This window comes from Pinus tabuliformis, chromosome 2_1 (assembly GCF_031772625.1).
Source record: "Pinus tabuliformis cultivar Carrire ecotype Pingquan chromosome 2_1, CPIR1, whole genome shotgun sequence".
Lineage (NCBI taxonomy): Eukaryota > Viridiplantae > Streptophyta > Pinopsida > Pinales > Pinaceae > Pinus > Pinus tabuliformis.
Genome location: NC_142299.1, coordinates 504,585,359 through 504,657,447, shown reverse-complemented (window position 1 = coordinate 504,657,447; position 72,089 = coordinate 504,585,359). Strand labels below are relative to the sequence as shown.

The following is a 72,089-nucleotide window of genomic DNA, read 5'->3' as shown; positions in this document are numbered from 1 at the left end:
CACGACAAGAAATCAGGTTGGAAATTAGCATGGCCTGGGGGTTAATTACAATTAATTTGTAATTAATTTATAAGTAATGATGGGATTAGGAATATAATGACTAGGGTTTATGTAGCAGGGTTAGTTTACCACACCAGGGTGGTAGGTTAAACAAGTTTTGTCAGGAAAATGATATTTGTGGAGTTAATTAATAATGTGGGGAAGGGGGTGTGGGTAAAACTTAGGATAAAGGGTTTTTTGGGGTTTTTAGGGAAATTAGTCAAGGGAAAAGTGATGCTTTTAAAGGGGAAAAGGGGCTTCACACTAGGGAAAAAGGGTTTGGGGTAGGGAAATGAATTTAGAAGGTAATTTGCTAGGAAATGTATGAAACCAAGCGGCAAGGGTGAAAGTGAAGGGAAAAGGTGTCTTCATAAGCAATGAAGGGATAAAAGGTGGAATTAGTAAGTATTTAGTGGGGGGTGAAATGAAATGAAGGGGAAGTTAACCAAATCAACTTATGAGCATCCTTTTACTTTTATAACTGCTCCTAGACACTAAAACACATGATTAAACATGATAGATGTTCTTATGCTTCAATTAACTTTGTACTTTTAGTAACCTTTCTTCTACTTACCCTAAGATTGTTTTCCTTCATTTTTTTGGGTGCATTTAAGCTAGCAGACCCTTTTTTTCATTTTTCTTTTGAAAGGTAAACTCTCTACCTCTAACATTATATCTTCCAATGACTCAAATTAAGCTTGTGAACACATTTTATTTATCTACCTATCTGCTGTTCTGCAAGGATTAAACAGTTTGGCCAAATCCTTATTCTCTAACTATAAACGGGAAATTTAAAGCATGAAGTAGTCAAGCTTAAACAGTTTGACTATCATGGGCTGTCGCATGTATGATAAGCTGCACACAACCATTATTTCAAACAATGAAGTAAAGAGTAGTGGCACTTAGACTTACACACTTTCATGATTTGTTTTTGTTTGGGGTTCATATTTTTTCATTTTTTTAATCTTTTCTTATTCTGTTTCTTCTTTGATATTTCTTTTAGGACATACCCTATTCACATTTTTTTAATTTTAATATGGAAAATATTTGCAAAAAGAAAATGTATGTACAATATTACAAGACTTGACCATAGACTATTCAAATTATGAATCCTATTATTATAGAACTCTAACAACCAGAATTCTACAAAATCTTGCAATACAATTTCACGATTTTTTGTTGTTTAAAATATATTTTTGAAATATAAATGGATTCAGCAGCTTTGAAAATCCCTAAAGCCCTAGAATTATATAGATTAAATAATTTAAACTCAACTTTTTAAAAATCTATGTAGAATTTAATTTTAATAGTTTTTGTTATTTAAAATACATTTTGAATGCATAAATAGATTTAACAACCTTGAAAACTCAAATATACTTTTAAATGCATAAATAGATTTAACAATCTTGAAAACTCCTAAAACACAAACACTAAAATTATACCGAATAAATAATTTAAACTCATGTTTTTAAAAATTTCAATATAAATTTCATTAAAATTAATCAAAACAAATAACACTCGAAAAAAGTAAATTAAACTATATCAAAATAATATTATTTCAAAATTCTAAAAACATTTGAAAAAGCAATTTATTTTATAAATTCGATTACACCAAAATAATATTAATTCAAAATTCCAAAACATTTGCAAAAGGTATGCACGAAAAACAGTTACTAATCATAGAACGCCGTTTTGTCTGGCAGAGCCGTATCTATGGTTTCCCGGTGGAGACCTCGGTTGCAATCTTCATACAAAATAACTTATTAGTTTGGAAGATTTTAAGTTTGGTCAAAAGGAACTGTTTGATTATATACGCATTTCTAGTCTAAATGGAGTTAAAACATTCTTAAGTTAGGGCTAACAAAATATTATATTTTCACTTATTTGCAAGATAATCAAAGCAATTTCATGTTTAAAGGAAGTGGAGTGAATTTTAAATTTGGATGGATAAAGACTATATTTATAGGATCCTCGATGTGAGGCTTAGTTTTGATTTAGAATTTTCAGGATCCTCGATGTGAGGCTTAGTTTTGATTTAGAATTTTCTTTGAATTAACGATCTTGAAAGAATGCAAAATTTCCAATTCCTATGTATTATTCCCTTACATGGCATGTGATAAATCAAATAACATGTGATGATATGTGGGAGATTCCGATGTGAACTGACTTTCAGGCAATGACCACTAAACGTCATCCAGGAATTATTTGTACCCGGAACGACCAAAAACCCATGTTACGCACTTACAAATCAGACAATGACCACTCAACATCATCCAGGAAAAATTATGTCCTGGGGACGACCAAGACCGCATGTTACGAACTTACAAATTTTATTAACTCGAGGACACGTAGTTGTTACTCTTCATGAGGTAAGTCAGTTTTTGGGTGCTTGATTTATCACAGATGGAGTCATAACCAAATGTAGCAATTTATACGTGAAGGACCCGCAGATAGTGACTCCGCCGATTACAATGTCGATTATAAATTTTGCATTATCTACCGTTGATCATGGAACAGTGTTTGGTGTGGTTGTGAATAATATTCTTACACTACCTTTTAATAAAGACTTACATATCAATTTGGGTGCCGAGCTAAGTTTCACTATGCTAACAACATAATTTGGATTTTCTACAATTTACTTTTACAAATTTGAAATTTAGCTTTGTCAAGAGGCTGGGTGAATATGTCAATGGCATTTTCATTTTTATTACAATATGATAAGTCAATTTCTTTTGATTCGTTGTTATCTTGTACAAAATGTTGTGTCTCAATATGCTTTATCAATAGTATTAATGGCTTCGGCCCAAAAAGCATTAGATTATTTTTGTCTTGAAGAATACTAAGTGCACATTCTCCTAGTGGTTAAACTCCATTTTGCTAAAGTGTAAGTGGTAATGTAAAATCTCATTTTTTTTTTACAATATTAATTGAATTCTCTTTATTTATATTCTCCCTGATCAGATATGAGAATTTCTATGCAGTTACTAGTTTTTTATCCACCATACTCTTGAACTCTTTAAATTAGTCAAAAAAATCACTCTTCTTTCTTATGAAATAGACCCATGCATACCTAGATTTATCATCAACAAAAATAAGAAAATACCATGCTCCAGCGAGAGATCTAGTTTTCATAGGTTCACTTTCATCACTGTGAATTAATTCAAGTATTTCCCTCTTTATTTTATATTTACGTATACGAAATTCCTTCCTATGTTGCTTACCAAGTACACATGTTTCACATTCAATATGATCATTCATCATAAAATGAAGTCCTTCAACCATTGCCTTGTTTTGAAGTAACACTAAATCGTTGTGAGTTAGATGTCTATACCTATGATGTCATAATTCCACTGTTGACTTTGCAATAGCGCTTGATGACTTGTCCCCGTCACATCCGACTTATACAAGCCTCCAACGATGTCTATACATATGATGTCATAATTCCACTGTTGACTTTGCAATAGCGCTTGATGACTTGTCCCCGTCACATCCGACTTATACAAGCCTCCAACTTTGGTACCTGTGGAAATAACCTTGTAGTGATCTTGAATAACTTTTACAACACAATGTGATTTAACAAATTCCAACTTCAAATCCTGGTCAGCAACAGTGGAAACATAAATTAAATTATTTTTGATACCAGTAACATACATCACATTATGGATTTGTTTCTCTTGTCTATTAGCCAAATTCACACCTATTACTCCATAACCATGAATTTTAAGTGATTTATTATCTCTTAGATAAAAATATGTTCCATCAAAGTTCTCATAATATTCATCAAGCCAATCTTTATTACAAGCCATATGGAGTGATGCACCAAAATCAATGAACCAAGCATTCACATCATCGGTTTCCACAGATAATGCAACATCAGAAACAATCAATTTAAGATTTTTAAATCCATCGCTGATGGACATGTATTTGTTTACAAAATTTTCATTATTCCTTCCATTTTTGTGGTGGACTCATTATATTCTCGTTTATAGCAATCCTTAGATTGACGAAAAGGCTTTCCACAGTAATAAGAATCGTCATTTATGTTTGTTTGGTGTGTTTTATATTTTTTGGACCGTATAGTAGGTGGGCGGAACTACCTATGGTTTTTTTTATGGGTTTCACACATGGTTTTGGGCATGATGGATTTTTGTCCATGGTATTTTGTAGATCCAGTCAAGGGAACCATGACTATCTTCTAATCCATGGTAAATAGATTGGGGTTTATGAATGTTTTGGAATGTATATATATGTGCTATAACATTCAAATTAACATAATGAAAAATCAATATGGCGGTCCTGATTTTTGGATTCAGGGGAAAATCTCTCTGTATATCTATTTTATGTTTTATGCTTTGGCCATTGTTTATTTTATACTTTTAGAATTCGTACATAGGTGATTTCTGTACAGGGGTATAACCTAAATTTGGTATACGAATTGTTTCAACTTCAAGAGGGCACCTTTGCTGCTGAGGGGTTTTACTTGGGCCTATGGTAGACCGTTTTCAGTGGAGACCTATGGGATCGATTCTTGCGGTGAACTAATATAGAGAGAAGGGGAAAGATAGAGACAATGAAATTTAATGTTTTGATTTTTGAGTTTTGGGAACTCAAGATAAAGGATCTTCCATGTATAAAGATTAGTGGATCGTGGTAGATCTATGTATTGAACCATCAACAATGTCAAATGAAGACTGGGGAAAGTTGGATCAAAAGGAAAATAGCATAATATGGTTGTGTATCTTAGATTCAATATTATTGAATGTTTCGGGGGAAGATACGATGAAGTATTTGTGGGACAAGTTAAGGACCTTGAACCAATCTAATTCTCTGGTGAACAAATTGTTCCTACAGAAAAAGTTGTATAACTTGAGGATGAAGGATGAAGACTCGGTGACAAAGCATTTGAACGCCTTTAATACTGTGGTAAGTAAGTTGTTATCTATTCATGTTAAAATATTAGATGAAGATAAGTGTATTAGTTTGTTGTGTTCTCTACTAGATTCGTGGGATAGTTTGGTTGTGCAATAGGTAGGAATACAACTACTTTGAAGTGCGATGAAATAGTCTCATCCTTGCTGTTGAAGGAGATGAATTGGAAGCATATGGAGGGACATAATGGAGATGCCTTGTTTGTACAAGGATGAACCCAAAACAGAAACAAAAATAAGTCCTCGAGTGGGAGATCTAAATCTCTAGAAAAGTCATAAAGGTGTGCTAGAAATGCGAAGAGGAAGGGAACTTAAAAAATGATTGTAGATCTAAAGCTCTTGAGAAAGAAAAGGCATCTGATGACGCTCCTTCCACATAGGCGAAAACCACCTCATATGAAGGTGGGGATGCATACTTGGCTTCTTATTCATGTACACATGTACGTCATGAGGCATGCTTGATTGATTCAGTTGCATCCTTTCACTTCACTCTCCATAGTGGGTGGTTCTATGAGTATGAGATATATGAAGGTGGTGATGTATTCTTAGGGGATGATAGGAAGGCTAGAATCATCAAACACAGCAAATTCAAGCTGGAGGTACAAGGTGGAAAGATTAAAAAAATTCAAGGTGCTCTCCATATTCCTATGTTGACAAGAACACTGATTTTTGTAATTAACATGGATGATGTAGGTGTAAAAATAATGTGAGAAATTTACCTACAAGATGGTCCCGGGAGAATTGGTATTGGTGCGGGGAGTTTGGATTGGAACTTTGTACAAGCTTCTAGGTAGCACTGTTATTGATGGGTGAAACATTTTTGTGGTTCTTGAAAGTGGAGTAAAAAATCTAGTGGCCTATGGAGAAAATACCATGCTATGGAAACAAAGGCTTAGACATATTTTAGAGAAGGGCCTTTGAATACTACATGGTAATGGTATGATAGAACTTATGTATAATTTCTCTCTAGATTTTGATTTCTGTGAACATTGTGTATATTGGAAGCGAAATTGGGTGAGTTTCCCCTCTAGTGCTAAGAGAGTCAAAGGGCTATTAGAGCTTGTGAATAATGATGTGTTCAGACCTGTGTTAGTTCCTTCACTAGGTAATTATGTGTACTATGTATGATTTATAGATGAGTTCTCAAGGAATGCATGGATATATTTTCTCAGGAAGAAATGTGAAGTCGTTGACAAGTTTAAAGAAGTTAAGGCTCTAGTGGAAAAATAGAAAATTAAGAAGATAAAATTGCTGAGGATAGATAATGGTGGAGAGTTTTGCAAGAACGAATTTGAAGAGTTCTGTAAGAATTGTTGTATAGCACGACAAAAGACTACTCTATACACAGCTCGACAAAACAAAGTTGTAGAAAGAATGAATAGGACATTGATGGAATAAGAAAGAAACATTCTTAGTGGTGTCAGTTGAGGAAAAGAATTTGGAGCAGATGCAGTCGAGACTGCATGTTACCTGGTCAAAAAATCACCTTCATCACCATTGGAGGATAAGAATCTACATGAGATATGGACAAGTAGGAAACCCACTTTTTCACATCTGAGAGTATTTCGCTGTGATGCATATGTACATGTTCAAAAGGAGAAAAGAACCATGTTGGATAGTAAATCTAAAAGGTGCATCTTTATTGAGTATACTGATGGTTTAAAAGGTTATAAGCTTAGGAACCCATAAAAAAGGAACATTGTGTACGACTAATATGTGATGTTTAAAGAGGTGAAATATGCTATTAAACTTGAAATCCTACCAAAGAAACCTGAAAAGATAGAGTTTGAGCTAAAAGAGGAAGAATCAGACTCTATGGCCGAAGAGGAAACAAAAGATGAAGAGCCACAAACTTCATATGTGAGAAGATCAGTTCGAGAAAGAAGGCAACCAGAAAGGTATAGTCCATCTGCTTTCTCTTCAAATTTTTCTTTATCTATTACTGATGATGATCCTAAAACTATCAATGAGGTAATAGATTGAAAGGATGGAAAACTCTAGAAAGAGGCCATGGTTGATGAAATGACATATTTGGACAAAAATGAGGCTTGGTATCTGGTGGAGTTACAGGTTGGAAGGAAAGCCATTGGAAGCAAATGAGTGTTTAATATGAAGATGAAAGAAGAAGGTAAGGTGGAGCAATAGAAAATTCAGTTGCTAGCAAAAGGTTTTTCCCAGGTGCCAGGAATTGATTTTGGTGATATTTTTTCTCCTATTGCTACAGTAGCTTCTATTAGATTAATTTTATCAGTTGTTGTTGCTTTTGATTTTGAGGTAGAATAGAAGAATGTGAATACAACATTTCTTCATGGGCATCTGGAAGGAGGGATCTACATGAAGTGATCTGAAGGATTTTTAGTGAAGTGTAAAAAAGAACTGGTATGTAGGTTAAAAAAGTCCCTATATGGGTTAAAACAATCACCAAGGATGTGGTATTAATATTTTGATACATTTATATGGGGACTTGGCTTCACTAGAAGCAAAGAATATCACTATGTATATTTTAAATTAATTGGTCATCGTGTGATTTATTTAGTCTTGTATATGGATGATATGTCGCTGATTAGAAATGACAAAAAAATTATCCATGATTTGAAGACCCAATTGTCCTCCAAATTCGGCATGAAGGATCTTAGTGTTGCAAATTATATTTTGGGCATGGAAATTAAACAAGTTCAGGTGAAGAGGAAGCTCTAGTTAAACTAAAGGAATTATGTTGAGACAATACTGCAAAGGTTCAACATGCAGGATAGTAAACTGGTGAAGGTTCCTATTCTCGTAGGTGTAAATTTGTCTACTCAACATTATCCCAATACACAAGAAGAGGACAAGGACATGCCTTGTCTTCCATACGCAAGTGGAGTTGATAGCCTGATGTATGCAATGGTTTGTACTAAACCAGACATTACACATGCAATGGGAGTATTGATCATGTTTATTTCAAAACTATGGAAGGATAATTGGACAACAGTGAAGCAGGTTTTTTAGGTATTTGGATGGAACTAGTGATTATGGTTTGTGCTATCAAGGAAGACCAAGATTGGACAAAGTTTTGGACAACCATGGCTTTATTGATCCATACTAGGCTAGAGATATGGATGGAAGAAGATCTACTAGTGTGTATGTGTTTAACCTATTTGAAGGTGAATTCAGTAGGATGAGAAAGAGACATTTTGTAGTGGCACTTTCAACTACAGAGGAAGAATACATGGAATCCACTAATGCAAGTAGGGAAGCATTTTGGTTCGAGAGATTGTGTTCAAGTATGGGGTTAGTACAACAAGCTATAAGGATAGAATGTAATAGCCAATGTGAAAATTTCTTGGAAAATAACCCTAGTTATCATTGAAAGACAAAGCACAATGATGTTCAGTATCACTTTGTGAGGGATATGATTGAGGACGAAAAGGTGTTTCTGGTAAAGGTGAGCACTTTGAAGAATGTTGCAGACACATTGATGAAGTCTATGAACACTGAGAAGTTTTCTTCATGTAGAGAAGCAGTGGGCATTGCAAGACTAGACCAATGAGTAAGCTCTCTTGTGACCCCCTTTGTGAAAAGAAAACAAGAAGTGGGAGAATGTTGGGTGTGTTTTATATTCTTTCCATGACTAGCCTCACGTGCGAAGCAGCGGGTTAGAGAGGGGACGACAACACCCCCTTCATTATGTAGGGTGTAGTTGGGGGGTCACAGAGGGGGGCGATAGCGCCCCAGGAATTTATTTTGTTGAGAGTATATTAGGTGGGCGAACCTACCTATGGTTTTTTTCATGGGTTTTGCACATGGTTTGGCCATGATGGTTTTCTATCCTTGGCATTTTGTAGATCCATTCAAGGGAACTATGGTTATGTTCTAATACATGGTTAATGGAATGGGGTTTATAAATGCTTCGGCATGTGTATATATGTGTTGTAACATTGAAAGGAATATAATGAAAAATCAATTTGATAGTCGTGGGTTTTGGAGCTAGGGGAAAATCTTTGTGTATATGTGTTTTATGTTTTATGCTCTCACCATTGTTTATTTTCTGTTTTTAGAATTTTTATGCAGGTAATTTCTATATAGGGTTAAGACCTCCGCTCTTATAATGAGTTCAGGATTTAGGTTATTCCATACCTTTAGACACCCACAAATCCCTTTGAGTTGCTTCATTGTGCACACTTTGATTCACTGTCCGTCAAGTAGCACATATATGCTATGATACCATGTTTAATTTCCATGATCTTGGGTCTAACAAATAATCTTAAATATCTGACGATACCAAACCATGTATCTCAACGATACTACTTTTCACAACAGAAAATAAACGACAATAAGTAACACATGCACATAATATATACAACTTCTTATATTTTTCAACCCAACTTAGTTATATTAAAAACATATAATACAAGAGTCTAGGGCTCCCATAGCATGGATAATGGCCCTCATACATATACTAGTACCAGATACAAAACTAGGCCTTAGTGTTAGTCCATCAACAATCAATCTGCCTTGGAAAAGATACATTGACCATTTGGTTGTAGTGCTCTCTATTAGCTCCTCTCGATCGTACCATATACCTAGCCATCGTGCGTCTTCTGATTTCTAGCTTCTACCTCTATCAATGCTCCAAGTACATCTCACCATTGAATCTCGGCTATCAAATCTTCTCTCTATTTGTGCCTTCCTCCATCAAGGCCACAACACATCGAGACTCCTGTCAAGTTGCTCACAACTCCACTTGTGAAAAAATCTCAACTTCCCACCACTGCTTTTGACCTACTCAGTGACTTCAACCCACTATGGTCTTCCCACGCTGCTCCAATGAAGACCAAAATAGGGCACAAAGGGTTGCCACCTATGATTGCAAGATGTCTATCTCCCACAATGAACACAAGCTAGGAGGACTACCTTATTTCTCCACACACAAGTCACAAGCTCGAGAACCTTATTTCTCTCGTTCATCAACCCTTCATCTCAACAACTACCTCTCTCTCACCTAACTTTGTCCACAAAGTTTTTCTCACGGGGCTCAAACTTGGACACTATCACGCTATCCTCCAACAAACAATAAGTGCCCAAGCTCATCCACACTTGGTCTTTTCTCACGTTGCCCTCTAATAGTCCATGAGATACCAAGTCAATGTTGTAGCATCTGCACCTAGTTAGGGCATCCCCACACTCGGGAGACCCTTACACATGGTTGCCCATAAACTCCACCAATCCACCCTTTTCTTCTGCAACGGACGAGCTATTGCACAAATATGGGGAGATCAATATGTCCTCACCTAGGACACCATCAACCTATCAACCAATGGATGAACTAGAACTCTCCTTGTTATTGTTTCCTTTCCTCTCATCTAATGTGTGTGTAGTTACCTTGGCTACTTGGTTGACTTCCCAACAATCCACGTTGGCTCCTCTAAACAGCTCCTAAGGTCTCCTACAACTACCCATAAAATTGATCAATGTTGCTTCCCAATCACTATGGAAATTTTCACTGGTTTAGGGAATCTAGCCATGAGGCTTGCCTCTCCTCTTTGACCTCCATAGGCTGCCCTATAAACGATCCAAGATTGATCCTCAAATTATGATCTAACACACATCTAAATGGTGTTGCAATATTGTTGTACTGATGTCACTGGTTATGGTGATTGCATGCTGTAACAACCCTTGAAAAACCAATCTAACAACCTACCATTTGTTGCAACCTAGGCAAGGTGAGGTGGCATCCTCGTGGGTTGTTGTTCTTGGTAAGTGACAACCCTGAACTCCACCACGTTGCCCTATTTTGGAGAGGCTAGGTCTATGGCCTACCTCAATTTGTTTTAGCTCCCTAACAACCCTCCAAAATGGCCTCATCTTACCTTTGTTTAACCCTCAGAAAAAGCCACAGGCATCTACAACAAGCTAAACCTTCCAACCATTCACGTCAGCCTCCTACGACACTACATTCACCTAAAATAGCACTAGAACAACCTTCTTTTGCCTCAGCCCTGTAAGGAGGTAGCTCAGCCTCCCTTCCAGAAACGTGGTCCTCTAAGATGACCCCTGAAACATAACTCCTTAACCATGTTGTTCAATCCTCTTCTTGTTGCGGCTAAGATAGAGTTATACCTCTCCACCAACGAGCTCTTGTTAGCTATGTGTGTTGCACAATGGCTGGATCAAATGACTCATCTCACCTCTCTATTTATCCACATGGAAAGGGATCCATAATGTCACAATCTAAACTCCATTATATAACTTCAAAATTCATAGCTCTTCAACAACATCTCAAAATCGGATGATTCTCATTGCATTAGAATCACCTCGTCCAGAGCTATCATCCCCATCCATCACATGTTGAAAACTCATCATGGTTTTAGCCTGAAATCTATGCATGCAAAACCCCAAGCTTGGGTTCTAAGCCCACAAGCCTACCTGTGGCACTTTGACCTCCAACCCTTGAACACTAGGGCTTGGAGTACCTCCAAAGCTACAAAAAAATCAACATAAGTGAATTCATCGACTGCACATGCCTTTAACTGTATTCTTCAGTTTTTCGACTCTCTTGTTTGTCAGTGGTCATCACGGTCGCTCGACCAACTCAAGTCCCTGACATCTCAACAAACTCTATCGCCAAGACCTAAATGTCGCAAAGTGTCATCAGCTCCAACATCAACTTCTCATGTTGCATTAACTCCCTTCTCTCCATCTCATGAACCTCCACCAAGGCTCATGACTTTATATATGGGTAAGACTCCTCAGTCCATGGTCATCAACCACACTCGTCGCAATCTTGTATATCGCACCATCATGTGGAAGGTTGTCTTGCCAACTCAGCTACATGCTATGACTGCAACTCATATCATGCTAATCCACCATGTATCATCATCATTATTTGAAATGCTACTATGATACTCCAAATTAACTCAAGAAAATCTTAATACACAGTCGCCCTGCATGTCTCGAACTAGTTGGGTGATCAGTCCAAATATCACACTCAACCCATGAGAATGAACCTCCTCATTCCTTCATCGCTCGTTTTTCCAACATTCTGTCACATCCTCAACTCGATCAATAACTCTCCAATCAATCCGATGCTCAATGTGTCATGCTCAATTCCATGAAGAAACTCCATTTTATTTGCGATATTCTGCACATCAATGCTGTCAAAGTGGAAATTTTACACCTACCACATCATCTCATCCATGTGTTCCCCATGATCATAGACAAATAGCCTCCATGCTCATAAAAAATGGCTAAGTCCAAACAACTCCACCCATCCCTAAGTGCTCCCACCAAGGCAGCTTCATCATTTCCACTCCATCCAACTCCAAGGTGTCTCATCTCTATCGTATCCATCAAGTCACTCATGACAAAAACAACCCATACTATATCCCAATGTATGCGTCCCATAACAGATCAAATTCAAGTACAACATCTAACCTCAACTCCTCAATGAACCAAATAATCCAAGACCACCATAATATGAAGTCTTGATTAGTTGTGACTCTCTCAAGTCAGCATGTCCTCCCATGAACCATCTCCATCAAATAATTTGGCGAGCATACTTACCTCGTTCCTAAGTGCAATCACAAGCTTCCTCTTCCCTCTTTGTCATATGAATACTCTAATAGGCTTCCCATGTCCTCAAAACACCCATGGCCTTCCTGTCCAAATGTGCACAACATCCCCATCGTTCCATCTACAAAATGTCCTCATGTTGCACTTGGGAAGTCCATCTTTTCCAATATCCTTGCCTTGGTACTTCTCCTTTATGCCCATAAGTGACATCTCCATAAGTGTGGTCGCTTAATGTCCCTGCACAATGTCTGTCATGTGCCCATCTTTCTAACTCGATGCCCATGACTTCAGCTGCCCAATCTATCCGCTCTAGTGGACCCAATACACCTCATGTCGTCACATCCTTGCTCTCATTCAAGGTAGTGCCCTCAATCAGTATACCCTCATATACATCATAAGTACCTTGCATCATCACTGTCCCCCCACTGAAGGTCTGCCCAAGACTACGTCTTGGTCTCAGCCGTGAAGAAGTCTACTGATGTATCATGTATATTGTATCCACTATACTCTAGTGTGCTTGGCCTTCAATCTGTCCATGAGTCATGCTGGACACTTAGCTAGTTCTCCATTTGGATAAGCATGACTCATCCATCACAAATCTCATCATGTTCCAAAGGTCACGTCCATTGATTACCTCCATGTGGTGGTCTACCCATAGGCACACTCAACCGACTTGCCCATAGCTCTACCCCTTTATATTTCACTAAGTCATGGGCCGAACCTTCATTTGGTGAGGTGCGCACCCTAGCTCATTTGCACGCATCCCCTCATCACACCGCCTCGTTGCCCAACACCTGTTGTACTGCTCAGTCACCCAATTCCCATCACACTCTCCATCGAGTCACCTTTAACCAAATTTTCCCATCGTGCACCTTTAACTGAACAAGAGTCGCTTTTAACCGAAGTTTTCATCGTCATGCCTTTAACCGAACATGAGTCGGCTTTAACTGAACTCGTTGACGACACACACCTTTAATCAATGTCTTCGGTTTTTCGAGTGTCTCATCCACGAGTGGTCATCATAGACGCCTGACCAACTCAAGTCCCCAACAATCTCTCTCCTTCTCTTCCCCTCCCCCTCTCTTCCCTTATCTTTTCTTGATGGCATTGCTTGGATCCTTACTTATGATGAATTTCTGTTGGTTCTCATTAATGCTACTAATATTATATAAATTTCACATCTTTAAATATAAAAATATTCTCATTTAAAATTTTATTAAAATGTTAATTTAATTTCTATGGGAATAGTTTTAGTAGTCATGACTATAGAGGGTTTAGATATATTTCAAAACTAATTATAATATTTTTCCTATGAGCTTCAATTAAAAAATATTATCAAATTAAATTAAATAAACTATTTTTATTGTGAAACAAGTTATGGTTTTTGTGCATGTAGCATTGATAGCCATGCTATTCCCTCCTGGTATTATAACAAAAGCTATTTACAAGTTAATAATATCCATGGTAAAGTGGGGTGAATATTTGATGGTTAAGAATCTTGTCATATTGCTATAAAAAATTTTGATTGTGAAATAGGTTATGATTTTTTGGCATGTGGTATTGATAAGCCATGGTATTGGCCCATGCTATTGTAACAAAGCCTATTCACAAGTTAATAATATCAATTATAAATTGGGTGTGAATATCTATGATTAAGAATCTTCATATATTGTTATAAAATAGCTTCATTGTGAAATAAGTTACATTTTTTGGGCTTTTGTGTTGGTAAGCCATGGTATTAGCCTATGGTATTGTAAGAAAGTCTATTTGCAAATTAATACCATCCATGGAAAAGTGGGGATGAATATCCATGGTTAAGAATATTTTTATATTGTTATAAAATATTTTGATTGTGAGATAAGTAATGTTTTTTTAAGCATGTGGTATTAATAAGCCATGGTATTGGCCCATGGTATTGTATCAAAGTCTAATTTTAGAAGTTAATAATATGCACTTTAAAGTTGGGGTGAATATTAGTGGTTATAATCTTGTCATATTGTTATAAAATATTTTGGTTGTGAAACAAGTTATGGTTTTTGGGCATGCCGTATTGATAAGCCATAGTTTTGGTCATGGTATTGTAAGAAAGCTTATTCACAAGATAATAACAAAATCAAAATATAACAAATTGAATTCTATTAATTTTATTAATTTAACTTTTTATTGTTAATTGAGCCAACCTTTAAATGTTTAAATTCATTGGGATCACCTTTAACTCTTTTTTGTTGAATATTTATTATGCTTATTGTTGACAAATGGAAGAATTAACAATCTTTTATACTTTAACATTTATGTTACTTTAATGTTGAGACGATTAATCTCACTATCCCTAGTTTACCAACTAGGTGTGAAGTTGATAGACAGTTAGTCCAGGTCAATTGAATTATAGTTTATAAATGAGTTTTGGTTGAATTATTAATTATTATAATTCAATTAAGTTCATAGACAGTTTTAGTTTAGTCCAGTTCAATTGAGTTATAGTTTATAATGGAATTTTGGTTGAATTATTAGTTACTATTCCCCCGTGTAAACTGTTTAATTGTGTGAGAGTATTGAAAAGGGCAATTAGCTCCACCCTTTCAATCATTAACACGGTATTACGGAGAGAAGTAGTAGGAGTTTGTTACTCCTTCATGGCAGTGGAGAGAAGTAGTAGGAGTTTCTTACTCCTTGAGAGAGTAACAAAGAACGAGTGAGAAAAGTGCAAACTGGCCACGCCCAAGAAAGGTAAGGAGAAGTCGCTATCTTTGTTTAAAGATGACAGGATCATTTAGTGAAAAGCGTTGGCATAGAGTACATGTGGAAGGGTGGATGCAGATCCAAAACCGTAATGGGATTGGTGAGCTCGAAAAAGTGGCCTCTGCTGTAACACACCCTCAGAATTTACAAATAATAGAAAACCCTTTTTCCCGGCAGAGCCTGATCTATGGTTTCCCAGTCGTTACGACAAAGTAGCTCCCTTGCGCGTGAAGTTGGAGACATCGGTTGCAATCTGCGTGCAAAATAACTTATTAATTTCGAAAATTTTTATACACATTTCAGGTTGCAATCTGCGTGCAAAATCTGCTCAAATGGAACCGGTTTGATTATATACACATTTTTATACACATTTCAGGTTGTTCAAATGGAACTGGTTTGATTATATCCGTTTCTGGTTTGATTATATCCGCATTTTTTAATGTATAAAGAAAGTTAAAGTAGTCTTAAGTTAGGGCTGATAAAAGATATGTTTTTGCTCAATTGCAAGTTAATCAACGCAATTTCACTTGTAAAGAAAGTGGAGGGGATGTGTTTTATTGGGATGGATAAAGACTGTATTTTTAGGATCATCGATGTGAGGGTTAGTTTTCATCGCTTTGACTTAATTAAATATGTAATACCTCAACAGAATCATGAAAGAATGCAAAGTTTATAATTTCCTTGTATTATTCCCTTACATGGTATGTGATACCTCAAATAACATGTGATGATATATCGGAGATTCCCATGCGAACTGACTTTCAGGCATTGACCACTCAACGCTATCAATAAATTATGTCTCCAGAACGACCACGAGGCCATATTACGCACTTACAAATACCATTAACTCGAGGACACGTAGTCGTTAGTCTTCATGAGGTAAGTCAGTTTTTGGGCGCTTAATTATGATGGCGAGTCGACATTCTCCCCTCTTGCGAACAAATTCCTCACTTGATTCGGAATCATGTACGTCTAAATGTACATATATGTGTATATAGACGACCTCTCGGATGGCAAGGGAGAGAATGCGGTAGATATCTATTGTGAGATTACGGACTGCTAGTAATCCCTTGGCTATTTATATAGTGCAGTACTTTGATCAGCTGTGTTTAGTACATTTCCATCCAATGGAGTGGCATGAGACAATACCAAAAGTTCAATGTCTTTAGAGACTGGGATTGAAATCTTGTCATCTATTATATCATTTCTTAGTTTTGATAAGTTAAAAAAGAATACTGAATAAAATATGTTAGGAAAATATTTTGATAAATATATTCATATCAAAGAAAATGTTAACGTAGATGCTTTAAAAAATGAAGGTGAAATAAAATGTTAGGTTAGACAGAAAAGAAAAAGAAATCAACTCTAAAAGTGTTACAAATCTAAATGCCACTACTTTGTGCTAAATTCAGTTTGAAAATAATAGTTGTGTGCAGTTTCTTTAAATGCCACACTAGGTTATTTTATCCAATTATATAGTTGCATCATAATTGGATTTGTTTTAAATTAATTCTCATAGGTTGAAAATAAATTGGCTCAACATTTTAGTCTAAGCCAACGAAAGAAATAAAATATAGAGATAGATTGTTTATAAAAGGAAAATATTGGGTTGCTAGTTCAAATGCACTCTCGAAGGATACCTAAAAATATTAGGAATAGAAGGGTAGGTAGAAATGTGAAAGTTTGAGATGCTGAAATGGTTATTTCCTAAGGATCGAAACATTGAAGGCAGCTACGCGTCGTGCAAGTTCCCTGTGTGATACCGCTGTCAGTTGTTGGATGACTGATAATTGTTGATCGTGGGATCAATATCGCATTGCATAATTCAAGAGTGAATGAACCTTGGGTGGAAGAAAGTGCAATTTGCAATGTCACTACTGACTGTTAGATGTAGATAGAGGAGATCAACGACGTAGAGTCAATTACTGTTTAGTTTCTATTCAATTGTTGTTCAGTTGCTGTTCAATTGACCTCTTGCATCATTTTCCGAATAACCAAAGTTTGGAATTTATGTTATTTCATTCATATGCTATCACTTCATTCATTAAAACATCCAGACCCATAGTCGCCATGTCCGCCTATCATATCACGACCCCACCATTCATTCTCCACTCACATGTTAAACTCCCTCCACCTCACCTCTCATCCCGCACAATCCTTTGCAATCATACAACCCGCACTCCCTTTCAGCCCTCATTCGCCATCCAAAGTTTATCGGTAGGGGGAAGGGGGGAACCGAAATGGGCAGTCTTCAATACCACCTATATAAACCACAAAGGTACCTTTTAGTCTTTCAAGACTAAAAATCCCAAAACCACAAACCACTCTTTCTTACCCCCAAACGCGATATTCTTCATAGCTATCATCGCCACCCTAGGTTACGTTCACTTCATATTTCCCATCCAATCGTCTGTCGCCTATTTGTTGCCCATTCATTTCCCCTCCAGCGCATTTATAACCAAATGTTTGTTAATTAACCCGTTGGATAATTAATGAAATTTCAAACATTCAACGCCACCTTCCCACTCCATTATTCTCTTTATAAGCACTATGCCATGCATTTCAAAGGTTACATAATTAACTTTTGTGAATGAGATTATTTTTCAAGCCCACCTGCTCAACAGCTCAACCATTGTCAGACATTCTAGTAGCCACTAATCCTCCTTGCAAGCACATCTTCTAGGTCCACTTGTCAGTTACCTGTCTCCACTCTAGTAACTCCTTTTACCATTTTGTCATTTACAGTCCATAGTTTTGTTTGACAAAATGCCTCCCAAGAGAAAAGCAATTGCAGAAGTTTCAATTACTCTAATTCAACCACATATTGATTTCCACCATACTCCATTAGTTGACAAGGATTGCAAAATCATTGAGAATTCTTCTCAATTTGATTTATTTGAAATTTTTTGTTGGTGAGAAGAACAACTAATTGACCAGAGTGATGAAATTGGGCTCTGAGAATCCCAATTACTTCACTATATTTTTCCACAGATACACAGAGCTCTAGATTTCGTGAGAAAATGCCATGAATCCTATCATCCCAGCCAGAGAGCAATTATCTCATCCACTAGAGAAATCCTTTGTCTTATTAATGTTGATTCAATTGATAAAATGTTGCAGGCCCTTACCACTACACCAACTCATCTTTTTTCTCATGAAAACCTGATAGAAGCTTATAACAAATTGGAATTTACCAAGAGAACCTAGACCCTGGAACTATTTTTACCAATTGGTAGTTTTCTACAAAAGAGAAATACCCCTTATGATTCATCTATGTTTCCTGATAGAACCAGGCATATTACTACTATCATGTCCTATTTGCTTGGTTATCACTCTATTCAGTCTGCCAATGAATCCATCCTTGGTTTCTTATCCATATTCTCTTCTTATTCTAACCCTACTGTTATTTATGATTTCAGTCATTTCATAGCTGAAACCATACATGAGAAGCTTTTCAAATTTAACATTGAAGAAGTATTCAAATATGCTTCAGTACTTGTGTATCCTTTTATATATTTTCAGAGAGACAATTTCCCATTTTCTTTATAGAAACTTGATGAAGAAGGATTGCCACAGTGAGTGATTTTTTGGACTTCAATGGGGATGAAGGAGAAAGAAGAATACACATATAAGTAGCTCATAGAACTGTTTATTCATCCAGCCCTCAGCCTTATGAGTAGCACTCCATTACGAAGGATCAATGAAGAGATTGTCATTGAACTTTAGTTCATAGATCATGATGCAATAGGAGATTGGTATTGCTATCAGAACTACACATAAATTAGGGTTTTTGGTTGTGAGCTTCCATCCTAGAAACTGCAAAAGTAACTCCCTTTTAGAATCATTTCACTAGAATACTTGAGGCAAAGATTGAATGCAGATGAAGTACATTTGTAGTTTCCAAAAAGAAATCGCAATTTAAGCTCAAAGCTCAAGTTGGTCCCTTCATTTGTAACACCAGGGCAGCAGGGGAGGAAGTTGATAAGCTGCTAAAGGAAATGAAATTTTCTCTTAGTTTCTCTTGGTCATATGACCCATTGGGAGTCATCTCCAAACTCAGGGTCGAAAATAAGTTCATAGCATATCGTCATAGAGTTAGGCCTGAGATAGAACAATTCAAAAATTAGTTGAAATGGAGAGAGAATACCCTCCACGAGGCTGAGGAGAAGGTAGTCTCTACATCTAATGTGAAAACTCCAATTGCACAGGGAAAGACAGCCGAGAGAGGGAGGGAAGAACAATCTTCACCTGCAACAGAGACAACAAGCCAAGGCTTCAAGGTTTTTCACAGGAAAAAGAAATGAAGAGTCTTTATGAATTTTGATTCACAGTCTGGTGAACAGTCTATACAATGTCCAACTCAATCTACTGCTTTTCATGACCAACAGATAGTTCAAACTGCTGGATTCGTTCCAGAGAATACAGAAGAAGACATATTACATGTCTTTATTGAAATCAAAAGAAAGGATGAAGAATTGAAGTTGAATACTTACACCCAGTTATGGAAGCATTCTTCCAGCTTTCAACCAAGGCTTCTTTCAGTCTTTGTCTCTGAGAAGGGGAAGATGAAAATGGTTTTCTTGTAGGCCCAAGTTCCTCAGCCCAAGACTGTAGCACAATACCAGAAACACACTTCTTTTGAGTTTAATGTTAAGGATGTGCATCCAATTGATCAAATTGAGATGCACAAACAAACTGGATAGATGATTTCTTCAACCTTGACAAACACTTCTATGAGTTTGTCAAAGATGCAGGTTACATTGGCCAACATTCAATCACAATTAAAGTTGGAGAAGCTCTCCTCATTAGCAAAAGATTCCAAGATTCAGTCTTTGGAAGATCTAGTGCTCAGGATGGGATATGATCTCTCAAACATAAATGCTACAGAGGAGATCATTAAGAAAAATAACACTGAGGTTACAACACTAAAGAAACAGTGAAACTACGATCATCTGAGGATCCAATGGCGAAAGAAATCGAGGAGACAGAGACCCAAAAGTCAGAGATGATGAAACTCATCACAAAACAAAATTTGCGAATAAAACAAATGGAGGAGCAGATGGAGAAATTGGTTAAGGAGAAGGAGGAAGTTATCAAGAACATTCAAACTTCAGTGGATGTACTCTCTCTTGCAGTAGTTCCCATCACTACAGTTGCTACTAGAACCACTACAACGACAACAGGTACAACAGAAGGAGTTGAACAACTTACTGAAGCTGTTCAGAACCTGTCTATCCAGACAGGAGAAATCAATAAACTAAAGGATGAACTCAAAGAGTAACATCTTATGAAGTCTATCTCAGACAAATCACACATAACTAAAAAAAACAAACTCAAAGGCCAAGTGGAAATGTTGAAGAAAGAAATCATAGATTCTTTCATAGGAAAAAAGTTGGGTTTAGCGAAAGAAATTATGTGGGAAGAAATCACAGAGGCAATCAAGGAGATTTGGCCCTCCATTAAGATAATATTCAGTCAAAAAGTTCTCTTGGAGAAAGCTCAGGAAGCAATGGAATCCATAACTAGGCAGCTGGAGGATATGCCAGAGAATGCCTCTGATATAACCGAATTTCTGAATTCCAAGGATGACTATGAGCTTTAGGAGTTAAGAATAAGTGACAAAACTACAACAATATTAGAAGTAAAGAAGATTATCACTAAGAAATCTCAACATTCAGCTACAAGAAAAGTGCAACAATGTTAACAACATGGTTCAGAGATTCTTCAACAAAATTGAACCTTTGATGAGCAAAGATTTACCTTCTATGATGGTTATTAATGAAAAATTGATGCCAATTGACGATTATGTCAAAAAGCTAACAGAGGTGGGCACCCATGCATCTTCAGTAGCTAATATCAAAGGATCAGCAACACCAACTCTCATAGTAAAAACACTCAGGGATTTTTTCTTCATCCTAGATGAAATTAAGCAGATATTTTTGGTAAATCCACTTTTACTAAATAAACCGAAATGGATGAAATCTACAAGAGGATAACAAAGATTTCTATCCCAGATAAGAAACACGGGTAAGAATTAATAGATTTACTTGATTAAGGATTATTGAACAACATTCAGTTTTTAAGGGAACAACCATCTAGCTTCAACCACTTTTTAACTTTTTTAGTGATAGTCATCAAACAGCGCATCACCAAAGCAGTGCCAGATCATTAGACAGTTTTATTTTTGATTGTGTAAATAATCTATTTTTGTAAAAGTAGTTTAGGATATTTTTCATCCTAAAGTTGTATAAATAACTCTCTTCACGAGTTATTAAGGGTTGCACACTTGAAGAAGCATTTCTACACATCAGCGGCAATTAATCTTTCTAGATCATTAATACGAAGCAAAGGATTCTAAATTATATTTTGCACAGTTTGTGTTTTCAGTAAGTGTTTCCAGTGTCATTCATTATGTTTTTCTTCATATACTTGTGTCTTGTAGAGATAACTAAATAGGAGTAATTGAATTTCAATTTATTCCTGTAAGCTTTCTGAAGTGATAATCTATAAAGAGAATGAATTAATAAAGTGTTTGTTTAATTAATTCTCTCAAAATTAATAAATCATTAACATCCTTTGTAAGCTCGTGTATTTTCTCAAACCTGTAAACATAGTTTAAAGGTTTTCATACTTATGATTATCTAGCTTTCAATTTGAAAACTATGGCAATCATATTACTTTTATGTTTATGCTCATCATCATAAAAGCTATTTCACTGTGTAAATATTTATAGGAGCCCTCTTCTGAGATATTGATATTATTCAAGACATTAGGCACATCATTTCTATATCTATTTCATCCATTGGTCTCCCAAATTAAAATAAAACCCCAAAACAATTATCTTAGATGCTCTCCCATAATAGCTGACCATTATTATCTTAGAGGTACAACATCATCTAGATACATCAGGCCTAATTATGAGAGGCCCACAAAGCTACGACTGTTAGAGATACCATTCATAGACCTCACTGGTTTCTACGACGTATACACATAGTTTTTTACAATGCTAAAATCTAAATATGGTATCAGAGTTGTTTCAAATTCAAAGGGTCGTCTTTTTTGCTAAGGGGTTTTGCCCGAGCCAATGGGAAATCTACAGAATCAATTCTACGGTGAAATGATATGGGGATTAGTGGAAAGATAAAGACCAAGAAATTTAATGGTCATATTTTTGAGTTGTGGAAATTCAAGATGGAGGATCTGCTGGTGGATAAAGATCAGTGGATCGTGGTAGATCTAGGTACTAAATCATCGACAATGTCAAATGGAGACTGAGGAAAGTTGGAACAGAATGCAAAGAGAATAATATGGTAGTGAAACTCAAATTCAATATTATTTAATGTTTCAGGGGAAGGTACGATGAAGGCTTTGTGGGACAAGTTAAGGACATTGTACCAATCTATGTCTCTCGTGAACAAATTGTTCCTACGGGAAAAAATGTAAAACTTGAGGATGAAGGATGAAGATTCATTGAAAAATCATCTAAACGCCTTTAATAATATGGTATGTAAATTGCTATCTATTTATATTAAAATTTTAGATGAAGATAAGTGTATAATTTTGATGTATTCTCTACTAGATTCTTGGGATAGTTTAGTTGTTGCAATAGGTAGGAATACAACTACCTTGAATTGCGATGAAATATTCTCATCCTTGATGTCGAAGGATATGAGATAGAAAGACATGGAGGGATAGAATGGAGATGTCTTGTCCCTAAAAGGATGGCCCCAGAACATAAACAAAAATATGTCCTCGAGTGGGAGATATAAATCTAGGGGGATATCTAAATCTTCAGGAAAACTTGTAAAGGTGTGCTGGAAATGTGGAAAGGAAGGGAAGTTCAAAAAGGATTGTAGATCTAAAGGTCCTTCAAAAGGAAAGGGCTTTGATAAAGCTCCTTCTAGAGAGGCGAGAACCACCTCAGATGAAGGTGGGGATGTGTACTTGGATTCTTATTCAAGTACACATGTAGATCACAAGGCATGGTTGATTGAATCAGGTGCATCCTTTCACTTCACTCCCCATAGGGCCTGGTTCTATGAGTATGAGAAATATTATGGTGGTGATGTCTTCTTAGGGGATGAAAGGAAGGCTAGAATCGTCAAACATATAAAATTCAAGCGAAAGCTGTAAGGTGGAAGGATTAGAAAACCTCTGAGTGTTATGCATATTCCTAGGTTGGCACGAAACCTAATTTTTGTAAGCAAGATGGATGAAGCAGGTGTAAAAATAGTATTCGAGAGAGATACTTGCAATATGGTTTGGGGAGAACTAGTATTGATGCGGGGAGTTCAGATTGAAAATTTTTACAAGCTTCCAGGTAACACTATTATCGATGGGTGAAATGGTTTTGTGGTTCCTCAAAGTGGAGCAGAAAATCTAGTGGTTTATGGAGAAAAGATCATGCTATGGCATCAAAGTCCTAGACATATTTGAGAGAAGGGCTTTGGAGTACTACATTGTAATAGTATGGTAAAATTTATATCTAATTTCTTTATGGATATTTATTTCTTTGAACATTGTGTATATGGGAAGCAGAATCGGTTGAGTTTCCCCTCTACTGATAAGAGGGCAGAAGGGAGATTAGAGCTTGTGCATAGTGATGTGTTTGGACCTGTGTTAGTTCCATCACTAGGAAATACTATGTACTATGTATCATTTATATGTGACGGCTCAAGGAATGCATGGATATATTTTCTCAGAAAGAAATGTGAATTCTTTGACAGGTTTAAAGAATTTAAGGCTCTCATGGAAAAATAGACAGTTAAGAAGATAAAAGTGTTGAAGATAGGTAATGGTGGAGAGTTTTGCAAGAATGAATTTGAAGAGTTCTTTAAGAAGTGTGATGTAGCCTGACAGAAGACTACTCCATACACATCTCAACAAAATGGAGTTGTAGAAAGAATGAACAGGAAGTTTATGAAATAAGAAAGAAGCATTCTGAGAGGTGTGAGGTTAGGATAGGAATTCTGGGCAGAGGTGGTGGAGATTGCATATTACCTGGTCAATAAATTAGCTTCATCACCATTGGAGGATAAGAATCCACATGAGGTTTGGACTAGTAAGAAACCCTCTCTTTCACATCTGAAGGTATTTGGCTGTGATGCATATGTACATGTTCCAAAGGAGAAAAGAACCATGTTGGATAGTAAATCTGAAGGGTGCATATTTATTGGGTATAAGGATGGTTTAAAAGGTGATAAGCTTTGGAACCCATAAACAAGGAAGGTTTTATATAGCCGATATGTGGTGTTTAGAGAGGTGAAATATTCTATTAAACATGAAGTCCTACTAAAGGAACCTGAAAAGATAGAGTTTGAGCTAAAGGAGGAAGAATCAGACTCTACAATAGAGGTGGAATCAAAATATGAAGAGTCGCAACTCCAGCTATGAGAAGACAGTTCGAGAAAGAAGGCAACCAGAAAGGTATAATCCATCTACTTTATGTTCAATTTTTTCTTTATCTATTATTGATGATGATCTTAGAACTATCAGGGAGGTAGTAGATTCAAAGGATGGAAAACTTTGGAAAGAGGCCATGGTTGATGGAATGACATATTTGAACAAAAATGAGGCATGAGATCTAGTGGAGTTGTCGGTTGGAAAAAAATCCATGGAAGAAAATGGGTGTTTAAGAAGAAGATGAATGCGAAAGGGAAGCTAGAGCAATGCAAAGCTTGGTTGCCAGCAAAAGGTTATTCCTAGGCGCTAGGAATTGATTTCGGTGATATTTTTTCTCCTATTCCCAAGGGAGCTTCTATTAGATTAGTTTTATCTGTTGTTGTTGCTTTTGATTTTGAGTTAGATTAGAAGGATGTGAAGACAACATTTCTTCATGAGGATCTGGAAGAAGAGATATACAAGAAGTGATTGAAGACTTTGTGGTGAATGGTAAGAAAGAACTGTTATGCAAGTTTAAAAAGTCTTTGTATGGGTTAAAACAATCACCAAGGATGTGGTATTAGAAATTTGATACATTTATATGGGGACTTGGCTTCACTAGAAGCAAAGCATGTCATTATGTGTATTTTAAGTTACTTGGTGATTGTGTTATTTATCTGGTCTTCTATGTGGATGATTGTTGTTGATTAGAAATGACAAAGAAATTATCCAAGATTTGAAGACTCAATTATCCTCCAAATTCGATATGAAGGATCTCAGTGTTGCAAATTACATTTGGGGATGGAAATTAAACAAGATTGGGCAAAGAGAAAGCTCCACTTAAACCAGATGAAGTATGTTGAGACAATACTGCAGAGGTTTAATATGAATGATAGTAAATTGGTAAAGGTTCCTATTCATGTAGGTGTAAATTTATCTGTTGAACTGTGTCCCAATACACAATAAGAGGAATAGGACATATGTTGTGTCTCATACGCAAGTGCAGTTGGTAGCCTGATGTATGCAATGTTTTGTACTAAACTAGACATTACACATGCTGCGGGAGTATTGATCAGGTTTATATCAAAACTCGGGAAAGAGTATTGGAGAACAATGAAGCAGGTTTTTTAGGTATTTACGTGGAACTAGTGATTATGGTTTGTGCTACCAAGGAATATTAGGATTGGACAAATTTTTGGACAGCCATGGCTTTGTTAATGCAGACTGGGCTAGAGATATGGATGGAAGAAGTAACTATACCAATGGCTATGTGTTTAACCTATTTGGAGGTGCAGTTAGTTGGATAAGCAACATAGATTTTGTAGTGACAATTTCAACTACAGAGGAGTAATACATGTAATCCACTCATGTAAGCTGAGAAGAATTTTGGCTAGAGAGATTGTGTTCAAGTATGCGGTTAGTACAACTAATTATAAGGATAGAATGTGATAGCAAAAGTGAAATTTTCTTAGCAAATACCATGCTTATCATTGAAAGACAAATCACATTGATGTTCAGTATCACTTTGTGAGGGATATGATTGAGGACAAAAAGGTGTTGCTGGTAAAAGTGGACACTTTGAAGAATGTTGTAGATGCATTGATGAAATCTATGAGCGCTGAGATTTTTTCTTGGTGTAGAGAATCAATGGGAATTGCGAGGCTAAACTAACTACTAATCTCTCCTATGACCCCCATTAGGGAATCAAAACAAGAAGTGGGAGAATGTTGGGTGTGTGTTATATTCTTTCACAACTAGCCTCACATGTGAAGTGGGGGGTTAGAGGGGGGCAACAACACCCCTTTAATTATGTAAGGCGTAGTGGGGAGTCACAAGGGGAGCCATAGTGCCCTGGGAATTTATTTTTTTTGAAAGTATATTAGGTGGGCAGACCTACCTATGGTTTTGTGTATGGGTTTTGCATATGGTTTTGGGAATAATGGTTTTCCTCCCATGGTATGTTGTCGATCCGGTCAAGGGAACTATGGTTATGTTATAATACATGGTTAATGGAATGGGGTTTATGAATTCTTTGACGTGTATATATATATGCTTTAACATTGAAAGGAATATAATGAAAAATCAATTTGGTAGTATTGGTTTTGGGACGGATGGGAAAATCTCTGTGTATATTTGTTTTGTGGTTAATGCTCTCGCCATTGTTTACTTTCTATTGTTGGAATTCATATGAAAGTAATTTTTGTATAGGGTTAAAACCTTCACTAATATCATGAGTTCGAAATTTAAATTGTCCCATACCATTAGACACCAAAAACTCCCTCTGAGTTACTTCATTATGAAGACTTCGATTCACTGTCCCTCAAAGTAGCTCATATGTGCTACGATAAAACATGTCTACCATACTATGCAATGGTGATAAGCAATTTCTGGTAAATATATTTGTTTACATCTTATTCCTATACATTTTTTATGCAAAGACTTGCTAAAATTATGGTGGGAAATAAGTTATTTAATTTCTTGAAAACATAAGAATAAAAAATCACTACACAAATATCTAAAAATAATGCATAAATATTACAACCACATCCATAAATTATGGAATAAAATATGTGCGAGAGTTATCTATATTAAATTATGTTATGTAAAGGATGCAATAAAACTTCAAATTATGGTCTAATAAATAGTTTTTTAATAATATTGAAAAATAAATATTTATTTTTCAAAGTTAAACATTATAAGCTGTGTTGGTCAATATTAAACTAATAGTGATCAACAAACAAATCTATTTCTAGAGTCATGCCACAATATAATAACAACCACCCACTATTAATATTGAGTATTTTTTAGGGTGTTGAATCTATTCATGTTTTCAAAATAACATTTTAAACAATAAGAAATCAAAATCCAACCCTAAATTGTTTCGTTAGATTTTAAAAGAATAACCATTTCATCTATCACAATGAGAAAAAAAATTTACATTATTTTTCTCTATAAAAACTAGATATAAATTATGTTATTTAATATTGACATTGAAATATTTTATTTATGGTTGATGGTATGATATTTTTTGTTATTGATATTTTCTTGTTTTTAAATATCGCATGTACACTTAATTTAGAACCAACCTAGATATATTTTAACTCAGATCTATCAAATGCCCAGAGGGATCCAATCTCTCGAGGCACAAACTTCCTATTTGAGTGAAAAAATAAGGAAAGGTTTGCACCTCTAGATATTTGATCCACCACGGTGCTTGATAGATTCGAGTTAATATGGATCTAGGTTGGTTATATAATACTATAAAATATCTATATTTGTATATGTGTGTCTCTTTCTTATTCCCTCTCTCTAAATCACCCCTAGAACATATACACTCTATCTCCATATTTATCTCTCTCACTCCCTCTGTCTTCCTCTCTACCTCTCACTATTCCCTTCCACCCTCCTCTATCTCTCACTCTCTCTCAATCGCTCCCTTGTTACTCCCTCTCTCTCTTTACCTTTTGTTAAACACACACATGGCAAAGACAAATAGGAAAGATAAGCAGGGGTGTTCACTTATTATTAACAAATGATATACATAGTACATGGTGTGACCCTTGGATTCATATTCCAAGTGGTCTCTTGGACTCCTTTTGGTTTTTTAGCTTCGACACCAACCCTTAGAGGATTAGGTGTCCAACATTCCCCCCCTTAATCTGAAGGGTTATGTATGAGTCCAAGAATAGAGTTGTAATACAAAACATGCAAAAATGCATGGAAGCACTAGGCTAAATGTGCTCTATGAAATGTTGGTATAAGGGGCATGGTTTAAGGATGACCACCAACACTGGAATGCTTAGTTCAGTTCCTAGAACTCTTCCAAGTCTGGCATGAAGCTCAAGGCTTCTGCTAGAGGAAGTGCTCCTAATGTTTTGAAGAGGGAAACCTTCAACCATGAAAGGGAGGTCTCACCCCACATAAATGGATAACCTCAACCTGAAAAGGGAGGTCTCAACCTGTGATGGTTTAAGGATGACAAACATCTCTGGAATGCTTAATGCAATTCTTGGAACTCTTCCAAAGCTGGCATGAAGCTGAAGTCTTCTGCTAGAGGAAATGTCACCAATTCTTTGAAGAGGTGTCACAAACTGAAGGTATGCTCAGGGGCATGTTTGTCTCTGGCTACAACTCTAAATCTGGTATGGTAGGTTGTGGCTTAGGCTGGCTTGATGTGGCTTTGAAGTTTGTAGATGACCATCATTCCCCCCCGTCAGATACAAGGTGAGATGATGGAGAAAACTCAACTACAAGATTGTTCAATACTCTAGAACAAGTTTTGACATATGACTGGAATATCTTCTTGGCTATTGATGCCCATTACCAAGAAGCAATCCATCTAAGATGAATCTTTGTTCTTGTAGGAGGTTTGTTTTTGAAGCATATGTTTGAAGAACTACTGGTTTTATGACAGTGCTTACATGGATGAAGATCAAAACAGTGATTTTTCGGATGGCCAACTCTGTCATAGTGTTGGCATTTCCCAATCTGTTGTTGTTGTTGTGGAAGAGGAGCAGAATCTGGAATAGCTCCAGGTGAACTGTCGTAAAGTAATCTAGCATTCTGAAACTAGATGGGCTTTGAATAATATGGAATATGAAAGGAAACCTCCTTGTCATATCCAAGACCTATTTTGCACTTATTATGGACAAGCTCTTCCCAAGGTCTGATGATGGGCTTGGGAAGTGAAAACTGAACTTATGCATCTGCATGTACAAATGCTGCTTCATTGGGTACTAAATCTGAAAGAACTTCAAAAATATTGACTTGTTGCTGATGGGTATCTGTCTCAATGTTCTTAACAAAAATATGTTGAGAATGATGACTCCATTGTTGTAATTCTTCCCGTTGTAGTTGAGATTCAATCTGTAAAAAATCAATTTGTTCTTGTGCATATTGTAGACAAGTCTAAATTTATGAGTGAGAGCCTTTTTTAATTTGGAATGTGTCATTTGAAGTAGATTGTATCAGAGTTTTCAAGAACTCTAATACTTCACCAATTTGGGTCATTTTCTCCAATGTCAAATTTACACTTTAAAATTTGTTTACAACTATGAACCAATGTCACTACAAAATATTCTCTACAAATGTGCAACAAACAAATAGTGTGCAATATCCCTTTAATGCAGGCAATACTATTGATTTCTCAAGTCTATTTTATCCATAAAGACAACAACATTGGTGCAACCATATAGCTCAAAGTTTACCCATATAATTCAACTCATTTTCAATGCAAAAATATAGACAAAGACAAATGGTGAGCTCGATCAACATACAAGATATTCGATGTTGAAATTAGGCATAAGCTTCAATGCAGAGAGTAATAATGGCTCGTGAAATTACAGACAAAGAGGGACCATTGCTGGTTGTTACGTCTAGTCGGGACACAGTTTCAATTGTGAGTACAATAAAAAGACTTACTCCCCAAAATACATTTGTAATACAGATACAACACCCGAGGTGTTAACTCAATCGATTTGACTTGGTGGTAACCCTTCACCATGATTTTCATGCTTTGACTCATGTTGGACGTCAACAAGTTCCTCATTTTCTATGGAATTGGATAACTCCTAGAGAACCACCAGATAGAAACGTGGTGCTTACACTTGGAGCTTTGCACGAGGCTGATTTTGCCACATTACGAATGGTTGCTGCACAGTGGCATGATGAATTACAACCACTTGCAAAGCCATTGCTTGTTGTGAATATAGGGGGACCTACAAGACATTGTAAATATGGAATAGACCTTGCTGTGAAGTTAATAGATGCTCTATATAAGGTTCTTGGTAAATGTAAGATTGCACGCATTTCTTTCTAGAGAAGAATGCCTCTTCAGGTGTGTAACATAATGTGGAAAGAATTTGGTAGTCATCGAAAGGTCTATATTTGGGATGGCCAAGATCCAAACCCACAAATAGAGCACCTTGCATGGGCCGATGCCTTTGTAGTCACAGCAGATTCAATGAGTATAGTAAGTGAAGCATGTAGTACTAGGAAGCTAGTGTATTTCATTGGAGCATAATGCCAATATACCACTTTTGCAAACACTTTCCACATGGTTTTAGGCCATGCAAAGCAAATTCAGCTTATTTTGGTTGTTCAATAAAGTTTAACGCAGCAGCAGTCAATAAAATTTAATGCAACAACAACCATGTCATAGCATTAATACAAGTTTTGAACCAGCAATACTCACAACATCAATGCTAATCCATATCCATCATAAATTCAATGTAGAGAGATGAAACATATACCCAATGCATCGAGAGATATTTGCTGCCAACACAGATGTAATTCGAACCATTCTATGTAGAGCTTTGAAACAACATCCAATACTTCTCTTCAAAAACTCAACACTCCATTTCTAGTCAATGACACTCCCTTTCTCATCGAGAGCTCCATTCCAACGTAGTCAAATATCATGATCAACAATTAATATATTCTAGTGACATGACCAAAGATTTAATGTTTTGATTCATTGACTTTCACAAGAACTGCTTCAATTCATTTCTCAAGACTTCAAATAAAGTCACAGAAAATGCACCAGGAGTATGGACTTGGAATCAATGCACAGCTAAAATGCAGAGGTAACGTTTGAACTAGGAATGGAGAAAGAGCGCACAACTTCTGTTGGTTTGCAGAAACAGGCCTAAGTGGAAGCATGAAATTGACAGAGAGTGTTAGAGTGTTGCATTGGTAGAGAGGGATAGGTCTTGCGATATTCCTCTTCGCAGTCGAACGGGCGAGTTTGCTCACAACAGAGGAATGGCAGAGCTGATAGAGGTAGCAACTTTTATTGTAACAAATGCTCAGAAAGGTATAATCAGGAGGAGAGCATTGGTTTACAAAGGCCACAAAAATAGGTTGCTCACACTTGAGCAGGGCAGGAGATCACCTCCTCTGATACCATGTTAAACACACACATGGCAAAGACAAATATGAAAGATAAGTAGGAGAGTTCACTTATTATTAACAAATGATATACATTTATAGTACATGGTGTGACCCTTGGATTCATATTCCAAGTGGTCTCTTGGACTCCTTTTCGTTGTTCAGCTTCCACACCAACTCTTAGAGGATTAGGTGTCCAACACTTTTCTCCCTCTGTGTCTTTCTTCTTCCTTCCCTTTCTCTCCTTCTCTCTCTCCCTTTCTCTCCCATCTCCCTCTATCTCTCCTCCCCATCATTCTCTCTCTCTCTCTCTCTCTCCATCTTTGCGCCTCCCTCTCTCTCTTTCTCTTCTCTCCCCACATCTTCTCTATAATCCCTCCTCTCCTCTCTCCCTCTCTGTCTCTCCATCTCTCCCTTCTTACTCCCTCTCTTTCCACCTTTATCTCGCTATGTCTTTGTTCTTTCCTCACTCTTTCTACCACATCCTATCTCTTCTTTCCTCTATCTCCCACCTCCCTCTCTCATCTCCCCCCATCACTCTCTCTCTCTTTCTCTCTCTCCACCCTCCAACCTTTTCCCTATCTCCCTCCCTCCCTCTCTCTTCCCTTCACTTTTCTTGTTGTCATGCCTAGATCCTTAGTTAACATGGATCTATGTTGGTTCTTACTAATACTATTTGTCTTATATAAATTTCACATCTTTAAATATAAAGTTATTATCATTTTTAGTTTTATTCAAACCTTAATTTAATTTCTATGGGAATATTTTAGTAGTCATGAAGATAGAGGGTTTATATACATCTAAAAATTAATTATAACCCTTTTCCTATTAGATTCAGTTAAAAAAAGTTTTTGAGACATATTTTTGGTGATAATCACATCAAAATTATTTTTCCGACACGTTTCGAACCAACGAGTGTGGTTCATCGTCACCACAAGATGAAAAATCAGATCAGTTAAATAGTGAGACAGATCGCTCCAACGTCTAAAAAGAAAAGATTAATTTTGAATAGACAAAAAATTAGGGGAAAAATATTTACTTTCAATTTAAATAAATAACTAAAAAATAAACATGTTTCAAAAACTTGATATGGATCACACAAGCCTAAATTCTATAAAAAATGATATAAAATTAAATTAAAATAGAACAATTTTTATTGTAAAATCAGATTTAGTTTTTTGGCATGTGTTATTGATAAGCCATGGTTTTGTAACAAAGCCTATTTATGAGTTACTAATATCTATGGTAAAGTGGGGGTGAATATCGATGGTTAAGAATCTTGTTATATTGTTATAAATTATTTTGATTGTGAAATAGGTTATGATTGTTTAGAATGTGGTACTGATAAGCCATGGTATTAGCCCATGCTATTGTAGCAAATTCTATTCACAAGTTCATAATATCAATGACAAAGTGGTGGTGAATATCCATGATTATGAATCTTGTCATATTGAATAAAATATTTTGATTGTGAAATAAGTTATGTTTTTTGGGCTTGTGGTATTGTTAAGCCATGGTATTGTAATGAAATCTATTTACAAGTTAACAATATCCATGGTACAGTGGGGATGAATATCTATGGTTAAGAATATTTTCATATTGTTATAAAATAGTTTGATTGTGAAATAAGTTATTTTTTTTGCATGCGTTATTGATAAGTATTGGCCCATGGTATTGTAACAAAGCCAAATTTCTACAAGTTACTATAAAGTGAGGGTGAATATCCATTAAGAATCTTGTGATATCGTTATAAAACATTTTGGTTTTGAAATAAGTTATGGTTTTTGAGCTTACCATATTGATAAGACATGGTATTGGCTCATGGTAATGTAACAAAACTTATTCATAAGTTAATAACAAAATCAAAATATAACAAATTGAATTGTATTATTTTTATTACTTTAACTTTTTATTATTAATTTAACCAATACTCACCAACCACTTCTGACTTATTATTATTTAATTAAACCAACATTTAGAATAGTTTACATACTTGCATTACATCTACACATCTACTTTAAGCACCTCTCACAATCACAAGTTAATAACAAAATCAAAATATAACAAATGGAATTTTATTATTTTCGTTATTTAACTTTTTTTTATTAATTGAACCATCATTTACTTACCCCAATTACTTTAACTTCTTATTATTATTATTTATGAAATTGGCTCCCAATTACATTTAACTTATTATTATTATTTTTTTTACTTTTAACTTAATATTATTATATTTTTTTTATGAAATCGGCTCTGCTGTCACGCAACCTTCTAACAGTTACAAATAATAGAAAGCCTTTTTTTTTTGGCCCGGCGGAGCCTTATCTATATCTATGGTTTCCACGTCGTTACGACAATGTAGCTCCCGTTGAACGTGAAGCTGGAGACATCGGTTGCAATCTGCGTGCGAAGTCACTTATTAATTCCGAAAATTTCAGGTTGTTCAAATGGAACTAGTTTGATTATATCCGCATTTCTGGTTTTGATTATATACGCATTTTTTAATGTATAAAGAAAGTTGAAGCAGTCTTAAGTTAGGGATGATAAAAGATTATATTTTTTATTAATCGCAAGTTAATCAACGCAATTTCACATGTAAAGAAAGTGGAGGGAATTTTTTTATTTGGATATATAAAGACTGTATTTTTAGGATCATCGATGCGAGGCTTAGCTTTCATCGCTTTGACTTAATTAAATATGTATTACCTCTATAGAATCATGAAAGAATGCAAAGTTTCCGATTTCCATGTATTATTTCTTACATGGCATGTAATACCTCAAATAACATGTGATGATATATGGGAGATTCCCATGCAAACTGACTTTCAGGCACTGACCACTCAACGCTATCAATAACTTATGTCTCCAGAACGACCACGAGGCCATGTTACACACTTAGAAATTCTATTATCTCGAGGGCACGTAGTCGTCACTCTTCATGAGGTAAGTCAGTTTTTGAGTGGCTGATTATGATGCCTAGTCGACATTCTCCCCTTTTGGTACAACGTCACGTTTTCCCATCCTTTTTCTTGAGTTTAATAATCCCCTTGTATTATTTTAACATCTTGTGCTCAAATTCCTCGCTCCGGGCATATATACGACCTCTGGGATGGCAAGGGAGAGAATGCGGTAGATATCTATTTGTGAGATTAGGGATGGCAAGGGAGAGAATGCGGTAGATATCTATTTGTGAGATTACGGACTGCTAGCAGTCCCTTTTGCTATTTATATTGTTCAGCACTTTGATCAGTTGTGTTTTGGACATTACCATCCAATGGAGTGGCCTGAGACAATAACCAGAGTCCAATGTATTTCGGAGAGCGGCATTGAATGCTTGCCATCCAGATACATCAGGCCTGATCACGAGAGGCCCCCGAAGTTGCGGCTGTTAGCAGAGGAGATACCCATCATAGACCTCGCTGGTCTCTACGACGAACGTCGGAATAAGACCATGGAAGACATATCAGATGCATGTAGAGAGTGGGGATTCTTTCAAGTTATTAACCATGGAGTTTCTGCGAAACTTCTCATATCCGTACGTGAGGTGTCGAGAGAGTTCTTTTGTCAGCCGTTGGAGGAGAAGCAGAAACACGCCAACGATCCTTGGACTTACGTTGGATATGGTAGTCGAACTGGTGTGCAGAAAGGTGCGATTCTCGACTGGGGGGATTACTATTATCACAACTACTTGCCTCTCTCCATACGAGAGGAGGACAGATGGCCATCCAAACCGGATGAATACAGGTGATGCAGGAACTCCCTTTCCATTCAACGTTGCATTTTTATTCTTCGTTTATATTCAAAATTCCACTTGCATGCATCTATATGGAGTCAATGGAGCATCATTTACAAGTTTCATTACGGAATCTATATAGTTCTTTATTTTTATCCTAATTCTGAGAGTGGAAGTGATGTTTGTCGGTTGGGTTGCAAGATAAAACAGGAAGTGCTCCTTTTCTCTTGTTTGTGTAGCTACTCTGGAAATTACATTATTGCTTCTTTGTGTCGACATCACAAGAGTATAATGAAGGAGTACTGCGAAGGAATGCTGCAACTCTGTGACACCTTGCTGTCTGTGTTTTGGGAAAACCTGGGCCTGCCTCCGGACCATCCAAATGAAGCTTTTGCAGGCGAGGAGGGAATTGGGATTTCTGTTCGAGTCAGCTATTATCCCGTATGCCCACAACCGGAATTGACTTAAGAGCTGTCCCCTCACTCCGATCCTGGAGGAATAACCGTTCTGCTTCAGGATGATGTCGTGGGCCTCCAAGTTCGCAAAGGCGACTATTGGGTGGCTGTGCGGCCTGTCGTTGATGCTTTGACGATAAACCTAGGCGACCAGATGGAGGTCAGTATTTCGATTACTTTTTTCATTCACCCGTCAAAATCCGCCGATTGTCATAATTCTTTCTATTTCTTTCTTCGGGCAGATATTGGCAAACGGAATTTACAAAAGTGTGGAACACAGCTGCCTTGTGAACTCGAAAAAGGAACGAATGTCGATCGCGGTTTTCTGTAACCCTAATGGAGACAAGGAAATCGGGTCTCTAAAGGAGCTGATTGATGATTCCAACCCGCCGAGATACGGAAAGATGAAGTTCAATGAATACAGGATGTTCATTCGAACAAGTGGGCCTAAAGGAAAGAGTTACCTGAAATCCAACATATAATTTCGATGAAGCAGCCGAATTATAAGTTCTTGTACTGGTGCATATGCAAGACAAACATCCTGTGAATAAGTTCTTGTAATCCAAACATAGAATAATCACGCACAAATAGGTTGAATGTGTTACATAGATTCAATCAGTTTGTGCATAGTCTTACGAGACAAGTAATACCCCCGGGTTGCCCGCATAAAATAAGCGTTGTCCACTTTGTATTTGGAAATTCTATATACATCTTATGAATGGTTTCGTCTAGTCTGTTGTCCAAAGATGCAGCTACATATACCGATGCAAGTTTTATTGTGATTTGGATGTATGTATATTTCAGTGTAAAATAATATTTGTGACGGGGTCTCCTGGGAGACACACGTGAAGTACCCGCTTTGGCATTTAAATCCGAATCCTTATTCACATATCAATGACGTTGACTTAATTTAGGAATACGCGAAGCCGAAGTATCCAAATAATGGAGACAACAAAAAGCTTTGGCATTTAAATCCGAATCCTTATTCACATATCAATGACGTTCACTTAATTTAGGAATACGCGAAGCCGAAGTATCCAAATAATGGAGACAACAAAAAAAGAATCCAGAACAAATATAATCCAATATAATGGAGACAACAAAAATATAGGGTTGCCCAGCAGGCTTGGGACTCAACGCTGAAGACCTGAGGCAATAATATTAATATCGTAATCGCTTTTAAACATTTCCCGCAAAGTGTCGGGGATTTTTTGTTATTCCAAACAAAATACAGTGGAAAAATCCTCTGTTTCCATTGTTGAGAATTTTCTGATAAATTCCGAAACAACAAAAATATGAACAGAGAGTAATACTCTGTTTTCTGATAATTCAAAAACACAAGAACAGAGCATAAAATAATACTCTACTTTGGCTCAGGATCAAAAACTGATCAAAATAATACTCTGTTTTTGACATAGAAAAATACTATGTTTTTAACTCAGAAAAACAGAAAAATTTGTTCTATGGAAACGGTGTTGCAGCAACACAGTTTTTTTTCAGTTGTTGTAACTTGTGTTGCAGCGACGCTGTTCGTGGTGTTGCAGCAACGTAACTTTTTGACGTCAAGTATTTTTTGAGTTACGGTGTAACAGCAACAGGGATTTTTGACGTCAAGTATTTTTCGACTTACGGTGTAACAACAACAGGCAAAAAAAAATTCTATTTATGAACGATAAACTAACTGATAAAATAAGTCTTCCTCACATAGAGGGATCTTCACAAAATATTATGCTAAAGAGCATCTTCCTCTTGACAGAGGGATTACAACAGGAACGCTTCAGTTCCTCAAAACAACTATCTCAGAAAATTTCAGCACTGCTGTGCAATACAAAAAAAACTCTCTTGTTCTACACTGCTGTGTGTTACAAAAGGACTTTCAATCTATGTTTTTCTACACTGCTGTGTCTGCATTTTATAGTGCGGAAAAGGGTCATCACTGCTTTAACTTGCTGATTAAGTCTCTGCTGCTCATGATTAACAGATTTGATCTTTGGTTGTATTTCTTGAGTCGGTGATGATGAAATCTATAGCTGATAAATGCTGCTACGGCTCGAGAATGGTTCTTTTTCTATTTCAGCCGTTATGCCCATTAATACGGTTGTTGAAAAGTAATGGTGTAGCGCTGGATCTGATCTTCTTCCTTCTGGAAACACAAAAATAATTAAAGAGTGAAAAGATGGTAATGACAGTGATTTAAAAGATCGGGAAAAAATGTGGGGCGCCGGATCACGACAAACGAATAAAGTAGCTGCTGTTGTTCTGTTCACTGCAGTTGAAATTATAATTTCAACACTCCCCTTTAATTTCAACTGCTGGGTTATCAGTCATACCCAGAAGTTTCCTTAAAAAATCAAAGCTTTTCTGATCTAATGGCTTTGTCAGAATATCTGCAACCTATTCCTGAGTCCTGCAATGTTGTAAAATAATTTCTCCATTGTTTACCAATTCTCTGATGTAGTGAAACTTTGTGTCTATGTGTTTCGTTCTCTTGTGGAATACAAAGTTCTTGGATAATGCAATAGCTGAGCTATTGTCACAAAAAATAACTGTTGTTGTTGCCTGCTCCTGGCATAGACTTCTCAACATTCTCCTCATCCAAACCGCTTGACATCCTTCTGCTCTAGTTGCCACATACTCTGCTTCTCCTTTAGACAATACCACAATTGGCTGTTTCTTGGAAGCCCATGAAATGGCTCCTGAACCTATGTGAAAAATGTAACCAGATGTGCTTTTCCGGTCATCTACACTTCCAACCCAATCACTATCTGTGTATCCAACTAAATCTGAACATTCTGAAACAGTATAAAATATGCCATACCTTTTTGTACTTTTAACATACCTCAGAATTCTCTTTGCTGCCTGCCAATGTGTTTCTTTTGGCTTCTCCATGAATTTGGAAATTAAACTAACAGCATACATTATGTCTGGCCTAGTTGCAGTCAAATACATGAGGCTGCCAACTATGCTCTTGTACACACTAGGGTCAAAATCTTTGTTGTTGTCCTCTTTGCTGAGTTTTAATCCCATCACTGTGGGAGTGATTGCTGCCTTGTTGTCCTGCATGTTAAATCTGCCCAACACTTCATTTACATATTTTGTCTGTGAAATAAAAATTCCATTTTCATTTTGATCTACTTCTATTCCTAAGAAGTATCTCAGCAAACCCATGTCAGTGATCTCAAATTCTTCTTTCATGACTGATTTGAAATTTTCAATAAGGTAGTCATCATTCCCTGTAAAAATCACATCATCAACATATAACACAACAATTAAAATTTTACAGTCTTTTTCTTTGATGTAAATAGTGGGTTCTCCCTCACACTTCTCAAATCCATTTTCCAGTAGATAGGAATCTATCCTACTGTACCATGCTCTTGGCGCTTGCTTTAGCCCATAAAGAGCTTTCTTCAATCTGCAAACTTTGTGCTCTTGGCCTTTCTTCTCATAGCCTAGAGGTTGCTCAATGTAAACCTCTTCCATTAATACTCCATTCAAGAATGCTGACTTCACGTCCATTTGGTAAATTTTCCATTTGTTTTGTGCTGCTATGGACAACACTGTTCTTACTGTTTCCATTCTTGCAACCGGTGCGAAAGTCTCCTTATAATCTCTCCCATACTGCTGCTTGTATCCCTTGACAACAAGTCTTGCCTTATGCCTTTCTATCTTTCCTTCAACATTACTCTTGGTCTTGTAGACCCATTTAACTCCAATGACTTCTTTACCTTTTGGTAGCTCAACTAAATCCCATGTCTTATTTCTTTCTATGGCATTCATCTCATCATCCATAGCTTTTATCCATTTCTTATCTTTAATTGCATCTTCGAAATGAACATGGTCATCAACGTGACAATACATAGAAAACAGGGAATTCATTCCTTCATCATAAATATCACTTAAATTTCTGAATTTCTTATCTCTTTCATTCGGTGTGCAAGTGCTTGTAGATGCACTTGAATTTCCTCCTTGTGGTGTGCTTGGAGAAGCACTCTCATTTCTCCTCAAGGGTGTCTCTTGTTGTTCTGTTGTTGGCGCTGCTGTTTGGGGATGTGTTTCAGCCAACTCCTCATCATCATCATCATGAGACAAACAGTTTTTAACATTAACTGTTTTCTCTATGCTTCCATCCCAAGCTTCCTCCTCAATAAATTGAACATTTCTGCTCACAAAAAACTTCTTGGTGGATGGGATATATAATCTGTAAGCTTTGGATTCTTCACTGTATCCAATGAAAATACATTTCTCCCCTTTGCTGTCTAATTTCTTCCTTAGCTGATCTGGAATGTGTGCATAAGCCACACAACCAAAAACTTTCATGTGGGTGACTCCTTGCTTTCTCCTACTCCATGTTTCTTCTGGCACTTTGTTCATCACTGCTTTTGTAGGACATCTATTCAAAATATATATTGCACAGTGTACAGCTTCAGCCAAATAATCATTTGGCAAATGCTTTGCCTTCAACATGCTCCTCGCCATATCCATGATTGTTCTGTTTTTCCTTTCAGCAACTCCATTTTGCTGCGGGGTGTACCTTGCTGTAAATTGCTTATGAATTCCATTTTCTCTGCAAAAACGTAAAAATTCTTTGGAGATATACTCACCTCCTCTATCAGTTCTCAAAACCTTGATACGCAACCCACTTTGATTTTCTACAAGTGCTTTGAAATTTTGAAAATTTTCAAACACTTCACTCTTATTCTTTAGAAAATAAACCCAAGTCTTTCTGGTAAAGTCATCAATAAATGTTAGAAAATATTGGCTGCCTGCAAGTGATGGAGCTTGCATCGGTCCACATAAATCTGAGTGGATAATTTCTAAGGGTGCTTTTGCCCTTATGCTTTTTCCGGTTGGAAAACTTTTTCTGTGTTGTTTCCCCAATATACAACCTTCACAAAGGTTGTCTGGCTTTTCTATCAGTGGTAATCCTCTTACCATTCATTTTCTACTCAACAAATTAAGACCTCCAAAGTTGAGATGTCCAAATCTCAAATGCCACAACCAATTTTCATCCTTTGGTACGCTTTGGAGAGCCTCTTGTGTCACTCCTGCAATTACTTCTTTATTTTTTAGATCTGCCCTTATTCTGAGAGGGAACATCCTGTTCCTTGTCATCTTCACTTCAGCAATACAACGTTTGCTGGGTAATCTGTCCATGATGGTGCATACATCATTCTTAAAGAAAACATTGTAACCCTTCTGAACAAGCTGCCCAATACTCAAGAGATTACACTTCATTCCAGGAACATAATAGACATCTGCTATGGTTTTCTTTTCACCTTTCTTTGTAAATATTTTAAATTCTCCTTTTCCCATAACAGAAATTTTACTATCAGTCCCAAGTGTGACTTGTGATTGCACACTCTGATCTAAAGCAGAAAACAGGGCTATGTTTCCTGTCATATGGTTGCTACAACCAAAATCTAGAAACCATATATCTTCACTGTTTGTTTCAGCCATATTACAAACTAACAACACATTATCTTGACTGATATTTTCTCTAGTGATATTTGCACTAGATCTATTACTCATATCATGCTGCTTCTTCCTACATTCATTTGCATAGTGCCCATATTTTTTACAATAATAACATTGGACATTGGATTTTTCATACCTTTGTCCTTGAGCATGATGTTGTCCACTTTGTTGACTGCTGCCATGGCCTTGGTTCTGATTTGGATTGCTGCCTCTTCCTTGAACGTTTGCTGGACTGTTTCTTCCGCCTCTGTATTGGGTTCTTCCTCTTCCTCTCTTGTTTCCTCTGCCTTGACCTCTTCCTCTTCTAAATGACATCTGGGTCTTGAATGCTTGCTCTAGAGATGAGTTTTCATTTCTACTCAACCTCTGCTCATGTGTTATGAGTGATGCATGAAGTTCATCAACTGAAAAATTTGAGAGATCCTTTGTCACTTCTATGGTGGTGACAATCACATCAAATTTTGAGGGTAGGCACCTCAATAGTTTCTCCACAATCCTCCTTTCTTCAAGAGTTTCTCCATGAGACCTTATCTGTGTGACCAAACCAATTGCTTGTGTGAAGAATGAGTCAATATTATCTGACTCCTTCATACGCAGGTGCTCAAAATCTTTCCTCAGCAACTGTAGTTTTGCTGTCTTCACTTTCTCCATGCCTTGATAGGCTGTCTTGAGAGTTTTTCATGCTTCTCTGGATGTTTTGGCTGCTGTTATCCTCGGAAACACTCTCATGCACTGCTTGATATAAAAGTACAAAGGCTTTTGAGTCCTTCTTCTTATTGCTCTTCAACAGCTCTTTCTCTGCCTGAGTTAATCCAATAAACTCTTCTTCATTTGCTGGTTCTTCAAATCCATATTCAACAAGTTCCCATAAATCTTGTGAGGCAAACACGGCTCTCATGGTTATTGCCCAGTAGTCATAATTTTTCCCATTGAACTGTGGGAGCTGGGTATTAAACATACCCACGCTGGTGCTGGCCATTCTTACAATACTTGACTGTAAAAAAAATCACTTAATTGTCTTCAACAGCTACACAAAAAAACTAATCTGAAAAATACCTTGACAGCGTTTTCGCTCTGCTAGATAATTTGCTGCAGCAACAAATCTTCTTTCAGCTTCTTTGATGTCTTCAAAGAGCCTGGACAAGCTCTGATACCATGTCGGGGATTTCTGGTTATTCCAAACAAAATACAGTGGAAAAATCCTCTGTTTCCACTGTTGAGAATTTTCTGATAAATTCCGAAACAACAAAAATATGAACAGAGAGTAATACTCTCTTTTCTGATAATTCAAAAACACAAGAACAAAGCATAAAATAATACTCTACTTTGCCTCAGGATCAAAAACTAATCAAAATAATACTCTGTTTTTGACACAGAAAAATACTCTGTTTTTAACTCAGAAAAACAGAAAAATTCGTTCTCTGGAAACGGTGTTGCAACAACACAGTTTTTTTTCAGTTGCTGTAACTTGTGTTGCAGCAACGCTGTTCGTGGTGTTGCAGCAATTTAACTTTTTGACGTCAAGTATTTTTTGAGTTACGATGTAACAACAACAGGGATTTTTGACGTCAATTATTTTTCGACTTACGGTGTAACAGCAACAGGCAAAAAAAACTTCTATTTATGAACGATAAACTAACTGATAAAATAAGTCTTCCTCATGTAGAGGGATCTTCACAAAATATTATGCTAAAGAGCATCTTCCTCTTGACAGAGGGATTACAACAGGAACGCTTCAGTTCCTCAAAACAACTATCTCAGAAAATTTCAGCACTGCTGTGCAATACAAAAAAAACTCTCTTGTTCTACATTGCTGTGTGTTACAAAAGGACTTTCAATCTATGTTTTTCTACACTGCTGTGTCTGCATTTTATAGTGCGGGAAAGGGTCATCACTGCTTTAACTTGCTGATGAAGTCTTTGCTGCTCATGATTAACAGATTTGATCTTTTGCTGTATTTCTTGAGTCGGTGATGATGAAATCTATGACTGATAAATGCTACTACGGCTCGAGAATGGTTCTTTTTCTGTTTCAGTCGTTATACCCATTAATACGGTTGTTGAAAAGTAATGGTGTAGCGCTGGATCTGATCTTCTTCCTTCTGGAAACACAAAAATAATTAAAGAGTGAAAAGATGGTAATGGCGGTGATTTAAAATATCGGGAAAAAATGTGGAGCGCCGGATCACGACAAATGAATAAAGTAGCTGCTGCTGTTCTGTTCACTGCAATTGAAGTTATAATTTCAACACAAAGTTTGCCTCTACTTACACTGATTTAAACGATTGTATTACATAATAGGGTTTCAAATATTGGAAGATGATAAGAAGAGGGAGCAGTTTGTTGGTTAAAAAAAAACTATGATCACTTTTCTTTTAAATATATAAGAAATATTCATTATATATAAGTAAAATGACGGTCTTAGTATGACATATTTTAGAATTTTGAATAAAATAAGGTGAATTTTTTTTGGGTAAAATATTTATTTTAAATGTTTTAAATGAGTTTTTGATTTTATATATGTATTTAGATTGTGGAGAATTTAAAACTTAATATGGTAAGACTAACAATTCTCTCCAACTGTTATATATTTTGGAGTTTTTTTTTAAAGCAAAGTATTTTTTTGGGTCCAATATTCATTTTAGATGTTTTAAATTAGATTGTGGAGAATATAAAATTCAATCTGATAAGTCACCAAATCTCCGTCAGAAAATATAATAAATCCCTACCAAATAACACGAAAAAATATACCTGAAAACCTTCCAATGCCTAACTTGAACATAGAAATTATAAATAAAACATTTCAAAATTATTTATAAATTAACATTTACCTAATAAATATTCTTTTTCTTTAAACAAATCACACATAGTAATCAAAATTATTAATGTAATAGATTTAAACCAACCTTGTCTTAGTTCTTCTAGTTTAAGATCAATTTGTGCTAGCATATTTCTTATATCTAGTTATGTCTGTATGATTTTTTTTTTTTAATTATTTTTGGTTGTTATGAAATGAATTTCGAATAAAATAATTTTTTGGATTTATTATCAGATAATAAAAGAATTATTTTTCTATATTAATTAATAATTTAATCATATGTATTGGGTTTTGGATAGACAGGGTGGTCTTTTAAGGCACTCCTTGATGTGAAGTCATTGCTTTAATTGCTCTCCCCATTGGGTGATGTATTCTTGCCAAGTTTAACAAAAAAAATAACTCAATCACATCAAAAATTAAACATTGTTTTTTTTTTTATTGCAAATCAATTAAATACACTTGAAATTTTTTTTTTTTTCTTAGAAGCAATTATTTATAATCATTGTTAAAAAATGGAAATATCAATAATCTTTTCTACTTCAACTTTTAACTCAAAATTACAAATTTAAATTTAATTTACACAAGGATTTTTTTTTTTATTTTTTTACTTAGTTTTTTATTTTATTTTTTTAATTTTATATTTTTTTTCCACTGGAAAAATCGTAATCTTTCATTATTATTGAAAAATTACATGTTGTAGATGCCTTCCGGCATATGCTGTAAACAGGTGTCAAAAATGGTGCTTAAAAAAGATGCAATGATCCGTCATCACCACGCAGGGTGTACGAATTCAAGAAATAAGCATGTTATGCAGATATGATTATGTACATGTGGGGGAAAGTCAGAGTTTTCGCCCCTTTTTCTTCTCAACTTTTTTCCAAATCCCCTGTGACTCTGTTGGACTTATGAGTGCAAGTGCAGATTCAGCCACAGGTTGTGGATTGTCTTTATTAGAGTCTGACGAGTCTGATATGTGTTGTCGTTTGTTTCTGCCCATGTCCATAATATCTGTTGAATTTGCCTGTGTTGTTTCTAACTGTTCCTGAGGTATTTTGTCTTCCTCTGTTGGTTCTTTGTTCATCTGGCTGGGCTGGTTGGGATTTGTAAACTCCATCTCTTCTTCCTCCTCGTCATCATAAGCAGGTGGGGGAAATTGCCATCCCTTCACTTTTTTTTCTGTTTTCTTCGTTCTTCGATTGTCTTTTTTGGCTGCTGGACATGTGCTCTGTAGGTGTCCTGTTTGTCTACATATTCGGCATCTGAAAGCAGTATTTTCGAAGTCTAGACCCTATGTCCAGCTCCTCTGTCCATGCTTTAGCTGAATCTGGTCTAGCAAGCCTTTGCTGAGGTCTACTTCCACACATATCTGTGCATATGTGTAGATTCATTCCTCCACTCGTTGTGTGTCACATTTGATGTAGCGTCCAATGGTATTTCCGATTCCAGCTAGTACTTGATCAGTCCAGAGATGTATTGGGAGGTTGTGTAGTCGCACCCAAACTAACATTTTGGTAACAACCATTGTATTTGCACCAAATTCTGGAAACCAAGGTGTGATGAAAAGTCCTGTGGATCCCCAGAACCAAGGTCCTTCCTGTATTACTGTGTCCCTGTCAGTTGCTGATAAGAAATTTACGATAAAAAATCCTTTAGAGCAGAGGTGTATTTCACATTGCATGGTCCAGTTCGTGAAGATCCAATGGAATAAATCCACTAGTTTGGGCCAAAAGTTGTTAAATCTACATATTATTGCATGCCTTTCATAAGTAATACAGTAATCCTCTATTTCTTATGTGTCTATGTTATCTTCTGGGGTGTAATCCAGCTGTTCCACAATATATGGCCTGGCATCCATACCTGTTTGATTTGGTGTTGTTCCTTCTTTGTTTTTCCCTTGTAGGATGTCTTTGAAGGAAATGTTACTTGGTTTTTTCCCGGCACCTGTACCACTCCCTTCAGCTCTGTTATTATTCCTGCCAATGACGGGTGCTCCCCCTCTCATTCTCAGATTGAGTATGATTGTTGATAGGGGTTCAATCTGGTATTCCCAGAGATATTTTGCATCTTGTAGAGCTCTGTCCTCATATATCAGATTTTGTGATCTGATGGGGTATCCTAATTGTTTCATGATCGTTGCTGCACTTGCTTAACAGTATCAGATTCTTTAACCTAGATGAATTTCGATTTTCCTTCAGGTAGTTTTATAAATACTTGGAATCCTCTTGTCGGGGTTCCAACTCTTGTGTTCAATGGATCTGGTGCGGAAATTTTGTTATGTGGCTTTTGCATGCCCCAAATCAGTGGGTGGGCGACCAGATCCGTCATGAGATAGGTCCGATCGGCCATGCGGGGATCTAGTTCGAAAAGCCCAAGTCTCGATCTATGCATATTCCCCCGGATCGGGATAAAAGAGGGTCGATTTACCATAAAAAGGTCTAGATCTGATTGCCTGGGGCTCGATCTGAACTGGGTGCCGCGGAGCGATGGGAAAGACTCCCAAACAGAGCTCCATGGTAGGTGGGTAGCCAGATCTACACCATAAATAAACAGATCAACATTCTGACATTCAATGAAAAGGGTTTTTCCTCCATACCTTAAATAGAGTCTGCGTTTTTCCATCTTGAGGGCTCCATTATCGCTGAAGACCGCTCCCCCGCCAAGCTTGTTCTCGTTATCAACTATGGTCTGGTGGCAGCCTGACGAATGGCCGTTCAAACCGCTTGTACTGATCCGAGGATTGTCGGCTATCTTCGTCTTCTGGGTGTAACCTGTATTTGTCAGATCTTGGCAGACAGGGGGTTTGATCAGATCTGGGTTCGTTTGAATAGGGGGTTGCAGAGGCGAACGATCGACGTTGGCTATGGCATACGCCAACAAATCCTCTAGAGAGCCCAAGAAGCAGGAAACGCGAACAGTCGGGGCCATCTTCGGAGTCTGGTATCACGATTCCGAATCAATCTGCCTTCTTGTGTTTTTCCCGGGTGATCACAAGGATTTCTTTTTCTATAAAGATGGAATTGTATTTTTCAAAATTATTATTTTCTATTATTTGCATTAAAATTTAATTATCCGAAAATTAACAATATTTTCTTTAAAAAATTATAGTATATATATACAAATTATTTAGAGTAACATTATCTAATTCTATGTGTTAAAAATGGAAGACAAAGATATTATTCAATAAACTGAGCAGCTCTCAGGTGAGGGCTTCACCTGGAGATAGTCTCTGGCAGAATGCTCTACATGCTTACCATTACAAATCATGAATATATAGTTTACACACATATAAATAAGTTAGAAAAACTACCCAAGAAGTATGAACTAAATTCTAATGTGAGGCATACACATAACCAAGGAACCGACTCTCTCCTAAAATACATTTCTCCATTATCTCCAACATTCCCCCTTAATGGAGAAAGGGTTCACAAGAACCCCTAACAACTCCCTAAATAAATAAAACTGAATTCTTCCAAGAGGCTTTGTAAAAATATTTGTAGCATTGTCACAAGTATTATAATATTCAATATGGATTTCCTTTGACTGAACCTTCTCCTTAACAAAGTCAAAATGTGTATCAATATGCTTTGTGCTTTTATGAAACACTCGAGTATTTGCAAGTTTTATTGAGCTCTGGTTATCATGTCTGATAATAATTGCATATTTTTCTTCTTCTTCGGCATCCTGAAGAAATCTCCTCAACCAATCTACCTCACATGTTGCTGCACACATTGCTTGATACTCTGCTTCTGCTGAAGACATGGATACAATGTCCTGCTTCTTTCTACTCCATGCAATGACCCCAGACTGAATGTTGAATGCATAGCTTGTTATGGATCGTCGGTCATCTAGATTTCCGACCCAGTCTGAGTCTGAAACACCTTTCAATCTAACATCAAACGAATCATTATATTTAATACCAAAGTCTAAGTTTCCTTGAAGATACCTTAAGACGCCTTTTGCTACAGCCCAATGATTCTCAAGAGGTGTTGACATGAATTCGCTCAATACACTAATTGCAAAAGCCAAATTCGGCCTAGTTGTAGTCAAGTAAATTAGACTCCCAACCAACTGTCTATACAGTGTTGCATCAACCTCCTTTGAACCATCATTAATATGAGGTTTGGTATTCTTCTATAAAGGCACTGATGTTGCTTTGCACTGATCCATTCTAAACTTTTTCAACAGACTCCTCACATACTTTCCTTGAGACATAAAAGTCTCACCATAATCCCTCGAGACTTCAAGACCCAAACAATAGTGTAACTCTCTGATGTCTTTCATCTCAAAAAGTTGTGGCATTGGCTCTTTGATTTCTTTAATGAGTCCATTAGCATTTCTTGTAATGATAAGATCCTCTACATATAAAGAAATCAAAACAATTTTCCCCTTTTCATCAAACACAATATATAGATTAGGGTCATTCTTGCTTCTTTTATAACTATGTTGTAGGAAAAGTTACTAGATTTTATCATACCACGACCACAGAGCCTATTTTAGTCCATACAATGCTTTCTTCAATCTACAGACTAAATGTTCCTCCCCCTGTTTAACAAACCCTTCTGGTTGCATTAAGTACACTTCTTCTTTTAATTCCCCATTTAAGAATGCAAATTTCACATTTCGTAGCTGAAGATATTTTGATTGTGTTTAATAAGGCTACAGGGGTGAAGGTTTCTTCATAGTGTATGCCTTCTTTCTGCAAGTACCCCTTTGCAACCAGCCTAACTTTATATTTGTCTATACTCTCATCTGCTTTAAATTTAGGCTTGTATAACCATTTACAACTTATGGGTTGTTTTCCTTTAGGTCGTTCAACTAGATCCCAGGTTTTGTTTTTAAGAATTGACTCATATTCCTCTTCCATGGCTTCCCTCCATTCACTATATTGACTTGCTTCTTTATAATTATAGGGTTCGACAACATTTAACATACTAGTTATAAGAGCATGATCCCTATATCTTATTGGCAACTGAATTTTCCTACCTGATCTCCTAAGAGGTGGACTAGCTTCAAATCTGTTTTGATCATTCCTTGGTGGACTTGGCCTGCTACCTACATTTGTGCCACCCACATCTTCCTTTTTCTATTATTGTTGTTGTTGATGATGATGTTGCTCCTTCTCATGGTTGCCGCTATCGTCGCTTCCATCTTCCACCAGAAAAGGTATGTGCCAATCTTCATTGCTTCTTTCATGGTTTCCATCATCAACCTACTCATGGAATACCACATCTCTACTTGCAAACACTTTATGAGTAGAGGGATAAAACAATTTATAAGCTTTAAACTCTGTGCAGTACCGAACAAAAATGCATTTAATGGCCTTTGAATTTAGTTTCTTCCTATCCTGTTTTGGAACATGAGAAAAACCTTTGGAGCCAAAAAATCTTAAATGATTAATTGCAGTCTTAAAGCCTAATAAAGCTTAGAATTGTGTTTTAAATTCAAGGTTTTTTGTTGGACTCCTATTATTCAAATATATTGTAGTATTTATTCCTTCTTCTCAAAATCCATAAGATAGATTCTTACCTTTTAACATGCTTCGAGCACACTCCACAAGGGTTATGTTCTTCATCTCTGCAACCCTGTTTTGTTGAGGAGTGTGGGGAATTGTGAACTGATGAACTATCCCATGGTACTTTCAATATTTAATGAAACCACCCTTCTTGTATTCTCCCCCTTGATCCGAGCGAAGAATTTTGATGAATTTTCCTGTCTGTTTTTCAATCATGCTTCTGAACTCTTTAAAATATTCAGAAGTATGATTCTTCTTTCTGAGGAAACATACCCAAGTAAATCTCATGCAATCATAAACAAACAATAAGAAATATTAGGCACATCCTAATTACCTTTTCTGCATCGGCCCACACAAATCAGTGTGCACAATTTCTAGTATATCTCTCTTCTTTCTATCTAAATTTGCAGGAAACTCATCTCTATGCATCTTCCCAAGAGAACATGCTTCACAATCAACATGAACATTCTTTAAAACAAGAATACCATTGACCATACCTGATTTCTGAAGTAGTGGAAGCTCATTTAAATTGAGATGACCGAATCTTTGATGCCATAAGTCTTCTGCACTCATAACTAATGAGGTCAAAGCTTGGTGTGGTGTGCTTCTTACATTCAACTTATACAATCCTCCCACTTGAATACCTAATGCAATTGGCTTCGTGCGATCCAACAGATCTTTAATAACATAATAAGTCTTAAAGAAAACTACCTTAAGCTTCTAACCTGTTATCATGGAAACATAGAATAGTTTATTTTTTATTCAAAGTACATACATTACATTTTGAATATGTCTAATATTTCCATTAGGCAAAGTGACATGAACATTACCATACCATTTGATCTGGTACCCTCTATCATCACCAAGGTAGATATTTGCACAAATGCAGGTTTCTTTAAAATTCTCAAACCAATCTCTCTTACTAGTCATGTGAGTGGAAGCTCTTGATTCCTCAAACCAGGTTTCTGCTTCATCATCCTCAATAGAGAATTCAGAATCAGATACAAACAATCTAAGATTCTAATTTTGATTTTCATCAGCAAAGTGTCCTACATGCATCTTATGTCTATGGCAACCTTTATCAAACTTCTTTTGATAGTTTTCAGCTATGTTACAAACTCTACCACAATAAAAACATTTGGGTCCTAAATCACTTCTATTTGAGGACATATATTGAGGTGGTTTTCTATGTGGTGTACTTCTGCCTTTCTATCTTGAATTTTCCTTCCCTCTGATGGGCTTCTTCTTTGCCATTAGAGCAAGATCTGAACTCTAGGGTTTTAGGGTCATCTGCCTCTCTTCCTCTTGCATCATGATGCCTGTCAATTATTTGAAATTAGGGGTTTTCTCTCTCGCAATTGAAATTGTGATAAACATCTGATAGTCATTAGTCATACCATTCATGGTACTTGTGACTAGATCAGTGTTTGACACTCTCTCCTATGTCGCCCACTCATTCATTCTCCTCCATTTTAATGGTGAGAATCTTGCTCTTCAAAATCAATAAGTGATTTGTGTCTTTGATCTTGTACAAGTCCTTGAGGGTTTTCTAGATGTCGTTTGTTGATTTTCATTCACGAATGTGAGGGATAATACAGTTATTCACTAACAATTTTAACAATGCTTTTGCTTTTTTCTCCCACTTTTCCTAGTCTTGGATTGTTGTTGGTGTTACGCCTATAGCTACGGTCAGCCTCAACTCATCACTGGTTGCAACTGCCCACGCATTTTTCCCCTCCAATGGGCTCAGCAACTTAAATTTCAAGTTTGAGTAATTTGATTATCGAGCTTACTGCTCTCATTCATATATGCCTCTTCCATCTGGTTATTCATCTTGATAGGTATCCCTCAAGAAATATAAAATTTGACCTCCAACACTTTAAAAGATGGATCTATCTCCAGATCCAAGGAGCAATCTAAAAAAAATAGTTGCTTTATTAATTAAATAACAATTCCTTTAATTTGATACAAAAAACCAAGATCCCTCTTTGTTTTTTTTAAGAAACCCTCATTTCTTTAAACAATGACTCCCTTTTTTTCATGTATAAGAACTTTATCACATGTGACAAACAATTTTTAAAAAATAATTATTATAACTACAAAAATAAAAGTAAAAACACTGCCTTCGAAATTCATTCGAACAACAAGGCAAATTCAGTATAGTCTACCATTCTCTTTCAGCCTTCCTTGGTTCAAAAATAGATCGACAAAAAAAATGATGACATACCAACAATACCTTGCTCTCGGCCTCACGCACAAAGGAACCACCGACACAAATTGCACGATCTTCCTAAACGATCTTCTTTAGCCGTCGCTCAACTCAGCTCAGCAGATGTATGATTGGGTTTTTGGCTCTTTGCCTCACTACATCAGAAGTTGGAAGTTCATAATTTATCACGAATATGAAGAAAACCATAGCCTTGAGAACTAAGAGCAAGTTCTAGCCGAACTGCATTCAACAGAGCTTTTGCTTCAGTTTCAATAATTTTGAGATTACACAGATCGTCACGGTACTCCCTCTATACCTGACGACCAAACATAAATTCATGTTTTTTCTTCTGTGACAAAATCGTTGAATACTTCTCTTCGCCCTCTGCTTGCTGTGAGAAAATTTGAGCTTGTTAGTTCCTCCCACCATGACAAACTCCTTTAACTGCTGCACCTCCACGCAGATCGACCACGATCCACAAGGAGAACGCGATTGATTTTCTTGTAGCCTCATGGTCTCTACCTTCATTGCTCCACCACATGGCCTCCTAGTAGCCTCACAACACGCAGATGGATCAAGCAGACGGATTCACCACACGACTACACACACGACTTTTAACTCAGTCACTGCAAGTCCAAGGTTATGGCAGCACCATCCAACAGATCTGACCCCTACACAGCCAGAATTTGACCCCCATGCAGCCAAATATTCGGTCAAATTGTAGAAATTCGGTCAAATGAAGAAATATTTTTTTCCGATGCAAAACGGTGTTGATGGCTCACGCTACAAGAAATCGTGTTAAGTGGAGGTCAAACAATGCTTTTTTTGCTCAAGGAACGATGCTTGTCAATAGAGAAGAATGTGCTTCTTGAGCCAAAATGCGCGTTGATCAAGCAACAGAAATGTTCTTCGCCGCCACCACTAAGGCCACACTACAACCACGATGCACTCTCAGTCATTGAAGCATTCTCGCTTTCCCTCACTGAACCCTGAAGATGTGATACCATGTTAGTAATGGAAGACAAAGATATTATTCAATAAACTGAGCAACTCTTAAGTGAGGGCTTCCCCTGGAGACTGCCTCTCGCAAAACACTATACATTCTCATCATTACAAATCATGAATATATAACCTACACATATATAGAGAAGTTAGAATAGCTAGCTAAGAAGAAGAGATTAAATCCTAATCTAAGGCATACACATAACTAATGAACCGAGTTTCTCCTAAAATACATTTCTCCATTATCTTCAACAACATGGTAGCTTTCCTATAATGAATTATGGAGTTCCTATAAGAAAAATATAATGCATAGATGATCTGGATTTAAATAGGAACGCAACAAATTACAGAGATAACCATAAAGACAAAGATTCAGTGGAAATAATACTTCATTTAATTACTATAAAATACTGAAATATGCTTACAAACAAAAATGGAAATAAACAAGCTAGGGCGATGGTAGCTTATCTCTAAGAAGATATTTTGTGGCCACATGCCTCTGAACTATGTTACAATGAGGCTTGAAGGCCTATTTATTGTTAAGAAACAATGGAAAACCCTAATTATCCAAAAACCTAACCCTAGAAGATGAAACACAATTTAGGGCCCCGTTTGGGTAAATTGGTACATCAAATTCCTCGGGTCGTAACTTTGGCATACGACCTCCATTTGACACGCACAATATCTCGTTAGAAATATCTATCTGAGAAGTACAAATTTGGGAAGAGCAACATCGGGTCATTGTCCAATTTTTCTCCTAGATTTCCCAAAAAACATCGTTTAGGGCTTCAAAATAGCTCCGGAAGTTCAAGACCCAAAAAACTGCTAAAAATAGTAAATTGTGCTAAAATTACAAAAATTAAAAAACTAAAAGAGACAGTTGTGGGGGTCCCAATGGGATAGGTGGGTGGCCACCAACATCCACTTGGATCATTCCTCCCGCCTTAGGAAGCAATGGTCCCCATTGCGTTGAGTTCCTCCATCTGCTAAACTTGGTCCCTAGTGAGCTGTTCTGCAATCTCGGATGTGTCCAGTAATGGTGGGAAGCATGGTCGAGGGCGGTACACATTGAACACTTGGTGTAGGCAAAGGAATGAGGGAATGTTGTGCTCCAAAGCATTGTTTCCCACAACCTTGGTAATGGTGTTAGGATCATGTCGGAGTGGTCTGAGCTTCTAATGGGTTCTGGTAAGGTGTTCTTTCTGCAAAGGTGACCAGACTTTGTTGCCCACCTGAAACTTGCATGGTACCTCCGTGGGTGAGGAGAAGTTGTTCCCGTGTTCTATCATGACCATATCTCTTTGCTGCTACTGCTGTGCGGAGGAACCCTTCGCAGGGGTCATGGATGTGGTGACCATCTTCACCTTACTTTGGGAGCGAACCAGACAGAAAATAAATTTCCTAGTCCGTGAGATGATCTTGTTACCTTTCTTAGCAATGATCAAAGAATTGGCAGTAGGTGGGGCTACCTCCAGTATCCTATATAATGAATTACCCAAAGAAACAATAACAGCGTGAGGCCTTGACTCATACACAACATGTCGCCTCCACAAGTATGGCTAGCCTAATAATACATCACAAACATCCAAAGGTGTAACATCACACAATACCTTATTTTTGAAGGGTTTGATGCTGTAGGGAAGGCAACACTGCTGGCGAACTCGAAAATCGCGTCCTAGCTGAAGCAACTTGATACTATATGGCTGCAGGTGTGGTGTAGTTGGTAGGCCTAGCTGCTTCACCACCTTTGCTGAAATGAGAATCTTTTGGCTACCACTATCGACAATGAATTGCAGCGACAAACCCTTCACCCACATTTGTGAGTGGAAAAGACGCTCCCCCTCCTCTGGATCTTCGGGCTCATTCTTCTCGATCTTGGTAGTGGCAACAGTGGTGTTGGGCTCCGCATCAATGATCTGCTTCCCTTTTCCATGCCCCTTGTCGGGTTCTGACTCAGGGTCAGAACATGTATCTGATTCTGAAGCCTTCAACTCGGCCACCAGTGACTGCTTGGTCTGACACTTACTTATGTTGTGAGTGGGGATCTCATGGAACTCACACCACTTTCCTGTGTCCTTCTTCGACTTTGTGGTGTTGTTCTTTTCTTACAGCTTAGACGGGTTGCCTTGGGTCACCCTGCCTTGGCTTTGTCCTTTGGTCTATGGATTTGCAGATCCAAAGTCTCGCTTCTTTTGTTTAAACTTTTGCTCGATTTTGACAGCGTATTGGTATGCCATGCCAAGCGAGGAGATGTTCAGGAACTCCATCTCTTCCTAGATGTATCTGCATAGGCAGCCACGGTATTTGAGTACCAAATGTAGCTCAAAATCCTTCATACCCAACTGTGTGTGAAGGGTATGAAAAATGTTGGTGAACTCTGGCACATCTTGGTTCCTTCCCTACCACAGCATGGTCCACTTTATGTATTTGTCCTCATAGCTTTTGACAATGTAGTACTGCTCCTTGATGGCATCCTGGAATGAATTCCAAGTGGGTGCAGCTGAAAATAGTGAGTTTGTACTTTCATCCTTCTGCTCGCAGTAGGTTTCCCACCAGTCGTTGACATGGGGGGCTGCTTTGAGAAGAGCAAAAATAATCTTTTCCCGACTAGAAAAATCATGAACAGAAAAATACCCTTCTAGCAGATTTAACCATTTATCTATGACATCTGCATCTATCTCACCCTCGAATATGGGGATTTCAAAATTAACTTGTACCTTAAAGGGTGTGGCATTTGTAAAGTAGCCATTGGAAGCCGATGCGTCACCTCTAGGTAGCCGCTGAAGGATCTGGGAAAAGTTGTCCATCATCGCATTCCTTTTTTGCTCAAGGGCTTCTTCGAGCAAAATTTTGATAGGATCTCCTACCCCCTCATCCTTCTTTTCATCCACCATGAGTAGCCATCGAGATTTGCGATGCTGGTCTTGCAAAGGTTCGACTAGTTCAAGCCCTAATTCCTTATATCCCGACCTTGTTGGGGACTTGCAAAGAAAAACAGAGAAAAGGCAGATTACTATGATACCATTGATTCAGATTTAAATAAGAAGGAAAAAAAATATAAAGATAACCATAAATACAGAGATGCAATGGAAATAATACTTCATTTCATTACTGTAAAATCTGAAACATGCTTACAAAGAGAAATGGAAAGAAACAAGCTAGAGTGATGGTAGCTTATCTTTGAGCAGAGATGTGGTGGCTACATGCCTCTGAACTATGTTACAATAAGGCTTGAAGGCCTATTTATTGTTGAGAAAAAATGGAAAACCCTAAACATCCAAAAACCTAACCCTAGAAGATGAAATGCCAAATTGTGGGCCCCATTTGGGTAAATTGGTACATCAACTTCTCGGGGACGTAACTTTGGCATACGATCTCTGTTTGACGTGCACAATATCTCGTTAGAAAGATATATCCAAGAACTACAAATTTTGGAAGAGAAACATTGGTCCATGGTCCCATGTTGCTCCCAAATTTCCCAAAAAATGTCATTTAGGGCCTCTTCGGAAGTTCACGACCCAAAAAACTATTAAAAATAGTAAATTGTGCTACACATACGGAAACTGAAAAACTGAAAGAGATAGTTGTGGGGTCCATGTGGGATAGGTGGGTGCCCACCAACATCCACCTGGATCAATACATCTATATTAATAAAATATTTTTTAGTAAATTGGTGTGTCTATTTTAAAATAAGGCTTCTATAATTTTTGTGCCATTGAAATTTAATAAAACTGTAAATTTTTGGAAATCTCGACCAATAGGGGCATGAGTTAAATTATCACAATTATCATGGACATTAAACAATTTTTCCTTGGTACTTTATTTCAATAATAACAAATATATTTTAACTAACAAAATGTCTCCCCCACATTTATAATTTTAAATTTTAACTTAGGTTTTGGTTACGCTATTCATTTTCCATTATTTGTTTCCCATGACAAAGATAAAGGAAAGGTTCTGAGCCCCTTGGTGGCCTTCTCGAGAATGGAAGTCTTGAGGGTGAACAATGTATTTTTTTCTTAGGACCTTCAGAGTCTCTAGGACTACCACGCTTAAATTTTCTCAATCTATAGTTCGAAGGGAGAAGCTAGTTTATGAATTTTTAACCTGGGTAGCCAGATAGCCATTATAAATAGTTCAATGCATCCTAATTCTGCCTTGAAATTCCATTCTCTAATAGGAATAGCATATCTAAGTTGTGATTGCATTGGACATGACCGACATCCCATGGAAACCTCATCAAACCCTTGGAGACGATAATTTAGTATAGATTTATTTATGTGTATCTTCTGAAGAATGATGACTAAAGATTTTTTCCTTTATGAAATATTTGAATGTAAAAACATGCCTATGCAATATATGTGTGCGCAGAAATAAAATTCCTCTACTCTCATCCTACAGGTCTATAGGTTTAATTAGATACTTATTTATGTACAATTTTACCTAATAGTATTAGAAAATACAGAGTTGACACAATGGAACATATTCTTAATTCAAGCCTAAGCCTACATACTAACTCATCACACATACATCGTAATATGTCCCATTATATAACGATGGGATCACAAGACTCTATGGGCATAACAACATGGAAGGTAGAGTCTATGACTCATATACAACTCACTTATGCTAGAAATCAATGACTTCTAGAACATTTCGTAACTCACATACATCTAAGAAGACAACTCAACAAACCTATCACATTACTAGACATTTCCATTTCTACATAATTCTAACATCCCCTCTTAATGGAGAAATGGTATTTCAACAATGCATAACAATGCCTGTTGGTCTGAGTCTCAACTAGGCTTACAAATATGACTTCATTTTAACTTTCTTTGCATCAACATATTGATGAAATTTCTTCTTGGACTTGCTTCTCCAAACTCTGACACTTTCAACCTATTTAGTCTTCTTCTTACTCCAGATCATGAAGTATGGATATTGCTTCTTATTCTAACTAGGATGATACTAATCCATGTCAACTCCTTTCTCAACAAGTTCATTTTCATCATCACTAGTTTCCTGTTGACTTGGTTGTTGCCTCATCAATCCATAATAATGTTTTATTTCCTCCGAGCTCATATTAAAATACTAGGAACTTCTTCAAATGTGTCCTCCACTGGTTCCAGTTCCATATCATACAAATCAGTCATTGATTTACCATTGTGCTCATTTTCAAGAACCTTCACTATTCCCTCTGCTGCTTTGAGACCTGCATCAATTTGTTCAAAAGGTTTCTCAACCCATTCTTCAATAAAATTTATCTCGGCATCATAATCAGTTTTGGCATCTTCAGATTTTCTTGTCCCTTTAATTGCAGCTACAATTTCCTCTTCATATTCTTCCACTTTATCAACAACAAACAATAGTTTATCAATCAATACTTTTCAAATATAACCTGCAATTCATTTTCATAAAACAAACATCCATCATCAAATTTTGTAATTTCCTCTTTAACATTAGCAACCATCGTTGTTGAATTCACCACCTCTACTTCAAAGAGGCTATTCACTTTCTTCAACTCATCTACTACTACTAAGTCCTCCAAAACTTTTCTCTTAGCAATCTCAGAATTTTTCTGTAGATTTGCTACTAAAGCTCTGTCTTCATCTTTGTAACCTTTCTCACCCCATTTCATATTGTACTTCATTTCAAGAATATCCCAAAATATTTTTGCATTATCTATTTCACCATATTCATGCAAAATAATAGACAAGGTATTATCGTCCAGTGCTGATATAATAAGAAACAATGCTACTCCACCTGTACTCGTACCTTGAGAATTTATAGAAATTTCTTGAACAAATTCCCATAAATCTAATGAATCAAGCAAACCCTCCATTTTAATTGCCCAGACTTCAAAATTTTTACCTGAGAAAGATTGCAAAACTGGCATTAATCGTTTCAATATTGCATCAATTTCTTCAAATTCTTCATTGATTTGGCCCAATTCTATATTTTGATCCTCATGTATAGGTTCTTCTGCTCGAAACATTCCAATTTTTTCTACAACTTCTTCCCTTTGATTCATTGGCCTCAATCACTTCAGTTCTCTTTGGAACTGATTAATTCTCCTTTGGTGACCCATGACTGATATGCATGCTCATTTTCACTTTTACATTTTCTTTTCCCCAATCAACTACAAATTCATGGGCAACTCACCAATCAACCATTTGCACTTTTTCACCACACTTCCACAACTCTAATTTACACTATATTGCCAGATCATACACATTAATTTTACCACATCTACAATACCCAAATAGTTTAGCTCCACTACACTTCCCCTTTACTACTCTTCACCCTTTTTTAATCAAATACACCTTTTTTATTTTAGTTTACCTTATAGAAATACTTCCACCAAAAAAAATACCTGACACTTTTTATAACAATTTTTTTTGTTTTTTTAACATTCTTCATCCCAAAACATTTTCACAAAATTAACTCCTTATGTCTCCTTTAACCCATGCACACAAAAAAAAACTCAATTTTACTCCATAAAAACAACTTCAAACGTTTGACTTAGCTTCCTTTAAAACTAAAATCATACCTTTGAGCAACACCGAGGCAAGAATAGTGGTGAATAAATATTCACTTTCACATGAATTGTAATGCATAAAATATTCACTTCCACGTGAATTGTAATGCAAGACATCCAATGAAAATGATTACACTTTGTAGTTGCTCGTTTGTTTTATAAACAATGACACAACAAATTCCCTGATTCGATGGTGTAAAAAAAAGAAAGAAAGAAAGAAAGAAAGAGGGGCATTGAAAGCTTGCCATCCAGATACATCAAGCTTGATGACGAGAGGCCCCCAAAGCTGCGGCTTTTAGCAGAGGAGATACCCATCATAGACGTTGGTCTCTACGACGAACACCGGAATAAGACCATGGAAGACATATAAGATGCATGCAGAGAGTGAGCATTCTTTCAAGTTATTAACCATGGAGTTTCTGCAAAACTTCTCATGTCTGTATGTGAGGTGTTGAGAGAGCTCTTTTGTCTGCCATCGGAGGAGAAGCAGAAACACGCCAACGATCCCGGGACTTATGTTGGATATGGTAGTTGAACTGGTATGCAGAAAGGTGAGATTCTTGTCTGGGGGATTACTATTATCACAACTACTTGCCTCTCTCCATACGAGAGGAGGATAGATGGCCATCAAAATGAGATGAATACAGGTGATGCAGGAACTCCCTTTCCATTCAACGTTGCAATTTTATTTTTCATTGGCGTTCAACATTCCACTTGCATGCTTGGATATGGAATCAATGGTGCATTTACAAGTTTCTTTACAGAATCTATATAGTTCTTTATTTTTATCCTAATTCTGAGAGTGGAAGTGATGTTTATCGGTTGGGTTGCAACATAAAATAGGAAGTTCTCTTTTTCTCTTGTTTGTGTTTTCAAACTGGTTGTTTCAGTAGCTACTCTGGAAATTTCGACATCACAGGAGTATAACGAAGGAGTAGTGCGAAGGAACGTTGCAACTCTGTAAGAACTTGTTGTTTGTGTTTTGTGAAAACCTGGGCCTGCTTCCGGACCATCTAAATGAAGCTTTTGGAGGCGAGGAGGGAATTGGGATTTCTGTTCGAGTCAACTATTATCCTGTATGTGTAAATGTGTTAGAAAACCTGCACAGATGGATCTAGCTAGTAAAGGTTGAACACACAATTTTGCGGAGCAAAAACACTAAAAGAAAATCGAAAGAACAAAAGAATGATTCATTAGAAAATAGGTTAAAATTCTCATGATATAGAATTACTGGGTGAAGATCCCAAGGTCATGCACCATAGTGGCAATCAATGAGAAGACTCAACACCTACAACAAGTTCCAGAGAGAACTAGCCAGTTGCGGAGTGAAAGAAGGAGCAAATCAGGGAGTAAATCATGCAGAAGAACTAACTAGTTGTGGAGGTAAAGGAGGAGCAAATCAAGGGGTAACTCATGCAGAAGGAATCTTGCATGTAGTCCCATGCTCTAACTAAAAGTCTGCATGTAGGTGTGTAGTACTTCCAACACCCCCCCTGAACACCACTATGGGGAAAAATAGAAAATGGGCCCTGGAAACTAAGGCCAAAGGTCACCCAAAATACAGTTCAACTTGTACTAAAATTGAGGAAAGAGGGAGAACCTCGTGGGAACCCCCCCCCCCCCCCAAAAAAAAAAATACAATGTAATAAAAAAAGAGGAAAGACAATTGCCAAGAAACTGTGTCCTTCACTCCAAGACGATCACGCAAAGAGCGAAACTTTTGCTCAGTGAATGTCTTGGTGAATATGTCTACAATTTGTTCTACTAAAGGGTAGAACTGAAAATCAATGACCCGATCATGTACTAAGTCTCTGATGTAGTGCATATGGATCTCTATGTGCTTCGTCCACTGCCGCTGTACTGGATCCCTGCAAAATTTGAGAGTGCTTTGGTTGTCACACCAGATGACAATGGGCTGGTGGAACTAGATGCCCAACTCAGTGGGAAGTGTTGTAGCCATAGAGCCTGAGCGGTTATGTTGATTACTCCTCTGTACTCGGCCTCAGCTGAAGGGAGAGCAATAGCAGCCTACTTCTTGCCAGACCAATAGATAGGGCCAGATCCTAGATTGAGTCAATATCCAGAGGCGGATTTGTAATCAATGCTGTCTCCCGCCCAATCAGAATCTGTGAAGCCATGGAGATTCAATGTAGTGCCTACTGCATAGTGAATCCAAAAGGTGATGGTGCCTTGCACATATCGGAGATACGCTTGGTAGCATTCCAATGTAGCAAATTTTGCTCCAGCATGTATCTGGAAACTGCCCCTACTACATATGAGAGATCCGATATGGAGTGGGCGAGGTACAATAAGCTCCCCACTAGCTGTTAGTAGAAAATGCTGTCAACTAACGGAGTGGTACCTCCATCCTCAAGGCAGACCCTAGACAGAAAAGGAGTCAGTGCTGGCTTGTAGTCAGTCATGCGAAATCTCTTGAGGAGATTCCATGCATACTCAGCCTGAGAGAGTTTGATGCCTGTGGCATCCTGGCTAATATCAAGACCAAGAAAGAAGTGTAATGGACCCATGCCCGTCATCAAGAACCTATCATGCAAGGCCCTCTCGAATGTAGCAATGGCTGAAGCCGAACTATGAGTGATTAGGAGATCATGCACATACAAAACTAAGATAAGAAGATAATCATGTGTCCTAAACATGTAAACATTCGGATCAAACTTACATCTTTCAAAGTTTTGTGATAAGAGAAAAGAATCCATCTTCACATACCAAGCTCTTGAGGCCTGCTTAAGGCCGTAGAGAGATTTCTTCAGTCTGCACACCAAAGATGAATCCTCAATGAAACCATGTGGCTACTCCATTTAGATCTCCTCGGATAGGTCTCCATGAAGAAAGGCATTCTTCACATCCATCTGATGTACTCCCCACCCCTAGGCAGCTGCAATGGCAAGTGTAAGGCATATGGAATCCATCTTTGCTACTGGAGTAAAGATCTAGTCATAATCAATGCCATGCACTTGTTGGAAGCCTTTGGCTATTAGCCTTGCTTTCCGTCTGGTGATTTTCCCATCTGTAGCACTCTTGGTCCTGTAGACCCATTTGCATCAGACAACATTCCTTCCTGAAGGAAGGGGGACCAGATCCCAGGTCTGGTTCTCAGGGAGGTAGTTATACTCCTTCTCCATGGCAGACTCCCAAGATGGATGACCAGCAGCCTCAGCATAAGACTGTGGATCAAAAGACTGAACCAAATGACAATTTCAGGATGGTGATGGTTCAGTGGCAGTGAGGACAAGAGGAGGCTCAATAAACTCTGAGCTAGTCCTTTGTAGATCAGAATTATCCCCCACAAGACCATTTATAGCAGCTAGGTGGTCTTGTGCATATATCTCACGTAAGCTCCTTGTTCTCTGATTTATGACAGGGGAATTTCATTCACTGCTAGAAGCTTGATCAGGGCTTGGATGTGGATCATCATATGCATGCATTGGATTTGTATCTGAAGACTCTGTCTCTGCATCTGCATGCTCTACCACAGCATCTGCATGCTCTTTATCTACATCTGAGTGTATTGTGTCATCATCTCAGACATGAGGTAGATAAAAGGTGTCTGCATGCGACAATTAAGGTGGATGCCAGAGACTTTCCTCAAATTTGACACTTCGCTCAATGATGAGCTTGTCTGTAGAGGAAATCAGGAGTTGGTATCCCTTCACACCATCATGGTATCCAACAAAGAAGCACTCAATGCTCTGTGGATCAAGAGCTTTCCTCTTTTCAGAGGGGATCCTGGCCCATGCTCGGGAACCAAAAACACGGAAGTGGGTGACCTCTAGTTTAGTGCCACTCCAAGCCTCAAAGGAGGTCTGATCCTTGAAAACCCTATGAAAAGATCTGTTCTGGATGTAGTTAGCACAATTAAGTGCTTCAGCCCATAGCTTATGAGGCAATGACCTAGCATGCAACATGTAGGAAGCCATCTCTTTGAGAGATCAGTTCTTTCTCTCAGCAACTCCATTCCACTGTAGAGTGAATGGAATTGTGTACTGCAACTGTATGCCAGACTCATGGCAAAGGTTCTAAAGTGTTGTGTTAACATATTCCCCACCATTGTCTGTATGTAGGGCTTTGATCTTTCTCTATGACTGTGTCTCAACTAGTGCTTTGAAATCTTCAAAGTGCGCAAAAACTTCAGATTTGTTCTTGAGAAGATACACCCAAATATAAAGTGAGAAATCATCAATAAATGTAAGCACATACCTTGCTTTGTTAAAGGAAGGATGACGAAAAGGCCCCATGAGATCACTATGGATCAGATCTAGAGGAGAGGATGCTCTGTGAGTCTTGCCAGTGTCAAAATTTTCTCTAGGATGTTTTCCAAGGACACACCCTTCACAAACTCCATTGGAGAAACTGATATTTGGCAAGCCTTCCACCATCTCATGCTTGCTTAGTTGTTGCATATACATGTAATTTAAGTGACCAAACCTCTCGTGCCAAAACCTACTACTATCATCAGCATGTGTAACCAATAAGGAGGATTAAGATTCAATAAATTCAGAAAATGTATGTAGTCTGGCTCCATTATTTATCTCACCAGTTGCAATTTTGGAGCTGATATGTAGGTCATATATGTTCACTGCATCTAGAGTGAATTCCACTCTATTTCTGGTGCCAGAATGAGTGATCTGATAAACTGAAAGTGGGTTTACTGAAAGTTTTGGAACATTAAGCACATCTTCAAAGCTTTCATGTAAAAGTTCCACTCTACCTTTTCTAGTGACCTCAATAGGTGAGTCATCTCCCATGAGGATGGGAGGTCCTTTGCATGCATCCAAAGAGGAATAGACTTCCTTTGCAGTACCCATATGATGTGATGCACCAGAATCTATAATCCATGCATCAGGGGAAGAATTAATTGCAACTAAAGCATGAAAATTGCTACCTTTCTCGTGTGGCAGATCCTCAGTTTTCTTCTTGGCGCCCTAAGGGATGTGGTCCCCAAGGTTGTTCTTCTGAAGGATTTCTGCCATTTGGTCAATTTTTTTCTTCATGCAAGAGGATTCTAGATGGAATCCTCTTTGACAGTAGGTGAAATTGTTTCCTTTCTTCCCTTTCTCATTTCTCGAGCCGGAGGAATCATTGAAGGGCTTGGTGTACCTTTACTTCTTTGGATGGGAATGCGCTTTTCCCTTGTCATTTTGCTGCTCATTTTTCTGATTTGAATCAGATCTGTGATTTTTATTGTGTCTGCCATCATGCACAGCAAGTGCATGTGCTTTTGGATGTTTGATTTTCCCCATGCCAATGAGTTTATCTTGCTCAAAAGTAAGGGACTCCATGAACTCTTTGAGAGAAGGCATAGTGTAGGATTTACCTGTTGCGAGCTTTGCTAAATGAAATGTAGAAACAAAGATAGAGTATTCCGGTCCAAGTTTTGACATAATAGAGAGAACTTGGCGACTCTCCTTATTGGATTTGTCACTTGCACAACCCTTGAGTTGCAGAAATAGATCATTATATTTGGTGAAGAAGTATTGAATTCTGTCATAGTTTCATGGATCCAATGATAGCAGCTCCACTTCGAGTAGATGTCCTTTCATCTCATCCTATTTCCTATAGAGTTCTTCAACCTTTTCCAAAATCTCATTGGGATTATTACAGGTAGATAGATGAAACTACAACTTTGGAGAGATGCACATGCATATGGATCCGTGGGCCTCATCCATATGGTTGAGGCACTTGTATTTCTCTATGGCTGAAGTGGGTTCCACTTCTGCAGCCATGGTAATCCTGTACAACCCTTTTTGATGAAGGTATCGAGCCATTTGGTCCTTCCATTCGTGATATTTGTACAGTGTTAGTATCGATGCTTTTGGAAACTCCATTTTTCTGGTGATCTTCGATCTCCAAGCTGTAATACCTGCAAAATAAATTATTGGTGCGCCTTTTATCTAGAAACCTATCGGCTTTGATAGCATGTGGAGGTTTGCTGTGACACCAAAACCCGCAGGTGTTGGTAAACGTTACAAATTAGTAACTAGGATCCGCAGGGTGGAAGTTACGGATTCCATAGAGGTGTGATGATTCTTCCAACACCTCCCCTCAAATGCAAATCGGGGGAATTGAACCTGGGTCTAGGCTCTGATACCCTGTAAATGTGTTAGAAAACTTGCACAAATGGATCTAGCTAGTAAAAGTTGAACGCACAGCTTTGCAGAGCAAAAACACTAAAGAAAATCAAAAGAACAAAAGAATGATTCATTAGAAAAATAGGTTACAATGCTCATGATATAGCATTACTGGGTGAAGATCCCAAGGTAATGCACCATAGTGGTGATCAATGAGAAGACTCAACAACAAGTTCCGGAGAGAACTAGCCAGTGGCGGAGTGAAAGAAGGAGCAAATCATGGAGTAAATCATGCAGAAGAACTAACTAGTTGCGGAGTTAAAGAATGGGCAAATCAGGGAGTAAATCATGCAGAAGAACTAACCAGTTGCAGATTTAAAGAAGGAGCAAATCAAGGAGTAACTCATGCAGAAGGAATCTTGCATGTAGGTGTGTAGTACTTCCAACAGTATCCACACAACTGGAATTGACTTATGAGTTGTCCCCTCACTCCGATCCTGGAGGAATAACCATTCTGCTTCAAGATGATTTTGTGGGCCTCCAAGTTCGCAAAGGCGCCTACTGGATGCTTGTGCGCTCTTTCGTTGAGGGTTTGACAATAAACCTAGGTGACCAGATGGAGGTCAGTAATTTGATTACTATTTTCATTCACTTGTCAAAATTCACCGATTGTAATATTTCTTTCTATTTTTCTTCATGCAGATATTTGCAAATGGAATTTACAAAAGTGTCGAACACAGCTGCCTTGTGAACTTGAAAAATGGAAAGAGTTACCTAAAATTCAACATATAATTTCGATGAAGTCGCCGAATTATAAGTTCTTGTATAGGTGCATATGAAAAGAAAACATCCTGTGACATGCATATTAGTAATCCAAACATAGAATAATCCCGCACAAATAGGTTTGAATGTGATAGATAAATTCAATCAGTTTGTGCATAGTCTTAGGAGACAAGTATTGCTCAACTACATAATACCCCACAATTGCCCGCATAAAATAAGCATTGCTCACTTTGTTATTGGAAATTCAATATACATCTTATTAATTGTTTAAACTAGTCCAATTTTGCAGGGGCTTTTACAAAGCTTGCTACAGTGCTGCTACAGTGTCGCGCGCTCCACGCGTTATGCTACAGTGCTGCTATAGTGTCGTGCGCTCCGTGCGCTATGCTGCTATCGCTCTCTACTGACTTGGCCTTGTTGTGTGTCTTTGTTTATCCTCACAGATCGACCTCTGCTGAACTTAGTGCGAACCTACTCAGATCTTTGACGCTCTGCGACCTTACATACGACTTCCTCACCTTCCAACTATCTGGAGTCCCTTCGAACCTTTGACGAACCCCTAATGAACTTCGACTGAAGATTATGAGACAAATACTACACAGCAACACAAATTAAAGCACACACTAGTCAAAAGTGGAAAATGAAATAACACTCTTTTATTGAATTTTCCAGATAGCGATTACAGATGATTTACAGTCTGTTCATACCAAAGATGGACTGTACTCGCATTTACCAGACTGTTGCCACTCAATACTGAGATAGCTTACTGGAGGCTACCTGGCGATTACACAGACTCTGTCTTTGAACATATAATCAAAACACACATATAGATAGACACACTAATGATCTAGCCACTTTAGGTTCTCACCAGTGCTCTCACACTGATGCGCAGGCTTCTCAGATCACCTAAAGACTTCAGTTCTTCTCGTGATGCAAGCAGATCAGACTGAATGTCCGCAGTTGCAGAGCAGGAGAAGCTCTCGACTCCAAACTTCCAAAGACACAATAACTCTGACTCTCGATGCCCTGAATGAGCCTGAATCTCTTCGTTTTATAGGAAGAAGAGGGGACAAACATCCGACCATCGGGCCAACAAGCTGAGTACGAAAGATTCTATCAATCATGGAGATGTGGTTCAATATCCACCAAAAGTCGGAGAAGTGCTCTGAGTCTCGTGACTAACGAATCTTTTTCCTATTACAAGATTACAATCAATCCTATAGAAAGTATATTATGTACAAAATGGATACCTTTTAACTAGTTAAGGCCCACGAGGAAACTGGTCATGAATAGTCCTCATGACTGGACAACATAATTACATAGTGGAGTTTTCTGGATAAACCCACGGAAACCTTTTTATGAAGAAGGACTAGCACTGTCGGATGATTTACCGAGAGTTGTGATTCCCGGGAACCTATTTCTGGGATAAATGAGGTCGTCCCATGCTTTTGTATAGATCCGTCGAACTATCATAGGTTTATTCAGCACATATTGATGCTTTATTTTAGTCATGACTAGCCATTCATCATGCCTAGCCATAAATTGTTGTAGTATATGGTGATCCGGATAATTCAGCAGATCATTTACTATGGTACAAGGAATGTGAAAACAGTCAACAACATTTATGTGGTAGCATTTGTCACATGTCATCTGAAAATAACTTTCATAAAAGATTGGATCTATAGCAGTGCAATTTACTCCAAAATCCCTCCACCAGTCACCTAACCATCCTGAAAACTGATTTCTTTGCATGGACCTAATTGATCCAAATTTTAATTTTGTATAATGGATTTCTTCCTTTCCATCAACATTTAGGAGATCCCACCATAATTTTTTATAACCCGCATAATTAAAAACAGTGTTAGGAAAAATAAGATTACGATTATTTTCTGGCCATAAGATAGGAGAATTTCTGGTGATTGTCCAATCTGTGTTTCTAGTTCTGTTGATGACAAAATATCTGTGATAGATATTTCTTTGTCTTCCTCCTTCAGACCAGATCATTGCGATGTCATGAAAATTATTTTGCAATGCTTCTTCTGCTTGATGAGCTACAACCATACTGCTAGTATACACCATATCATGGATCCAGCGATTTCCTTTGGGAAATATTCTTCTTTCAGGCACTAGGTGTAAAAGATCTGTATGTGGCTGTAGATCTGCATCTAAGACTTTTGTTTGTCTGAGCTACCAGGTTGGCTTCCAGTTTTTCTTGTATTCTTCCCAGCTTTGGTCTTCTCTGATAGTTTTGAGAACTTCTTGTTGATTGTCTGGGTCCCATTCAGTGACAATAACAAATACATGTTCTTGTTCTTGTGACTGGGTTTGTATGTACTCTCGGCTGAGAAAATCAGGTAGATAGTTGTATTTTCCTTTTATATGTTCTACTTCGAAATCAAAATTTGCAAAAAGGGCTTGCCATCTGGAAAATTTAGCTTCTCCAGGCTTCTTGATATCTTTACTAAGCACCTTCTTGAGGGCAGATGCATCTGTCCTGAGAAGAAATGGTTTGTTGACCAGATGGAAGCCTTCATGGATCAAATGAAATCTTCCAGCAGAAGTTCTTCAAAAAAGCCACTCTTCATTGACACCTCTTATGAAAATAATGCAAAATCATTCCAGAGACATCAACAACAGGATAAAGTTCGAGCGCTTACCTTGGGAGAGGTAAGTCATGAAATTCACAATTTCAAATCTGAAATTTCTATTCTTAGGACTCAGATTGTGAGATTAGAAAAAGGCAAATCCACTAATGAAGTATATCATATAGAAGGATATGATACAGAAGAATTTTACAAGCCAAATGTACAGATTTGTGAAGGGAGAAAAGATACTGCTTCAGGTTTTCAGGAAATGAGGATACTCCCCATCGAATACCAACAACATCATGTATAAGTGAATATTTGCATACAGGGACAGATGTTCAAATTGACTGCTCTAATTGTTTCTGGAGGAGATGTAAATATTTTAAATACAAAATTGATCCCTACTAAATATTGGATGATAGCAGAAAGAAAATTCATTGGCTTGGGAAGTAAAATGTCGAAGTATGAAATTCCCAAGGCATCTATCTGTTTTGATAATCACTGCATAAAATTAAAATTTGCAGTTGCTAACATCCTTATTGATTGTATTTTAGGTAACATATTTTTGGCTGCTGTTGAACCACATGGTTCATTTAGAAAAAAAAATAATAAGGGTGGATATTTTATTACTCTTCCTACCTCTTCAAATGGTCCAAGAAAAATTAAATTACCATATGTCTCAGCTCCACGAGTCTCGACAGTGGTTCAGACTATGGAAGAGCTAAAGAAAGATGAATCAAAGCTAACAGATCTAAAAGATCTGAAATCTACCATTCATATCTCACAATAGCTAAGTTTACCAACAATACAAAAGAAGATTTCAGAATTAAAGGCACAAATAGAGAAAGAGTGTTGTGCAAAAGATCCAAATGCTTTTTGGCACAGAAAGCAATATTGTGTTGGATTGCCCTATAAAACAGAATATACAGGTAAGCCACGTAAGAGGAAGGAAATTCCGATGAACAACGAATATCGTGAGCTCTGTGAAAAAGAAATCAAGAATCTGTTGAGTAAGAAATTGATCAAAGAATCAGAGAGCTCGTGGAATTGTTATGGATTCTATGTAAATAAAAGAGAGGAACAAATCAGAGGCATCCCAAGGCTCGTCATCAATTATAAGCCTTTGAACTCAGTACTAGCAGATAATACATATCCGATCCCTCACAAAGGAGATCTGGTAAGCAGAATAGTAGGAGCAAAAATATTCTCCAAGTTTGATCTGAAATCAGGATTTTGGCAAGTTGCTATATCAGAGAAGGATAAATTCAAAACAGCTTTCAGTGTCCCAGCCAGGCATTATGAATGGAATGTGATGCCTTTCGGCCTAAAGCATGCACCATCCAAGTTCCAGAAGGTGATGGACTCTATATTTAGACCCTTCTTTGATTGGCCGATTGTGTATATAGATGATATACTTATTTTCTCAAAAAATTCGCAAGATCATTTTAAACATATACAGACCTTCGTAAATACAATAAAAAGGAACGATCTTGTATTAAGAAAAAAGAAAATCGAAGTCTTCCAGACTTCCATTAAATTTCTTGGCCATACTATATTCAATGGCCAAATCTCCTTGCAAAAACATGCTGTGGAATTCTCAAACAAATTTCCAGACATCATTACAGACAAGACGCAGCTACAAAGATTTCTTGGTTGTTTAAATTACGTAAGTAATTTCTATCAAGACTACGCCAAGGACAAAAGCTTATTAAATCAAAGGCTGCGCAAAAATCCTGCACCTTGGACTCCACTCCATACCAGAGCAGTTCAAAAAATTAAAGCCAAGGTTAGAGACATTCCCATACTGTATATATCTGATGATGCAGCTTATAAGATTGTAGAATCCGATGCCAACAACATCGGATGGGGGGGTATATTAAAACAGAAAAAAGACAATGAAGAACAGGTTATCCAGTTCGCTTCAGGAACATGGAACCACACTGAGGAAAGATATTCTACTATAGAAAAAGAGGTGAAAGCAACATGGAATAGCATCGACAAATTCGAGATCCATCTAGTCAACAAACCATTTCTTCTCAGGACAGATGCATCTGCCCTCAAGAAGGTGCTTAGTAAAGATATCAAGAAGCCTAGAGAAGCTAAATTTTCCAGATGGCAAGCCCTTTTTGCAAATTTTGATTTCGAAGTAGAACATATAAAAGGAAAAGACAACTTTCTACCTGATTTTCTCAGCCAAGAATACATACAAACCCAGTCACAAGAACAAGAACATGTATTTGTTATTGTTACTGAATGGGACCTAGACAATCAACAAGAAGTTCCCAGAACTATTAGAGAAGATCAAAGTTGGGAAGAATATAAGAAAAACTGGAAACCAACCTGGCAGCTCAAACAAATAAAAGTCTTAGATGTAGATCTACAGCCACATATAGAGCTTTTACACCTGGTGCTTGAAAGAGGAATATTTCCCAAACGAAATCGTTGGATCCATGATATGGTGTATACTAGCAGTATGGCTGTAGCTCATCAAGCAAAAGAAGCATTGCAAAATAATTTTCACGACATCGCAATGATCTGGTTTGAAGGAGGAAGACAAAGAAATATTGATCATAGATATTTTGTCATCAACAGAACTAGAAACACAGATTGGACAATCACCAGAAATTCTCCTATCTTATGGCCACAAAATAATCCTAATCTTATTTTTCCTGACACTATTTTTAATTATGCAGGTTATAAAAAATTATGGTGGGATCTCCTAAATGTTGATGGAAAGGAAGAAATCCATTATACAAAATTAAAATTTGGATCAATTAGGTGCATGCAAAGAAATTAGTTTTCACGATGGTTAGGTGACCGGTGGAGGGATTTTGGAGTAAATTGCACTGCTATAGATCCAATCTTTTATGAAAGTTATTTTCAGATTACATGTGACAAATGCTACCACATAAATGTTGTTGACTATTTTCACATTCCTTGTACCATAGTAAATGATCTGCTGAATTATCCGGATCACCATGTACTACAACTATTTATGGCTAGGCATGATGAATGGCTAGTCATGACTAAAATAAAGCACCAATATGTGCTAAATAAACCTATGATAGTTCGGCGGATCTATACAAAAGCATGGGACGGCCTCATTTATCCAAAAAATAGGTTCCCGAAATCACAACTCTCGGTAACCCATCTGATAGTGCTAGTCCTTCCTCATAAAAAGGTTTCCATGGGTTTATCTAGAAAACTCCACTATATAATTATGTTGTCCAGTCATGAGGACTATTCATGACCAGTTTCCTCGTGGGCCTTAACTGGTTAAAAGGTATCCACTTTGTACATAATATACTTTCCGTAGGATTGATTGTAATCTTGTAATAGGAAAAAGATTCGTTAGTCACAAG

The 72,089-nt window shown here is 37.2% G+C and overlaps 1 protein-coding gene and 1 pseudogene across 1 annotated transcript; both read left to right on the top strand.

Annotated features, from left to right (window-relative positions):
- The first annotated feature begins 29,964 nt into the window (after window positions 1-29,964).
- Window positions 29,965-30,660, top strand: LOC149201156 (mitochondrial fission protein ELM1 pseudogene; annotated as a pseudogene).
- A 4,140-nt stretch (window positions 30,661-34,800) lies between these two features.
- LOC149201155 (jasmonate-induced oxygenase 2-like) lies at window positions 34,801-36,196 on the top strand. Its single transcript, XM_089401212.1, has 4 exons — window positions 34,801-35,270; window positions 35,499-35,685; window positions 35,776-35,874; window positions 35,957-36,196. The coding sequence occupies exons 1-4, from the start codon at window positions 34,801-34,803 to the stop codon at window positions 36,194-36,196; spliced, it is 996 nt and encodes a 331-aa protein (XP_089257338.1).
- The last annotated feature ends 35,893 nt before the right edge of the window (window positions 36,197-72,089 follow it).

Coding starts and splice junctions, on each gene's coding strand:
- LOC149201155 (XM_089401212.1), top strand. CDS start 34,801: ATGGAGTGGCCTGAGACAATAACCAGAGTCCAATGTATTTCGGAGAGC. Junction 35,686..35,775: donor GAATTGGGATTTCTGTTCGA/GTCAGCTATTAT, acceptor GTTCTGCTTCAG/GATGATGTCGTGGGCCTCCA. Junction 35,875..35,956: donor ACCTAGGCGACCAGATGGAG/GTCAGTATTTCG, acceptor TTCTTCGGGCAG/ATATTGGCAAACGGAATTTA.